This window comes from Vanellus vanellus, assembly GCF_965231255.1.
Source record: "Vanellus vanellus genome assembly, chromosome: 3".
In the NCBI taxonomy this organism is placed as follows: Eukaryota; Metazoa; Chordata; class Aves; order Charadriiformes; family Charadriidae; genus Vanellus; species Vanellus vanellus.
The window spans coordinates 48,500,473-48,572,561 of record NC_138907.1 but is presented as its reverse complement, the minus strand read 5'-3'; positions in this window follow the sequence as shown (position 1 = coordinate 48,572,561).

Here is a 72,089-nt window from a genome sequence, read left to right as displayed (position 1 = left end):
TCCAAGCAATGTGATCAATGTGATTTCCCTTTTTTTTTTTTTTTTTTTAGTGATTTTGTGTGTTTGGGTGACTGAGGCACTTGGGCTGTGTAAGAAAGCCTTGGGTTTGCAAGATTAGTTAATGAAAAGGCTAGAAAGATATAAAATGAACTAAATGGATTGGACAGGAACCAGCTGATACGTCTCCAAGGTTAATAGAAAGCAAAAAATATGTTTCTAGTGGCTCTCAAAGGATGTGTTCTTGAACCAAGTTCTTTAACACTTTTATCAGTGATCTGGAAGAAAAATAATAGCCGCATTATGTACAAAGATTGTCAGAGAGCAAAGTTTGCAAGGGAAGTGAGGAAGGAAGAGCAGGCTTCGGGGAAGGGACCTGGGAAGAGCTATAAGCTTGAGCAAAATACGGGGAAACATGTCTATCTCCAGTGTAACAGAAAGGGTTCCCTGCCCTGCCCAAGTACCTGCCCTGGGAAAGGAAATCTGGCAATGCATTGATCCTCAGTCGGCCAATGTATAACAAAATACAGAGCAAGATGTTGAAATTAGGCAGACGCAAGCTAAAGGGTAGATTTGTAACAGAGAATAATGAACCACTGAAATTACTTACTGAGGGCTGTGATGGATTCTCTGTCACTGGAGACTTTCAAATCACATCGGAATTTCCTCATCTCTTCCCACCCCCCCACCCCCAAAAAAGAGATGCTTTACTTGATTCAGAGGACTTTTACATCCCATGTTCGAGAGAAAATCAGGCAGGATGATCACAGTGGTCCTGGTGTTATAAACTATGAATACATTTGATCAGAAAACAATTTTAACAGAAGACAAACCCATGAAAATCCTGAGCTTATTTCAGTTTCATTTATCAAAAACTGTTTGTGGAATAGTTAACAAAATATGGAGAAAGGGCTAGTTCATTCCTTTTGGAGATATTTTTGGGGCAATTATAATATCATGTTAAATAAATGGAGAGAAAATTTAGGCCCAAAATAAGAAAAAAACTTGTTCATACAGTGATGGTCAGCCTGCCAAATTCTCTACATCGGGAGCAAAATAATCAAATAGACGGTTAATTTTTGGGGAACAGATCCTAATAAAAGAAGAGCAGGAGATCCTGTGTTTATCTGCACAATAAGCTGAACTTGCTTTAGGGCACAGATCAATTGCTAGAAGGTTCAAGAATAAATTTCTCCCACGAGTAGCTTAGAAAGAGTGAGATGTGCTCTATGAGCGCCTTGAGAGGCAGGAGAAGCCCACTTCAGTTCGCTGGGAGCTTAGCCTAAGCCTGTTTCATGAAAGACACCAGGAGTTTTATTAAGAATTTCAATCAATTGAGTCCTCATGCAGTTTTATGTAGTGGTGCCCTTGATTTCTTTGTGATCCTGGTATTTTTTGTGGCTAAAGGATGAGGGACTGCCCACCGGGAGTAAGGTTTGAGTTGGAGCTTTCTGTTGTTGTCTTTGCCTGGAGCATCTAGTGGGAGGCCGCTGCTGGAGGTACGATGTCAGCTGTGATGTGATCTGGCACAGGTTTTACTGTTACGAATTCCCTCGGCTGTTGCCTCTCAGAGGCTGTACCAGCAAAAAGATAAAACAAAATAAAGATCAGAGGCAACTCTACTTACATGTCCTTAGCAGTACAGAGAGACTATCTTCATTATTTTTTGCCTGTGAGATTAATTGTACAGGACTGTTGTCCTTTCCAATTGACTGTGAATTTAAAATAGTGCTGTCTCGTAGAAAATAATTCAAAGGAAAAGAAACTTCATGTTGCTCTACCTAGAGTTGCCTGTGTCTTTGTCCTCCACATGGTGTAACTCCCCCCTTCCCAGCAACATGGCACTAGGATGGGTTGTGTCCTCGACACACACGACTCACAAAACAGCGCATAGCACTTGATTAACACCTCGCTGACACCAGCATGAATTTCCAGTGTTACTCAGCTGTGAATTCAAGTTACAGTGTATTTATTACAATGAGAGTCTCAGACTAGGTTAATTCTCAAAAAACGGCGAGAAAAAGTCTCACTGGCTTTGAAGCGGAGGATGCTATTCACGTAGCGTACCATAGAGAGTTAATAGTTACAGTGCAGTGGGTGGAAGTAAAGCCACTGCAGGTGTGTTTCTTAATGAGGTGCTAATTGGGCAGGTGCAGATAAATAGGGGACAGGAGGGCTCCCTAGTCCTGGGGAGTAAAGAGGATTCTGTGTTGGGGAGGGTAATGCTGCAGCTGAAAGAAAGATTGATTTGTTTTTATCTGTGACATTATCTTCGTGTAATCAGCAGAACACACGGTTGTTGGCTCTAGTAATAAGGAAAGAGGTCTGTGTGCTGGAGGAGCATATTGGGTAACGAAGGTTTAGGGAGATAAGATGGGAGGGCAGAGGATGTGGGACCAGAGCTTGCAAGCTTGCCAAGGAATAGAATTAAGTTATTTGCGGGGTTCCAGAAAAAAATGTGAGGCTTAAAGGTAGAGCTGTTTGGGTGTTGGAAAATGCTTTGGGGATGTGCAGTGGCAGCTTTCTTGACAGGGATAGCTCTGAGCCCACCAAATTAACTGGTGTTTATTGCCTGGAGTGGAAAAGTATACAAGATAAAAGAAATACAGTGAAAAAGAGGGTGTGCATAGAAAATGGGAGAAGAGATGTATCCTCTGAAGCTTTTAAACAATGTGTTCTTTTTTCTCCATGGTCGGAGAGGGTGACCCCCTATAATACCATCTGCTTAGTTCCTTGAAGTTTCCTCACTGCTTAGAGGAGAAGACTATTGGCAAGAAAAGATAAGTGCATGTACTGTACTATGGGCACTCCAGGAGAAAGACAAGTATAAAGACTATCCAGTATAAAGCTTTTCTGTGCTTTGCATTGAAGCAATCCCCTTCCCATCCGTTTTTCTTTGCTAGAAGGCTCTCTGGTGGACTGTGGTGGCTTTTTTTTTTTGGCTTGAGAAGCAATTTGTAATTAGCTTTCCTCCACCATGTTCCCTCCCTGCCAAAACAAACTTGTCAATGAAAGTCTGATGTTTAGATGCAAAAAAGATGTACATTTAATTAAATGTGAAGCTGGTTTGTGAGAATGGAGCGTATGGAGAAGCCACTAAAGAGCATCACACAGAGTGTAAAGAGCTGGAAGCAAATGTTTGAAGAAAAGGAACAGTGTGGATATTATGATTTCAAGCCACAAACATTGTAGCAGTGAAGCAAATGGTAAAGCAAGCAATTTCTGGATAGTTAAAAAAAATATCTGCTAGTTGCATCAAATTAAGGCCTGAGAAAAAACTTCATAAAACTTGAGAGCGCTGTGCTTGGGATGTACTTGTAGAGAAGCAAATCTGGTGGGTGAGGTCCTGTGGGAGTCTGTGCGTGCTCTGTATTATGAGAGGGCTCAATTTTCAAACCTTCATTAGTTTTACTAAACAAACACGCATTCTTGTTAAACATTTCTCCTGAGATGACAACTATTGACAATAAATCTTCCTAAAGCATATGACAGTTATCAAACAAAGAGCTGACAGTTTGCAAAGTTTCCATTATTCTCTAGTTGCTGAAGAAGCTCGAGGGTGCAACGGGAAGCTTGGCACTGGGAGCGCTTTAGCTGTTCATGTCTTTGCACAAAATTTGTGAAGTGCAGAAACTGTGCTCAAGCATCAGAAGTGTTGATTCAATGGAAGCATCAGTTTGGGGCCTGCTGTTAAACAGCGATCTGGAGAGATAATGCGCTCTCTGGGAAAACCATGCGCATAAGCAGCAATTTGGTGTCATAAAAGCTAAAGTTAGGAGTCACGTTCGTTTGAGCTCGTTGGGTGTTTCATGCACTTTTCATTTCATGGTACTAAAGATGGACAATGCTGACTGGGGAAAAAAAAAAAGATTGCTCATTTCTCTACAATCGTCCAATGTGCAAGCAACAAGAGGTTCTATTTTGGTCTTTGTGTAGAGTGTGCTGTTGTTGTGAAACGCTTGCATGTGGTCCAAGCGTTGCTCTGACATGGTGTTCCATTAAGCTGAAATCAGCACGACATGTGCACAACAACGAGGACGATAAAGTTGATTTTCTTACTTTGGGAGAATCATATAAAACATCTGAAAAGCGTTGAAGCTTGAAATCCTCCTCAGCAGTGACAGAAATCATAAAGCAGTCAACAGCAAAAAATAATTTGTTAACAGCGATGTTATTTACAAAACAAAACAAAAAAATATAGCAGCCACTACATTCGTCTGCAGGTGGAGCACCTTAGCAAAACCATGGTCAACAGTATTGCTGCGTGAAAATACGTTTCCCTAATATTGAGGCAAACTTGTTTTCTGAGGAAAGTAGAATACGAAGAGAAGCATTGGAACAATTTCTCTTTGGTCGCATCAGCAAAAATGCTCTTTATGGAGCAGAGAAACATGCTGAATCATTTAGTTAGCTATCTTTTATACTTGATTTTCTAAGCTGATATAAAGCCATGGGAAGGCTTCCTTTTTGTTTCTTTTCAGGCTGCAAGTCAGAGCTGAAGATAAACAGCCTTCAAATTGCCTCTTGCTAAACACAAACAATTACAGTAAGATAGACAAATAACAGCGTATGCATGAAAGTAGTTTAACTTAATACGTGATGGTATATATAATCTATCAAAGGTGGCTGTCTCAATGCCGTTTTCCATGACAACAAAAAATGGTAAATTTCGTTGTTTACTAAAATGTTTTTCTGATGAATAATAACAATAACCCAAGTATGTGAACTTTTGCTGTTAGTTTTCATTAGATTTGTTAATAACTGCCACCATTCCTGACTGCTGCTTTCTTAATCAGCAGGAAAATAAGAATCTTAAGCTAAAAACACAAACAGACTTCCTATTTCTTTCCAGATCTCTCTCACAGAGACCCACAGGAACAGGTGGCTGGAAGGACCCCTGGGAACCCCGGAGGGGGCTCCTGGCAGGGGACCGCTTCTGCACCCCTGAGACCATGGATGTGCCTGAGCCTGTGCTTAAACTCTAGCAAGGAGGATTTCAGCCTCACAAGCTGCCCCGCTCCAACGGTGTAACCAATGACTGTACCAAACCAAAGAGTCTATTATACCTTTTTAATTATTATGTTTTCCCTCTGCATTACTTACGTCTCCTTTGTTCCTTCATAACGAGTTAATCTTGTCACCCCACCAGAGTAGAGGAGGAATAGCTGATCATATTCATTAAAACAGCATGTCTTTGTATACTGGGAGATTCTCCTAGTATCCTGTTTTACTCTCCCTTCTCCCGGGCGAGGCAGACCCAGTTCTCTCCCTGCAGCCTTTCGTGGTTTCTCAACTTCATATTTTTGGCTTGCCTTCCAGTATCTGCCTTCAGAGCCCAAAGTCAGGCTCACTACGCCAGCTGAGACCTGAGAAGCATTTGAAATAAGTATTCTCAATGGCTGTCACAGGACGAGTGTGTTGACCAGTCAAGGTGGTTTTTCCCTGTCTGAGAAAAATTCTGAAAAGTGACATTGCGCTGCTTGCTCAGTTTGAGGTGTGCTGTAACCACCACACATTGTCAGCAGTGCTACCCCTTACCTAATCTGTGAACTGGAATTTTTGTCTTTTCTGCTTCCAGCAGACAACACGGCAAGAGCAAGACCATCAAGGTAGGAACCCAATTTTCATCATATGAGTTCAAACAAGCTGGCTCTCACCTCCTGTTGCTCTCCGCATTTTGCATCCTGATTTCCAGTGACACCAGTAGCAATGACCCACCGGGGCTCCGGTGTTACTGGCAAATCAGAGCTGCCACATGGAAAGAGCTGCGTGCCTGGCCCGTGGCCATGGCTTCCAGCTCCTGCTGACATTCAGTACCACAGAAGCCGAAAGATGTGGAACGCCTTGGCTGCCCTGTAGCACTACAGTGGGGTGCCAGTTCCCCTGCTCCTCCCTGACCTGACCCCATGTCCTGGAGCCCCCATGTCCTGTGCGCACAGCAGCACGTGGCTGGACTGGTCCTGTAACGCTTGGCTTTCTCCTCATCGTGTTGCTGTGTGCTGTTTGCCTCCAGTCAAAGCCAGTGCTAAGGCAAGGCTGGCACCACCTGCCCATTTCCACGCTGGTAGCTGCATCTCCCAGTGCAGAGGAGCTGCTTTTCTCTCTCATACTGCACCACAGACACGGTGCAATGTGGTAAAAGGCGGATAGAACCACAACAGATTTTTTTTTTTCCCTGTGGTCCAGAGACTAAACCACAGCTGACAGTGGTTTAGCTGCAAGTACTGCAGCTGCCAAGCAGGAGGTTACGCCATGATGCTGGGCTTGCCCTCCTCCTTCCTCGTTCAAGCTTTCTAGGGACATATTGCCAAGCTCCCATAAGCGTGGCTCGCTCCCCGTTCCTGGGAAACCTTGTGCCACATCTGTGATTACTGCGGGAGATTCTGAGGCAGCCCTGTCCCATCCTAGCTGTCCTGGTGCAGTGATGGCAAGGTGTTTCAGGGCTGGGAGGAAGCACTGGCTGCAGTTTCAGCCTGCCCAGGAATCCCAGAGGTATCTCTTCAAGTGCACCAACAGACAAGGGTAGGTGGTGTTGAGGACCTGACCTCTACTGTATTCAGGTTTTGGAGTTTCTTTTGACTCTAGCTCTCATCCAGTCCTACAACCAAGTCTTATGAGGAGCGGCTGAAGGAATTGGGGTTATTTAGCTTGGAGAAAAGGAGGCTGAGGGGAGACCTTATTGCTCTCTACAGCTACCTGAAAGGAGGTTGTGGCAAGGTGGGGGTCAGTCTCTTCTCTCAAGTCACAAGTGATAGGACAAGAGGAGACAGACTCAAGTTGCACCAGGGGAGGTTTAGATTGGATATTAGGAAAAATTTCTTCACCAAAAGGGTTGTCAAGCATTGGAACAGGCTGCCCAGGGAAGTGGTTGAGTCACCATCCCTGGTGGTATTTAAAAGACTGGTAGATGTGGCGCTTAGGGACATGGTTTAGTGGTAACTTGGCAGTGTTAGGTTAATGGTTGGACTCGATGATCTTACAGGTCTCATCCAACCAAAACTATTCTATGATTCTATGTTTCCACTAATGGCATGAGTAAATTAGGTTGTGCTCTTGCAACATGTCTTCTGGGTTAGTTTTGCACAAAATAAATATAATTTGGGATATCTCTGGTGCAAACAGAAACGCAGTAAGCAGACACTACCACAAAATTCACTTCAGAATCGCACTACAGACCTGAACTGAAACACTAATGAGAAAGCTTCTTAGATTGGTAGTGTTATATATTTGCTTTGTCGAGGAGAAGCTGAAGCTCAGAGAGATGGCTGGGAAACCTGACTTGCTACAGCTACCTAGCAAAGCTGATTAGGTATTAGGAGTGTGCTTCAACACCACCTGTTAGCAAACACACTTTAGGAAACACTAACAGTGACCAACTACACAGCAGGTCGTGTGGAGTACAGGAGTTTTGCACAAGGTCAGTGGAAAACCAGGTGTCCCATCTGTGGGAGAGGGGTGACGTGGACAAACCATAGATGCAATGCCAATCTCACTGCCAGTTTCAGTCAGAAAGTGATTACAGCTAAAATGATGGGGTTTGTGAAGTTTGTTATTTTTCAGAAATGTTAATGTTTTCCTGCAAAATGAATCCTAAAATACAAATGTTGCTTGGAGTGTCAGCATCAATCACCAGTTTTGGACCCACCTGCTTCCTTCAGGAGACTGGTCAGAAGCTTGTGCTCTCTCAAGAAGTTATTTATTTTCCGAAATGATGCAAATGTTTTCTATCTTCAGGAGTCAGGCATAATGCGGGTCCTGAAAACCTACTGCTGATTAATAGCATCTAACAGATTCAGTTCCTCAGAGAACGTCAATGGCAAGTCTAAGATGTGGTGTTTATCCTCTCAACAGATTGACTTGCACCCAAACAACGAGGCAAACGCTGCCTTAAAACAGCAAAGCATTTGCAGTTGTAAACAAATTATTTTAAAAGAAAGTGCATTTCACTGGCTATCAAACTAAAAAGGAATAGATTTTTATCCTTCATTACCAAAAGTGCTACTGTTGACTTTGCCGCAATAGAAACACAGAAAAATTTCTTTGCTTTCTGCACAACCATAGCGTAAAATTATATTTCTTATTCTAAACACTGTTTTCCACCAGTTTCAGACGTAAGCTAAGGCATTAGTATTGCTGCCTTCTCCATTCCTCCATTCCTTCTTCATTCCTGCCTAAACCATCAGAAGATGCATTGCTCGACTCAGTGGGAACCATGGTGTCACCACCAGCCCAGAGCCCCCACAGGAGGGACTGGCAGCAAAGGCCTGATGACATCCAAGGTAGGATGCAAAGGGCTCCAGGAGGCTTTTTCTCTGCCTGTGGCTTAGGTGGTACCAAACCCCTATCTGGCACCAGTGGACCCAGAGAAAATCCTGCAGCCCCGAGCAACTAGAAGATGCTGACGCTTGTCAGCTTAGGCTATTCATCCTTTTAGCAAAACTGGAACACTCAAAGCCTGTTTGTCACCAATCTGCCATTTATTAGCATAAACGGAAAAAACAGGATCTCTTCCCACTGTCCTCTCAGGAAAGTATGGAAGATGGATGTGTCAGGTAGCATGAAGGGGTGTCTCTCTATGCTCCTGTTGAAACCTCCTCCTCAGGACTCACAGTGCCCACCTGCCAGTGCACATCTGGTGTGCATCAGGTGTGCACCCACCAAAAAAACTGGTTTGCAGCAGGGACTGATGCCCCTCAATACTGCCTGGATGTCACTGGTCCCACAACCTGAGAAACCAGAAAGCTTAAGTACAAAGCAGGGCGGTGCTGTGCCGTGGGTTGTACCAACAGAGGACAAAAAGGCCATCCCTCCCCTCAAAACCTGAAACTCTAAGTAGAGGCTTAAAGGGTGGACACAGAAGAGCCAAATGTGGGCCAAGTCCCACCCCCCCGCCACCTCCCTTCTGCTTCCACCTTAAAAGCTTGCTGAATAATGTTATGGTGTGATGTTAGAGACCGAGGAAGGAATAGCATCTCGGGGTCTCCAGCAGCTCTCTGGATGGCAACTTTTATAAAGAAATGTTTTAATGCTAAAAAGCAAACAAAGAAGCCAAAAGTATGTCTCGTTTTCAGTATTTCATGATTGAAAGCTTAAACGTTATAAGCATGGGATTTGCCAAACACAGGTCTCAGCTTGGGTAGGTTTTTTCCTGTTTTGCAAAGTAAAATATCTGGAATCTGGTAATTTTGCATTAAGAGCTAATTTTAAAAGCTGTATTTAAAAATTAGTTTCAAATCCTTTTGTTCTATTTAAACTTATAAATATAGATAGCGCCGTTTTAAACAGAAAATTGAGCAAAGCATCAGCAGGAGATTTAGTCTGATTGCTGTGCATGTTTAAAAGAAAATGCCATGCATGTTTAAAAGAAAAACACACTTAAGCGCTGCGACATTCGGTTTTTAAGAAACCCAGTTTAATTATATTTTCCCTAATTAAGGATTTCATTATAGGGGATCACATGATTTAATTATATCAATACCCCAAAGACCTGATTGTGAACGTAAAATGTGGATTAAAAAGATGCCTCATCACTTAATTACCTGCTAGATTGGAACAGATCCATGTTGTAGGTCAAAAGGGACATAAAATGCGGGCTTCTGCCTCCCTCTTTGTTGTGCATGAAGGGCTCTGAGCATGGGGAGAGAGGGAGGGGGGAGTGCTCTTGTGTGTGTAATGGGAGTGATAATTACCTGTGAGCAGCTTTCTAAGCATATATTGAGATAGATAGATAGATAGATAGATATTTTAATTAATGTATTTATTTTAAATTTTTTGGTAAGTCTGTAGTGGAGGTGAGCTGCATATTCCAGCTTACAGTCTAGTGGACGCCTTCGTGTTTCTTCTTCTCAATATATAAGGTCTTGTCTTTCAGAGAGAAAATGTCAAGTGGTGGGAAATCTTCGGCTGGGGGTTTGGCTCCTCCCAAAGTGAGCAGATGGGTACCCGGCACTGCAGCAGGGACCGGGGCTGTCTCTCTCTGTGTCCCTCCAGCACGAGGCCCCTGGGGTGGCTGCGCTTCTGAAGGTCCCCTGCCTCTGAGTAGCTGAGGTGGGGGAAGGAAGGGAGGAAATTTGGGGATATCAATATAAAGCTAAGTGACAAATTTTAACATGCCCAAACCTCACTTAGCACGCGTGTCTCCTCCCCACCCTCTAACCAGCTCCCAGCCTCTGTTCCCAGGAGGGACCTTGTGGAGGTCCCTTTGGCAGGGAGCACTGAGGACATGGAGGGGGAAACGCTGCACCGCTCGCTGTGGTCTAGGGTTTTTTCTGTCATTGGAAATGCCTTCCCACCTCCCATATTCCTTACAATACTGCCCAGCCATCAGGAAGGCTGGTCTGGAAAGAGAGGGCAGTGCGGTCCTTTTCCTAGGGAAGGTACATCCAGGCACATAGGAGCAGGTGTTCCCTTCAGCAAAAGGACAGCCTTCAAAGCATCCCTTTGCACTCTGGGGGCTGCCTGGTGGCATCCCACATCCTCAGACATCATCCTGCAAGTTCTGCTGCAGTGGTGGTGCCCCTGCCTGGCACAAGCTTAGGAACCAAACCCACTTTGGGTAGCAGGGCTACAAGGCCTCCTGGCTGCAAGGCATCTCCCTTGAAACTACTGCTAAAAAAAAGATGCAGCAATGCCCCAGGTCCTTTCTATGACTTTTCTATAGGCACCAGGGAAGATACAGAACTGGATGGCACAGTTGTTTAGGACTATTCCCAACCAAGCCACCCTGACACCTTGTCATAGAAGTGAGCAAGGTCCACACCACACAGCTAAGGCCAGAACCTACCCATGGACAAAGCCACCCCATCCCTCCATCCCGGGGCACAGCCACCCTACCCTATCTGCCCCGTGGGCACAGCCACCACCTCACTCCTCCGCTGGGCATGGCCACCCCACTCTGGCTGCCCCATGGGCAGACCCTGGAGGAGGCTGTGGGCACACACCGGGGCAATGTGCCCAAACAGTGTGAAGCAAGGGAGCACACTCGACTGTTAAATTAACATCTGCAAGTGGCACAGCGCTATGGGACGAAGACCCGTTTCTTTTACTTTGATTTGATCTTATTTTCCTAAGCAGGGAAATGCCCCAGTGACAGCGTCGCTGCAGATGGCATCACAAAGCCCCGGCTGGCACCAGCTGAGTTGGCACGGTCAGATTATCATGTTCGAGTTTGTGTCTGTCTTTTCTTTTTTCCCTGCTTTGCTGTGCTAATAGCATTTCTATTACCATATAAGCCTCAGCCAGCTCCCTTGAAAGGACAGAGACCAACATAAAAAGTAGATTTCATTATCACTGGCAAAAAAACGGGTCATGGAAAAAGCTAAACTATGTTAGTCTATTTTTTTAATTCTTTCTTTTTCTCCACCCTCCCTCTCTCTCTCTCTCATCTGGGCTTAAAGGGAGGCTGGAATTGAAGTCGTGGGGTCTCCAGGGCAGTACTGCGGAGCAGCACTGCTTAATGGGGCAGCTGGTGGAGAGAGCTGAGCACATGTTTCCTTTGCAGTTTTCATCTTCATACTTCACAGGGCCCAGGGACTGATTGATGGAATTCTTTTTTTTTTTTTTCAAACATAGCTTTCTCGAGGCCTAGAGCCTGCCTCTCTCAGCCACACTGAACATATGTCCACATATTCCCTTGGGCAGTATTTAAATGTGTGCATCCATGTGGCTGTATTTGTTTAGTGTGTGCTCCCACTGATCTAATGGGACCTTTCCCATGACCCATTGCTTCCCTAAGTTTGCCACTTGCTGCTGTCAGGCGAGAGAGGCTTTAACTTGGATGGCTGTAGCTGTAAATGAATGGGATTTTTTTTCCCCCCCTTTCAGTCCTTTCGACTGAACCCTCTTGCTGATGGATCATCTAATGCAGTTTAGTTGAGAACCCTTCCTCGTGCTGTTAAAAAAAAGCCAAACCTAAACAGACCCCATCTGTTACAATCCTATGTCGATTTATGTGAATGCAAAATTTGTTGGGCTGCTCTCTGCTTGTTAATAAGCCATCCTCTGAGAACAACAGTCATTCCTGGAAGATGCCTGGTAAGATGTGCATTGCTTGCTGCACTGGCTACCTCCATCGCTAAACTGTTCCAGGAACAGGAAAAGCGGTGGCTGCACACAGCACTCTGTGCAATTCTGCATGGTATTTAACTTTCCCAAGGCAGACAGCTCAGCGAGACCCGAATCGGAATAAAACTCTCTCTGAGACATTTCCAGCATACGCAACCTGATTGAGTAATACTGATACCGCTCAGAGGATGAGACTGGAAGCAGATTATTTACATTTCCAACAATTTCAGCTTTGTGCGGAAGCCTGATCATATCGTACCTTTGCTCTGTCTTGCTTTTTCATCTAAAAGCTTGAAGAATCCCACGTGACACATGTAAAGAAGGTGTTCAAATGAGCGCAGAAACCATGGCTGGCGTGATATAGCTGACAAAGTGAAAAGCGGTGTAAATCTTCCACAACCGGTATTTGCACACATTTAAAGCTGTACCAGGAAATACCATAATGTATGCAAAAATTATATACAGTGTAAAGCATAACAGATATTAATTATATTGTCTGCTGGAGTTCTTGTTCAAGAGTGGAGCTTTCCTGTGCAGCACCAATGCAGCGAGACCGTCCCTGCCCTAAAGAGCTTAAGTGAAACACTGGAGGGCTGAGACCTGAGATGAACTGCCCTCGTGTGCCCGCCAAACTGCGCATGGGACGCCTCTCCTCTGGCCTTCTGGCAAATGCCCACAGCGTTGCACCACGCCAAATCCTGCTGGAGGTGAGGCTGAGAGCAAACCTTCCATCGCTGTGCCACGGGCATGGGCTGGCCTCCCGCTGCCAGCCCTCTCCACATGGGTCATTGCCGGCAGCCAAGAACAGCATATGGGAATTCACTCTGGACGTCCAAACGTCAGCTGTGGACTTAGACTCAGCTATCTCTTTTAACTTGCGCTGGGGATAAAATCAGCTGAAGAACAGGAATGAATATACAAAATGCAGAGTGTTTGTTAAACATTATATTTTCTATCAAGTAAAGAACAGTTTTACCAGCGATGTCAGTAGGAAATGTGTCACAGACTGAGAAACAACACAAGAAAACTCAGTCATCCTAAGACTAAACTGACTTCTTGTAGGAGAATGATTTACTAAACAAGAGCACTGCAGCTATGTTCCCACACATGAGGCTGACTTCTCAGTGCTGCCTTACACCCCTTTCCTCCTTCAGCCTCAGCTCATATCTCTCCATGGGACTTGGTACAATGGCAGCCTGGCCTGAAAACAATGTGAAAAAGTAGCTGCAGCCTGTTAAAATGGATCTAGTAATATTACTATGACTGGGTCACACTAAAAGTCAAAGTGAGCAGGACCTTTGCAGAAGGCCATTGAACTTGATAGAGCAGGTACTACCACCCTGAAGTCTCCTGGCCTTTTGCTGTGTAATTGTTACTTGTCCTCTTTGGCTTTGTTGTTCCGCTTCCCTACCACTCGCCAGCATCACGGGATGATTTGCCTTGATGCCGTCTCTGCTCTCCCCTCTCATCCTCATTCCCCCAGACTGCCCACTCTGCCCACCCTTTCCCCACTCTTTCTAGCCTCCCTTGTTTTTCTTTCTCCCTTGCTAGCGTTTCATCTAAATTAGCATCTGCTCCCACAGCCTTTCCCACAGGGAAGGGTTGGCAGGGTGATGCCTCATGCCAGCCTGGTCCTGAAGATCAGTGCTGCGTTCCCTTCAGGACTCTCCATCTCCGTGTACACCCAACACCACCAAGTCACAACAGTATCTAAATTAGGGTTTAGGATTTGTTGGCTGCATCTGTACCACTAGATTAAACAAGTTGGTGTGCAGGTCCACTGGAATACAACCACCTATACTGATAAATATTCAGCGTGTCTCCTGGCAAGGTGTCGGACCGGTCCAGCCGGGAGCGACAGACAGTTCCTGGGCACAGCCCAGGGCTTGGTGGGGGACACAGACTATTCCCAAAAGGCAGCTCTGATGCAACCCGCAGCTTTTGGCAATTAGAGAGTTTAGCCGCATGGGCTTTGCTACCCTGCGTTAGTTGTCCTTGGGGCCAGGGAATGGGCACTAGCACTGTTTACATTGCTAATATAGTGCAGCTATTGCGGCTCGTGGTGTATCAAGCTTGTGCATTGAAGTTGCGCATTGTTCAGGTCCGGCACAATCTGCAAAAAGTGATAACACAGAGGTACACCTTTCATAGAGGTTTTCCCCAGAGCGGTCACTCACTTGTCGCCGATGCAGTCGTGTAGCCTCCTGCAGGAACGTTTTACAAAGCTCTGCATGGCAAGCCACCCTTCAGCAAATACCGAATGCAGGCACTATGTCCAAAGTGCTTTTAATAGTTGGGATGATGAGCACGATTGAAACATCGTAATATCCATTTCTCATGTACCTCTCTATTTCTAATGTCACATTCTGATTTATTTCTCTCTTTTTTTAATGGCAAAAATTCAGAGGAAGCAGAGTCACTGCCAAAAGCATGAGTAACAAAAGCCATCAGGTTACCGCAGGGGCTGAAAAATGACAACATGTTATTATACATATGGTAACTCCTACTGTAGAGATGCTGTCATGTGATCTTGTGCTGGGATATTAATGACTGGTGCTTTTGTCACTCTCAAAAGGAAGCGTAAGGTGATGGATTAGCTTATTTACCCCTTCCAAGGAAATATTGCTTTTCAAGTTGATTTTTAGCCCTACTTTCTTTAATCTACAGAACAGTGCACCTGCTGGAAAATACTCTGGGAACGGGTGACCAGTGCAGCATCCTAATTTTGCTAGTTTTACGGTTTGTTTGGGCTTTTTAAATTCTTTGTTTCTAGGATACCGGCCCCAGTAGTTTAGCAGGCGCTGCTGTACACACAGGGCACCCGTCACCACCCGTCCGCACTGCTGCCTTAAAGGATTTGAGACAGGTTGAAGGCACCAGTTGGTGCATGAGCTTTGGAGGCTGTTAGTCAGAAAACTTCAGAGGCACATTCCAAATGTAGCTATGATGTCCTCAAGAGGTAGGAAGAAAAGTTTGAGCATCTATGCCCCAGCTGGGTTTTGCAGACTGTAACCTAGCTAAAGGAACAAAGCGGGGTCTCCTGCTGGCTGTAAAGCTCCCCCTGACAATACGATGAGCTGGTAACATGAAAAAGGAATCAGACTTAAACCCATCAGTGTGCGCTGTAGTCATTTCTTCAGTCAAAATGACATCATAAAATGAAGGAACTTTATTACTAATTTCATCAACACTTTCACCCTTGTTGGTTAAATCTGAATGGCTACTTAAAAGATACCTAGTTGACTACCTAAACTTTGATGTCTAAAAGCTGACTGGTTAGGTAAAACCTGTCTCTTATCAGCGCATGTTGATTGCATTAATGACAGTAATGAAGTTGCAGCTCTTGTTTGCATCTTATATGAACCATTCCATTATCTCATACTGGGTTATCCAATTCAGATTTTTAATGCGGAAGCAGCATGAAGATCTTTCCCAATACATCAGAGTGTCTCCTGTGCATCAGGATTTACTTTACGAAAATCAGAATGAATGAAGTAAAGTGATTTTGGGCCACTTCTTTGACAACTCTTGACTCCATCAGGGCTTCTAACTGTGGTAGCCACTGCCGAATATCTTTCAACAGGAAATAATTCTGGTTTATAACCTCACATAGGCATGACGTGGCTTTTTACCAAAATAATTCGCTTTCTGATAACATAAGATGGCAAAAAAGGGTTCAATTAAAGTCCTAAATTTTGATAAGGGGCATTCTTAACTGCTTGGATCATGAAGGAGAAAATGTTTCCAGCAGCTAGGGAAGCAGCTACCTTTTGCAGTTTTTGCAGTTTCAATAATGTTCGTTTCCTCATCTTTGCACCAGAGTACTTCAGTTGCCTGTTAGTTTGTTAAACAAACAGCACTGTTAAAATGAAGCAACACCATATGCACTGGGGATGCAGCCGTGCTGGGGATGCTGCGGGAGCTGATTCTGAGATGAAGAGCTGACCCGGTGCACCTGAGACCCTGAGCCCCCAGCTTCTGTCCACCTGGGACACTCCTGGTCTTAGAGCCCCCGTGTTAGCTTTGTCTTCAACACAGAGCATGCTCACTCTAAGATTTTCTTCAGTATTACATGCCAATCATCTATTTTCACTCATCTTACTGGTCCGTTAAGAATGTGGCTCTGTCCCACTTTTGCTGGCTGTGCCTGCATGCATTTCATTCAGACCCTTAAATTCATCCAGACCCAGTAATCTTTTCCTCTTTTGACAACATGAAATCTCTTCTATGGACCTGGATGCAACTGGGATGTAGAAGAGGAGGGATCTGTCAGTGCTGCTGGACCCTACATCAGTCTCTGGCGTGGGGTTTCTCTCGCTCTACCATGTTTATTTCCTGTGATCATTCCTGTACAATGGTGGCCAAGATCAGAAATAACCCTTTTTTAGGCATTTGTTTTGATGGTGAGTGGAAGTTACCTTTCCTCAAGTCCATTTCTTTCTGGTGCATTTCAGGAATAGGATGTCCTTTTCCAGGAGCTTCTTTGACCCCACCATTCACTGCCCACAGCCGTCTCCCTCCTCTCTGCTTGAGCTTGCCAGTCATTTTGGCAGCCTTGATTTTTCTTCTCAGCTTTACCACTAGTGCCTCTGCCTAAATTGAGGAGGGACTTAGAAATGCTACCAGGTCACTGTAGAGCAGGATAAGACCCAACTGCCGACCTCACATCCTGGTTTCATCAGAAAGTGGCTTGTTAAGAGTTGTGAAGCACTCAGGACCCTAAAGTAAGCCTTAGTAGAGCACTACAATTTAGTTCAGATGCAACTGGTGTGATCTTCTTTTGGCTTTCTGTAAGGAAATGGTCATTTCTGACACAGAGGAAGCCTGCATTTCCTTTGGTAGTGGATAATTTTGCCGTGTTCTTGCAATGTAAAATATGAAGTACAATGGCAGTGCTGAACATAACAAGGCAGGCAAAGTAACTTCTCTGTGCTTGAAGGTTTCAGCTGGAGTGCTGTGTCCAGGCTGGGGCACCACACTTCAGGAGGGATGCGGTCCAACTGGAAACAGTCCAGGGAATAGTGACGAGAGAACTCAAAAACATAACCTGTGCGGGAAGGCTGAAAGAACTGAGGTTGTTCAGAATAAGGACAGGACTAAGAGGAGATGCTATAACATAAATGCAGATGTGTACATGGCTGCTGCAAAGAGGAAGGAAATAAACTCTGCTCTATATTGGGTGTGGACAGGACAAGAAAAATGGGCTGTAGTGGAGGACTGCAGGTGGATGCAGTCTTGGCTTTCTGCTGGAGTGGTGGGCTGAATTTGGGGGAGACAATGTGAAAGCAGGGAAAGGGGGAGATGCACAGCTCGGGTTGTCCCTCACCAGTGCAGTCCACACCTGTAAAAGTAACATGTTCGACCCAGAGCAGAGAAGGAGCCTGAGGCTGGAAGGAATGATGACAATCAGGCCAGCTGTGGGGAGAAACAAAATGTTTGTTTGGACAATTTGCATCTGTTGCTTTTCTTAACCGGATAAGAGAGTACACTATGTAATATACACACACCAGCCTCACTTACCAACAGAGACTTAAAATATTTATATCACGGACAAACAATGCCAAGGAACTCCCCTACAAATGCAGTGATTTAATAAACACAGCACTGCAATGTAGCATTTATCTTTATTATATATAATCAGCTGTTGCTTTTACTTGGGTAGAAATAATGTCAAACTGAGCCAAGGTAAGACGGGAAGGTTGGAAGGTTCCCATTTCCCCAGTCCCAGACATACACACCTTTTTGGCTTTTGCAAGTACATTTGGGATTTAAGACTGTGTGAGCAAAGCTCTTCCTGCTCCAGCTCCATGAAGGACTGTGCGTCTCACAGACCTAATGTGGTCTCCTCTAGGAGATAGCTCCTCTCCTTTGCCTCCAGCACTCAGTAAGGATAAACATCTTCCATAATGCCACTGTATAAACACGTGTGTATGTATCTCGGCAAAAGATGTGCACTGCTTTCCAAGCAAAGGTCAGCAGAAAATCTTGCTGAAAACACAGGTTACGTCTACAAGAAGATCTTTATTCTGGACAACTGGCATCAGGCCTCAGACAAACCTGGTCCGGTGCTCACACACAATTCACTGCCATGCACTATACAACATTAAAAAAAATAGTGAAGGTATTGCACTGTGACTTTAAAGACATTTAGTTCCTTATCACATGCTAATATTATATAAATCATTCAGGAAATGGTTGGCAGAATGAACTATCTATCTCAGATGCTTTTTCTCCCTAAGCAAAATGCTTTTAGTACATGTGTACACAAAAAGACCCCAAACATGAGAGTTAAAGCGATGGGCATTTGTCAAAGGTATCCATATTCTCTATAGATGTAGGCATTTTTTCATGTGCTTATGAATGTTATCCAGTCTGAAGCTTTATCTGTTTTTCTGTAGCAATAGTTCTGTGCTCTTCTACCTTCATGTAAAATAGGGAATTGCCCTGAAGAACATTTCAACAAGAAACCACAGTTTTTAAATTAAGCTTTGCTTCTGAAGAAAGAACTTCACAAATTGCTCCCAGGTCAGAGTAGAAGTTGGCCCATTCTGTTGAGACTTGTGAAAACACAACGCCAGCAGGCCCTGAGAGTGTTACAAACAGTTTTTGTGCAGTCTGAAGTCACAAATGGATGTAAATACACAAATATAGTACATAAGAAAACTTACTCCCTGGGCAGTGTGACGCCAGACTTGTGTTTATTAGCAGATTTTGTTCCACATGGCTTTATCACAGTTCACAGTAACCTCAGTGGCCCCTCTCCACCAGGTCTCTGTCACCTCCATACCCATCCCAGCTGAGCCCCATAGGGATATACTCAAATTACACTGGCCTGCACGCTCCTTAGTGCTTTTCAACACGGGGTTGGGTATTTTTCTTTTCCTTCTGACTGAATGTTCACCTAGACAGCAACTTATTTCGTGTCAAAGTAGGAATAAAGTTGCCTAAATGGACATCTCCAGGAAAGACATCTGCTAAATAATGCTGAATGCTTCACAAGTATAGGCGCCAGGGTAATCTCATCGCAAATTAACTTAATTGAAAGCAGAATAGCCTCCTCCTGGAGAGTGGTTTACTTGCTCTTATGTGATCTGTTGGGAAAGTACCTGGCTGTGGTGTCTCCCAGTGCAGGACCATGTTATCCCTGGAAAGAAGGAAAGGATATTTTAAACAGTACGTGGATAACCTGAAGTTACAAAACTCTCAGGAGTAGGTGAGCTTCTCAAGGAGACCACTAGCAGGTGCTGTCATAGGTTCCCAGACAAAGGTCATAAGTAGTCTTTCCACCAGCCTCTGCTGATTTTCCATAATAGTGCCTATATGTCACCTGGGTCTGGAAGTCGTATGACCATGGGGTAGGAAATATGCCCTAAGTAACACCTTTGGACAAGTGTCAGGATGGCTTTTCCAGGCTGTGTTGACACTGTGGGACTAATGTGCTTTTGGTGTGCGGCATGGGTCCCTCAGGTGCCAGGCGGGAGGGAGCATATGCCTGGGTTTCCTTCCAGAGTAGACAAGGATGTGCTGAGGGAGAAGAGCACGCTGCATGAGGCGCCCTGGGGTGGGGAATGCAGAGCAACCTGCCCTGTTCTGCAGACACGGGTGTCCTGCAGTTCAGGATGCATTCACAATGCCTCTCAATGAAGCATACCTGCAAAATCCACCTCACTGGTGCTCAGAGGGGCCTTGGGATATCCCATGTGACAATGGGGAAGACAACAAGAGGTCCTTTTCTCTATAGAGTTTAAGAACAGAGCTGGACACCTCACCCAAGGCCGCCCCATAGCAAAGCAAGCACCGCAAACCAGAAGAGACTCATCCTGGCTCACCAGAGGAATGGCCGAGGAGCACCTCCATAACCGTTGTCCTTGATCACAGGCAGGACAGACAGTCAGTGAGGCAGCCCTGGGGCACATCCTTGCTGAAACAGGGCCTCAACCCCCACTAGAAATCATCAGTAAATACCTGGTTCCCCAGTTGCCCTAGCAGGTTGGCATAGTTGCCTGAGAGGCACCGTGATACTCATGCCACGGGGATGAATGTGTGGTGAGAAGAGGGTTGGCCACTGCTTAACAGAGCAGTGACTCCATAGAAGGGGTGACTTTGAGGCCCAGACACTGTGCAGGTGCTCCCAGGTGCTGGATAATTCCAGAAGACTAATGAATGCCATCTCCTCTTCTGCTTTGTGCCTACAGGCATTAAAGTAATAGCTCCACTGCAGCTCCTTAAACCCATGTTTTGATCGTAGATGTCAAAGACACCCAGAATAAGGCAGAGAGAAGGGAGTGCTGTCAAGGAACTGCAGGATGGAGGAAAAGGACATGGGGGCAGCCAGAGGTGCAGCCAGAGCAGAGACAGCTGGCCAAAAACTTGGTGCCCCCAAAGCACATCCATGCAGCACAGAGCACAAGCTGGCAATTGCCCCTCAAAAAACCTTCATCTACAGTTTGGTGTTTTTACTAGAAGTCCATTGTCGTGTATCAGCAAAATGTGGGCTGTGCCTCATCAAGGCAGAAATGTGTTTCTTCCTCCTTTCCTATTTTGATGTATTTCACTTCCATATAATCTCCAGAGGGATCATTTAGCCTGTTGAAATGCCTTATTGAGGAAGGACCGCATTGTTCTTCCAGCCTTCGTGCTGCATCGGAATGTGCCTCTTCCTGAGCACCCCCGCGCATGGCCAGCTCGTGATAAAGCGGAGACGGCTTTTCTCTCATTGTTTCGCCTTGCCTTCGCCTTTCTCTTCCCAGCTTCATTTGTTCGAATTCTAATTCGTGTTTATAACAAGAAGCGGTTCCCGCACCTCCCCTTTGTCACTTAATTGAAGGGAAACTGAGCAACAGGTGGATCTCAGGAAATATCATGAGTCTCTTTCTTTTTTTTTTTTTTTGGCACTTCTTTGAAAGAGAAGTTCAGCTCAATGCAATCGGCTATTCGCTGCTTCCAGGCTAATTACTGCAGGACCCAAACAAGGAGCGTATTCGAACACGTCTAATTTAAAGAAGGTGAGCTGTTCATCCAGTTTGGGATTATTTACAGGCTTAGAGTTACACAAGCAGTTAAGGACTTTGATGAAGCTGAGCCGTATAACCAAACCCATAAAGGAAAATGAATCTCTTGAGTATTACATAGCACAGAAATACCCTTCGTGCATAGAAAGACAGACAGCCATGAACCAGCGTGTTCATGTTTATGTAAGGACTTCCTTTTAACCTATTCTTTTGTTCACAGGGAATAGAAACTGTGTATAAAGACAAAAGTATTGTTGTAAGTTTGATTTTGAGAGGTACTTGTTAAAGGAAGATGACAACTGGAAAAGAAAAGCTAACCCGGGACGCTTCTACCTCCGCTCCTTGGCTCGCAAATCTGAAAAGTCACAGAGAAGGATGCTAAAGAAAACAAGCAGCATGATCCTTCAGCATGTGGTTTTATCCTCGTAATTCCCAGTAGGACAAAAGAAGCAAAAGCTCACACTGTGCTCCTTCTATCACTTTGTAGACAAAGCTCCAATTTCTGCTATTTTTAAAACCAGAACCCTAGGGGAATATTTCACCATTGAAAATCAGCCAAATGCATTAACGAAGTGCTCCACCTGTTACAAGAATGCAGGCAAAGGCCTGGATGATGGCAGCTCCCACTTGATGGTTAGCAATCAGGATATTCCTTACATGTGATATACAGCGATTACTGACTGGCTGAAAATCCAATCTTGGCAGGTGCTTTGTAGTTCAAGGCTTGAACTACTGAACAAGTCTGAGGAAGAGGAGAGCATCTTCTTTAATTTCAAGGGTAGGACAGTAGGTACACAAACCCCAGGAATGCAGAAAGCCCTTTAAATTTTACTGGCATAATGATACCATTGTCATCGGAAATTTAGCTACTTCTTTTTCCTCTCCACTGAGAAACAGGGAAGCTCAGCACAGAAACCTTCTGACATGCAATGTGTCATGGGCTGTTTGGAGTAGCAGTAATCAGAGGGTGTTGACAACAGCAGGGCAAGAGGTGGTACAGCAAAAACACACACACACTCAACTACAAAAGCTAGGAAACCCAAGGACAGTGAAATCATGATTAAACAAGCATTTCTTCCCTTGACATGGGAACAGGGATGGAAGTAGAAAAGCCCTGGCTTCTCAGAGATCCCTTTATGGGTTTATAACTGTAAATACCCCCTTTTTAAAAGGGATGTATTTAGGAAGCAAAACTGTTCCCTTTTCATGAATGATCTATTTTACAGGGCTTAAAAATATGTCAAGGTTTGCTGCAGTAAATCCTCCTCATGCTGTAACTGAGTAATGTAAGCAACTTGGGTTGCCGTTTAAACAATTCCCAGTGTGTGGCATGGCCAGTGCAGTTTGAAATGCCTCTGTCTATCTAAACAGAAACAGATGTTTGAACAGCAGAGCTGTGCAGAAGTCATTCTTCAAACAGTAGATTAAAACATCTGTCAGGACCATTGGATGGGACCAGACAAGCAGCAGCAGTATCAGCTGGGCCTGCCAGTCACGTCTGCCTCACCCTGGAGGCGGAAGGGAAAGGACGGAGGGATTTCGCCTCGTCTTTGCATGTGACATCCTCTTATTTTGCTATGTTTCTCTAGCCATTCGAAAGATTATAGACCCGGATGTGCGGGAGAACTCACAACTTCTCTCAGCATTGCCTCCTGTAACTGAGGTCTTCTTCTAAGTTTCCCCTTTTCCCGTTAATGCCTTTTTCTGCTACTGCTGGCCGTTGGTATGAAAGATGTGAAGTGTTGGTGGCATGCCAGGCTACAGCATTTTACAGTTATTTCCATCTGTCCTTCATGTTTCAGCATTCGACCAGTTTAGTGGCATCGCAAGCAAATTCTTCAGGCCTCATCGGGTCAAATGCATGACAGCCAACTAATCTGCTGCAACTTGCCGGCAGGAGCTGTGCCACAGGCAGGGTATTCATTTCCCTCTGAGCAAGAGTCCAAACCAAACTTTTGGATTAACACCTCTTTTGCACTCGCCCCCACCTCAAAATCTGAGCCAAGAAACTGATGCAGAGTCAAGAAACGGTTCCAACTTTTTTGGTGAATGAAGTCGAAGCTTTAGATCCAAAGAGCCCCTGAAGGATATAATTTTTACAGTCTGGATCTGAAATCTGAGTCTTGAATCCACCCTCTGTTTCCAGCCCAGATTTATTCTTACTTCTTCTTTTAGCATCATAAGCAGGGACAGCCCTTACCTTGTAGGCTGCTCATTTTGGGGTGGAGCCGCTACGGCTGCTGCATTCCCTGCCCCTTACTCTTTCAAGCAAGATCCTGCCCCGTGTGCCCGAGTTAAGGTCGGGGCCATGTCTGCCACCCCATCCCCTTGGGCGGTCCCTGGGGACACCTTCACCACAGTGGAGGGACCAGTGCCAGGGCAGGAGGCACGGGGTTCCCTGCAAAGCCAGCGGAGCTCTCCCTTCCCCACAGGCAAGTCGGTCGGTCGCTCATCTCATTTGTCCCCCAGCAGCCATTAATTGTGGGCTGTAGCGGCAGCAGATTACCTCACGACAGCCTGGCAGATGTGCTCTCGCTGAATAAATAAACTCATTTATATGGCTGTAATGACTGTTGCTTCTGTGCTCTCATCATGAAAACTCCAGCCTATCTACAGCAGTTTATAAACAAAGCTGCTTTGCCTTTATGGAAAAGCAATTTGTGGCTGAGGAGCCTCGGCAGCGACTCGTGCCAAATAGAGCTGAGGCCATTTCTCAGAGAACAGGTGTCCACATCATTAAAGCTACCACCCCCCTTGGCATTAATTGCCGTCCCTGTTGGCACACTGAGAAAAGAGACCGGGGTTTGTCTGGGCCGCAGAGACCGACTTCCCCGCTCCCTCCTCAAGGTAACCCCTCTGCCTCCGGCATTACTGAGGCAGGGAGAAGCCCCGACCCTATCGCTTGAGTGGTACCAGGTGGATGGACCTTGCTCCTCCGTGGCCTGGGCAGGGAGCACCGGCAAAATGTCACAAACGTGGGCTGGTGAAACAACAGCATTCACGGCGGGAGAGAAGGAAACTGTTTATTGGACAAAGCAAGTTCATTAACTTCCCCCTTCCTCTCTGTATTTATTTTAACTGTCCCCTTAGTTCCCTCTCTTCTTTGTTTCTTCCCTTGCTTCCTTCCATGTTACATTATTACTGCAAAAAGGAAAAAAAGCTTCACCCTGTATTTTCTTAGCCTACTTGCAGCTTTAGAGCAATAAACTGTAACTAGAAAACACATCGTGCCCCAAAAGGCAGCAAAGCACAGGCATGCAACCTGCAGAAATAGAGGGCTGCAGGGCAAAGCTCTGGGTTAGGCGGGTTTCTCTCTTATCCATCTGAATCGCTGAAGGTGAGACCATCTCTCCCTCCTGTCCCCCCCGCCTGGGGACTTTCCTCCACCTCTGTGGCCCAAGTAGCCGTGTGAGCCATCTGCACATCACCACAAGCACAGAGATAAGTGGGAAGCTTGAAATTAATGGCACATCTTCCCCACAGACGGTCGTGGTGGTTAGCACCACACACGTGGTGCGTGCCCTGGGGAGAAGAGTCACGCCGCAGAGCCGCCTCGTGGTTGCAGTGACTTCACCCCGCTAATTACGGCAAGGCAGGAACACACTGGTAGCATTTAGGGGGTTTAGGTTATATCCACACTACAAAGTAAACAGGCTGTGAGTGATGTTTGAGTTTATAACCGAAGACAGGATGCCTGGCTTAGTTAAATGCACTGGTAGCCTCGAGTGAGGGGATTTTCGGCATGGAGGAGAGCTGAGTTAAAGTAAGCCAGGGTTCGTCCTGGAACACAGATCTCCTCCAAGAGAAGTCATTGCTCTCTGAGGGGGTTATTACATTAAGCCACAGAAACAAATATTTTCACAAGCAAGCAGGACGTTGCTGCTGCGACAAACAGCCACGAGCGTGAGACCTGGGGAACATGACCATGAAGACAGAGGAGCAGCAAGGAGCCTTTCCAAGGCAGCTGCAAGGACAGCCATCCTCGGCAGCTGCCGGCCATCCACCCGCGTTACACTACCCATGTCACACAGCCCATGCTGCGTCACTAACAGGGCTTTGCCGTTTGTCCAGCCCACCTCTGCGCAGTGGCTGCTCAGAGCAAGGATGCCCACACCGGTGTGGGGCAGGGGCTTGCCACCGCCTCCCTGCCCTTGCCCACCGGCTGTGACCGCACACCTACCAGGCCAATGGCAAGTGTTTATGCAGCTGCCTAAAGCATCAGGGATAATTGCCTCCCTTTCCCCGTAGTTCCTCGTCAACGCTGGGATGCAGCCGGGGGCCAAGCGCTGCCACGGGCTCGCAGCACGCCCAGCAGCACCAGCGTCCACCCACACAGGGGACAAGCTCACCCCAGACCCCTTTCCAGCTCCTTGGGGTTGCTAAGAGTCACAGAGGAAAAGAGTTAGGGACCGAAATATTTTTTAGGGACAAACCAAGCAAGCGGTGCTTTGCCTTCCATTAACTCCGCTGGTTTTACTCTCTGCAGAGTTAATTACAAATCAGTTTAATTGTTCTCTCGCTTGATAACTCTCTAATCTCTCAGAGACTTGCTGCACAGCAGGCTGTAAGGTTATATTTTATCACTTCTCTTTCCATTAACCCCACCGTGTTAGTCTGTGGTCTGCTTCCTCCCTCTCTCCCCTGAACATTAACAATTAAATTGATTAAAACCGACTTCGGCAATGGCTCCATTGAGAACCTTCCCTCTGCTCCTGCTAGCCACAATGGCTGCCACACTGTCGGGTCACGAGCAGCGACTCATCTGCCCCCCACACCTTCCCTCCCCATCACACCACCAAGCAAGGCAGAAAAATTGTGCAGCGATGCATGAGTGTGCAGGGAAGTGAGGGAGAGGAACAAAAAATTACTCTGAGGAATGTGTGCGCTGCCTTAAAAAAAAAGAAGGAGAACACACAAAACCCCTGGCAACCTGCAAGAAAATTATAAAAACACCGCAACTCTGCCAGGAATTCAATCTTGGATGCCTTTCTACAAGCACCGCTGATTGACGTTTCCCTATCACCTTTCCCTTTCTGATGGAACCGTTCGGTGTAGTATTAACAGCAGCTGCCTGTTTTGCTGCTGTTACAGCCTTGCTGGATGTAACGCAGAAGTGGGAGGGAAAGTGGTTGGATCATTCCCCTCTCCTTCCTGGGTTGCACTTGGGTTAAACAGCATGCAGGTCACAGTTGCAGGATATAGAAGACCTGGGAGTCTTGCAAACACTCCCAGGTAGAGTTCACTCTACTTCCAACAACAAATGCAGAGTTCTCCCCAAATGTCCTCAGACACAATGTGGAATCGCTGCTCGTTGTTCCGGACCATCCAGGTAGCTCCCTGATGGCTCCATGCTTAAATTGGAATGTAGTTGCGTACTCTGAACTTAATTTTCAGCTCTGCCAAAAAACCTTTCCTCAAAACTTAATCCACGGCATTTCTTCCTTGGAAGACCCAGTTGGTTCATTGCTTCATTGGTCTGTTTCACAGGGAGGGAGAAATCTGGAACACTAAAAGTATGATGTTTCTGAAATTTTTTAGTTTGACTTTTTGAACAGAATTATTTTCTGGCTTATGCTTTTGTCTCTGATATGATGTGTCCTATGTTCAGTAGATCTGTTTTGTTTTCTTTTCTTACTGAGCACATCCATCTCTTATTGAGGCTGGTTTTGTCTGTGCAGGCAGGGACATCCCAGAGTTAGCGGACTATCACAGAAAGACTGCAAACAGCTTGGGGGTTTATACATGTAGTTTAACCCTTGACTAATGTAAAGATGAGAAGAAACCTTGCCACTGCAGTGAGCTTTAGATTATGCCCTAAAGAGAAGACAGAGTTCGTTTTGTCCCATCAAGGCATTTCCAGGCAAGAGTAACATCCAGAAATTCCCAGAGTCAGTCACAGGGAGGAAAAGGAGGGCTGACCAGCTGGCCTTGCTACATACAGGAGACCCAACCACCTACAACCTTCCCATGACCCACCAGCCTCAACCGGGTTAGTCAAATGGTTACAAAATGGCAGAATGCCATATATGACCTGACTCGAGCTGTTCTATCAGGTGAGGTCAACGGCATGATCCATTAGCAACTGATAATGTTAATTAATAGCAGGCATGTATTCATTTTTCTTTCACCCCAAATAAGCGTACGATTGCAGAACGAGACTGCTGTGTGCTGCAGACAGGGGACAGGAAGGCATACCCTGCTATATTCAAGTCCAGGCTGGATGGGCCTTTGAGCAACCTGGTGTAGTGGAAGGTGTCTCCGCTCATAGCAGGGGGGTTGGAATTGCATGATATATAAGGTCCCTTCCGACCCAAACCATTCCATGATTCTGTATGGCGCCTAGAAAGTAAGCATAGTCAGGACACAAGAGAGAGCCATAAACTCCTTGTCCACGGGATCCCCGTTCTGGCCCCAAATCACTTGATGACATGTTGCTATCAGAAAACATTTGTGCAACAGAAGCTATGGGTCCCACGCAGAAATTAATGTGAAAACATTTCACTCTGGAGAGCTCTGTAAAATATCTGGCGCAATGATCATAACAAGCCCCTCAGATTGCCTTGCCTGTGAGCCTGAAAACATTTTGCTGGTTGGCAATTGTATATGTACATAGGCTCCAGTAGCTTGCTGATGCCATTTTCTTTAAAAGCTAGTATGTTGTTTTAATCTAGACTTTTCAGTCAAGTAAGTAATTTAAATGGGCACATGGCCTTAGGACATGCCAGATCAAAACTGTCACACACTTTCGGGAAATCTGGAACCAGATCCAACCTCATAAGTCATCACGATAATTGTGAAGGATAAAAACCAGGCCACTAACTTAATCACTCCTGAAATTTGTAACTATGTTTGGATCTGAACTCTGACTGAGATTTTCAACAGTGTTAGACGGCTTGTTTTTCAGAGAGGCATTTCTCAGCATTTCTGAAAATCAGGCCTGAAATCAGATCCCAGTTTGACACAGAAACACAACTGACCCCCAAACACTCGTATTTTTAAAAAATCTTAATTTCTACTTCATTACCAAAGCATCAGGGTAGCAGCATTTGCCAACCTCCATAGAAACAGAACACTTCGTAACAGCAACAATTGTTTTCTTTAATGTCAGTGGTATTTTTTAGAGTGATACTTTGCTTTTTTTAGGACTTCAAGCTTTTGGAGAAAATGCCTATGTGGTTAGTAAATCACGAGGGCCTTCAATGTCTGTAGAAGGCAGTGAATTAATTTGAAAACCTTTCCTTCCATCAGAAAATAATGCACTGGGATTGGTTACCTATCAGCCTGTACCTAACTTTTATAGCCCATCAAGTAGATGTATCCATGATACCCTAGTTTACATCTGTGTTTTCACACCTGGGAGATGGTTCCCCAATCCAGGTGCAGCACCAAACCCACCTAATGACTCCTTTCTGGTTGAGATTTGGGCACAAAGTGTCTTCAGTCAGGTTTTTTTTGCCACCGTGCCCCCTGCACAGCTGGAGGTGGCCAAGAGACCAGGGCACATTGTGCCGTGTGTTGAACAGCAGGTCTAAAGGGGACAATACAGACTGATTCAATGCTCATTGTAAGCTACTCATATGTCTAGCGAATCTGACGGAATTGTATTTCATTGATTTGTTCAAAATGTGTTTTGGGGGATTTTTTGACATATTGCATTTTTGGATGGTTTCTGGTGACAGCTTCAGTGACTGTGAAGATGAAAACATCAATTTGCAGGTTTTGTTACTGTTTCGGACCTAGCTATGCCATATACCAATATCAGCACACCTACTGGAAGAGTTACTCCTCAGAGCAGTGTGAGCCATTTTCTACCTCGCTGAACTCAGCATCACCTCACCATGTAAACCAGAACCTCTTAGAAAGAATACACCATGAAATGCCCAAAGTGACCTTTAGCTTACCAGTTACCATTCATGCAAGATGAAAATGTAGTAACACATTTATCTGCTAAAAGCTGGATCTCTTTATTCTGCATTTAAAACCATAACTTCCATCCTAGCTCATGGACCAGTTTTCATGCCTCTGCTCTAACTGAGAGGGTTGTGTTATTCTTTAGAATAATTTTGCTGTTATTAAAAGAACGGCAGTGAAAAATCAAAACCCAGGGGAACTTCTGGTGTGAAGGACATGGACCTGAGGTCAAGACTGCTTGGAAAGGGAAGGTGAGGAAGCAGACAGTTGCAGATACCTGGGAAGCTGACCATCAGCCACGCTTTTCTCATTCACTTTGGACTAAGTGATAATTATGGTTGTTCTGCATTCCAGAGGAGTATATTAATCGGCTGCATATGGCAGCGCACAGCTGAAACTACTGTCTGACATCCTGAACTTCCAGCTGTTAAAATTTTCTGTGCAGCCTTTACGCCATCCCATGATTAAATGACAGAGATTTCAGCGCGGCGTTAGCAGCCATGGCAGCCACCTTGAGCTCTGGCAAGAATACTTAAGGGAAAGATTCTGAAACAAACGTCTCCAAAAATGTGCCTTCATGGAATTGTTTTCTGGGAAAACAGTCTATTTTGGGCTGACTGGCCAATGCAAATGTCAAGGAGTAAATATTCCTCATGGAGAATATCTGGCCAAGAGTATTTTAGTACTTTCAAATTTTTTTCATGGATCTTATTTATTTTTTCTGGCCACCTCTATTAAAAAGTAATGGTATAAGTCCAGAATAACTCCATGAGTATCTACTGAGCTACACAGATTTAAAACTTACATAGCAAAATTGGCATGGTGCTGAGTGCCAAAGGCACAACCCTAATACCATGAGATCGCACAGCCCCCTTCAGCCTCCAGAAACACAAACTTCATTTACACCTGCAGTGACTTTTCATTTCCAATCTACGGGGTGCAAAGTCAGTCCTGGCTCCCAACTTCACTACTATTACTTCACGGCAAGGCCTGCAAAAAACAGTTGTGTTAACGTAAAGCTATTCTTCGCATCGCTGCTTGGCCAGTTGCAGGGCATTTAACTCCACTCTCAGCCACCTTGAGGGGCTCCCACCTGGAGCTGTGCTGTGCCGTGTCATGGTGTGCCCATCTCTACTTTAGTGGCTGCTGAAATTATCCCTTATCTACATTTTCTAGCCTATAGACAATTTTGAGGGTGGCAGCTTTACATTAACGAGGGAGGACAAGATCGCTTGGTACCTCTTTATTTTCCTTGTTTGTGACTGTGGGGGGAGAGGAGGAGACAGGAAAGGGTTGCCTTCCCTTGTCATTTGTCATATTAAGTTTTACTTGTCTTCGAGGATTATGGACTGAGGGTTGCCTTCTCTCTTTGTGCTTCACATGTGGCTGCTTTTACACAGCTCCGGTTGCGAGTTGATTCCTTTGTAAGTACTCTGTGACGCACAAAAGCCAAAAGGGGAAAGAAAAAATCCCCACCCACTCCGAGACAGTCTATTGAACTTTGTTTTCCAATTACCTAACAAATTGCTGACTAAGGACAGGATAGGGCGGTGGAAATATAAGACCTAGAGGCACTGTACATTCCTCATCTGTAATGACCAGAAAAAGTGGGTGTTTGTTGGTGGTTTTAGCCAATTTGCAATTTATCTTGGTTTTAGCCCAAGCAGGCTTGAAACCAAGACAAACATTCTTTGATGTAATCTAATTGTGACTAAGACCGTTTGCATAAAGGTTTCGCAGCTAGGATAGGAAGAGGAAAAGGACCTTGAAAGCATTCCAGTGGAAAAGTCATGTGGACCAGGCTTTCGGCTGCTCCAATGGCGCCCAACAGCCCATTGTTTTAGTTGCGGCTTAAATTAATACCTGACAGCAAAGGAATTAAAGCCCTGCTGAAGTCATGTATTCGCTTAGTCTTGTTTTTTTCCAATCATGTTTGTACAATGATAGCCTCAGGTGAAGAACTAATAGGAAAAATGCCCTTCCCACTCCCTTCCAAAAATATATTTAGTAATCTAACTTGAAAACTGTTCCCAAATACATTAGCCAGACCAGGCTAGTCTCACAAACTGATGAAACTTCACATTGTTGGCGAGGCTGGAGAGAGAGTCTGGAAAGGACCACTGGAGAAGTCCTGAAGTTGCACAATGCAGGAACGAGCAGTGCCTGATTTGTTTCGTTACACAGATCTGTGGGTGTCACTCTTCTGAGGCTGTCCCAAAAGCAGAATCAATGACCCCGACTGGACTTAGCAGCAAGATGTGGATTTTAGAGATAGTGGAGGTTCCTCTTCACCAGCTGCCTTTGGGTCAGCGTATGGAGAAACCAGGCTCTAAGGTCAGTGAGAAAAAGCAAACCTAAGAGATGTTCTGGTCTGGACAATACTGAAGATACAGCAAAAGCATACATGCATCAATATGATTCATAACCTATTTCTATAGGTGTCATGTATGCAGCAGGAATGTCAGGTCTGGATTCTGATTCTCCTTTTTCATCCAACCCATCATCTCTAAATTACACCAGCATAACTGTAATAAAAGTAAAACCAAAGGATTTTTTTGGGGTGTGTCACAGGATCAAGAACATGGTAGCAGATTGCCATTCTGCTTGTCACTGTAACACATTTGCTGCTAATAATCCATTATGGTTTATTTTCCGGTCTTTCAAACGCAGACTCCTCCAAACTCCTACTAGGGACTGTGGCTAGTATGGTACAATAAGCAATTTCTGTACTAGGTACTGTAATTCAGCTTTCAAATTGGCCTGAAAATTTACCAGGCCAGGCATAAAATCTGCTCATCTGACCTTTATACTTCATGATAATGAAAACATCCAGTGATATTTTACTGTCCTGCCAAAATACCCTCTCCTCCAGGCCTGTGTTTGAGTCATAATTTGCAAGACAGCAACCGTAATTTCCCTTGGAAAGCATCCATATGTACCTATTACTGCATTATGCTTGCAAAATTAAATTAAAGACTTGAAAAGTCAAAATATTAACAGTTTGAAAATCATTCACACTATTTAGAGTTGGGCCACTTGGTAATGGACATGGTATTCTGTCTACAGGACAGAAATATTTCTTCAGTAGGCTGCTGAATTTTACATTTCCATCTACAGCAAGAGATTTGGGTCTTGGATGGTGCCTTTTTTTCCTGATTTCTTTCTTATCCTAAGTAATGATCTGATTTTGAATTTCATTCAGAAATTTTTTCTCTTTGCCTTCTTCATGGAGACCTACAGATAGAGAGTTGTTTTCCTGGGTAGTGGCTTGTTAACCAGATGGCAGCGTGAGGAGGGTGTGTAAAAGGATATCAAGATCTCCACATTCTCAGTACTTAAGTCTTTGTGAAAAAAACAAAAAAACAAAACCCATAACAGGCTCAGTGATTAGTTCAGGAGAATTTCTCTGGAGATCAGTAGATGTCTAATATATATGCTGTGTCCTCTAGGTCAACCAAAGTGAAGTCTGAGAGCGAGTATCTTAACAGCACTGAACATTACAACTGAAAGGAAGTGCAACACTAATTACATCCAAAGGATTTTCTAGGTGTTACTGTTCTTGTAACATTCTCAGCAAATTCTGAAAAGCTGCTAGTTTTTGGAATAATGCCTTTATAGATTAATGCTGCTGATTAATAAGAGCTGTTATTTATGGTGAAAATCACACAACTGCTGAGTCTAAAGGCTTCTTTGGGGCTGAAAGCTTTCTGTACAGAAAGTTGTTGTTGGGAAACAAGGGACTGGTGTGTTACTGTAAAGGATAGGTTGTAAAAGGGATGCTTAAAAGGGGCCCAATATGGTTTGGATCGCAGCCAAGGTCTTGCATAACAGGATGCCTCATAAAAGAAAGGCTTAGAGGGGTATGGTTAAAAGACAGACGTTTCTTTTGAGCAGAGATGTGCCAACGGGAGGATCACTGACAAATCTTTGTTCACTATTATGTGCGCATATAATTAAAAAATGTTGGTGTTTGCAGCCGTTCCCAGATGATGTTGACTGGTTTAGAGAATCGTAGTTTTAAAAAAATGAAAAATAGAATAAGACGCACCGAAGGCAGTTCAGCCAGGGGTGTTTTTCTGTGGGTAAACTGGTCAGATTTTAATGTCCTTCAAGGAGCAGAAGTAGGAATGCTCCCTGAACCTTGTGATCAGGAGCGCAGCGTTCGAAGCGAAACATGATTGCAAATCTGGGGCAACTGTCTCGCAAAGGCACACGGCATCATGATAACCAATCCCAGGTATTCAGACAAGAGTTTAGGGGCAGCCATTTGCATCTTACAGGCAAGCCAGGAAACTGCTAGGTTGGTAGCAGAGACTTCATTGAAAGCTAGAGAAAATTATCTTTGTAATGACAACAGAGGGGGAACTTTTAACTCCAACCTAATTGCCTGGCAAGTATTTGCATTTTCCTGCTTTACATTTAGAATCCACGGGTACTATTTTACAACAAGCTGTGTAAAGACACCATTTCTGGCTCCTTTCCATTTCTAGAGGCAACGCTTGGTGTCATTCTCCGGAAACCACTCAATGCAAGCGTGACAGGCTGACAACCAGCCCTGGCATCAGGGCTCAAGAACTGAAGGAAGACTGCCTCAGTGGAACTGTTACCAATCTCTTTATGATTCCTTCCCACCACTGTTACAATACTTTGTCTTGAATCTACTGCTGGTTTTAGTGCAATATATTCAGGCTTCCTCCAGCACCTTAGGGAAAAGGTCCTCTGCCAAAGCCCTGTCTAGCTCCTTTCAGGAGCTCCAGAACCAGGACCAAACTGTTAGTCCTACACAAAAGCCACAAAGCAGGGCTGCTGTTCCTCAGCAGCTATGGTACAAGCTGCTTCCCAAGCACCCCAAATCTTTTAGTCAAAACATACATTATTTCCACCTTTTCCAGGTGGAAAATGCCTACACCTGGCAAAGCCAGTTCTCTAGGACAGGTTTGGTCACCCGCCTTTCCTCTGGTCTCTGCTGCTGAAGGAGAGCAGCTACAGCTCATCACAGCAGTTCGCACACACAGGAGGGGTAGCCTTGTCGCTAGTTTTTGCTAATAGGAAAATTAAGAAAATGCAGTCGGCCCCTGCCCTCTGTAGAGATTCCTGCTCCCTGAGTTTTAGAAACAGACCAAAAGGGTGAGGCTCCTGGGATTTCACTCAGATCACAAACAAAACCTCTGCAGCTGTTGCTATTCAAAAGATGATAGCTTAAAAGAAGAAATGAAATATGTTACACATTCAGTACACTTTTTCCAAGAGAAAACATAGGTGTTGCATGAAAAAAAAAACAAAAACAAGAAATACAGCAAGTGCCCGACCTCTGTCAGTACCCAGGACGCTAGGCACAAGCTCTGGGGTTAAGCTCTTCACCAATCGCAAATATATGCAGACATGAGTATATATAGCCTAGACATGGCTTCCTCACTCTACCAAAGAAACAATGGTTTTAACTTTGCCTCAGACAAAGTAGCTAAGGAGACATAAAAGTTTCACATCCTGCCTTCAGCCTCAGTCTGGGGCATCTAATGACTTGCATCTTTCAAGCTACAGGAGCCTGGTGAGCAAAATAGGCAATGGCCTTGACATTTTCCATCACATTTCCTGCTTAATACGGATGGTGGGACAAATGACTGGTTAATGTAGTTGCAGGCTGACTATTTGCTCATTCACTGGCCAGTCAGAGCCCAGGGGCAGCCTCGCTGAAGGAGCTGGTGAAGAACACGTGTTCTTGAGGAGAGCAACACCAGCAACAGATGTATCTACTGTCAGCTCCCGGGCTGTGCCTCTCACTGCTGTGGGAACCCTCTGCTCCCTCCAAACTGCTGAGCATGGTTTGACATCTCTCTTAGAGGAACAAGTTAAAAACTCATCAACTTTGTCTTTACTTTAGCTCTCTGAGGGGAAATCAGCTGTGAGCTTAAGAAGAAGAAATTGTCATACACATTCAAGGTTCGTATTCGGCATGGCTCTTCTGCATGTGAGTGTAACATGGAGACAGCACAAGATTTTCTCTGGGATATTTCCTCTCTCAGTTGTAGTGTTGTAAATATACACCCAAAGTAGCTGCCTTTTCAGCATCCTGCTCCACATTTACACTGTCAAGAATGAGACAATTAGGTTGTCATGGCCAAAGACATGCCCTCGGTTCCCATAACATAATTGCACTTCTGCAATAGCTCATTTTTTTTGCATGTGTGCTACTGTGGTGCGTCAAAGGAGATGGAAAGGTAGGGCCACAGCTTTAGGCTGAGGAGAGAAGTTCGCTGAGATGTTGCAACAAAGCAGGAAGAAATCCAGCGGGTTATTGCCCTCTGGTGCCCATTTGATGTTGCAGTTCTGGTTCTGGAAACAGAAAAGGTTTCTCTGAGCCCCAGGAAGCAGCGGCAGCCCTTTGGTAGAGTAAATCAATACTTAACAAGTAACGAAAAAATCCCCTCCGTAGGCTGAGCATCCAATTATAACATGAACCCAGTATTTTAAGTGCTCTCCTATTTAATAGCAGCTTTTTGTTTAACAACAGAAATGTTTATATCTCAGCAATTATACCACAGAATGCAAACCATAATTTCTCTACACAATGCTCTTCCAAAATGGCGCGCTCCCATGCTATAGCCTGTGGGGTGACGTTTTTTTACTTGAACAGCCAATGTTGTGATAACCTGCATGACGAAATAACAACGTGTGATGGACAGAAAGGGTTTAATGGACCACTGCAGTGGGAAGGAGAAAGCACGCTAGCCAAGCAGTCAGATCTGGTAGAAAGGTTGGGAGCCCGATAGCCTCCAATAAACATTTTCAGACCTAGCTATGCGTCCCCTTCAGTTAGACATCTGAACTCAGATCTAAACCAGGCCTGGATGCACGCGCTGTAATTACCCACCTTGTGTAAAGTAATTTCACACTGCAATTACCCCACCTTTAATATACTGGGGCCTGAAGTTAATCTTACTGATGTCTCATTTCATTTAATGCAATAGGTTCAAATCCCAGATTAAAAAAAAAAAAAAAAAAAAACCCAAAGAAAAAACCCAACAACAAAACAAGAAGCAAAAGTGAAACTTTTAACGGGTAACAAGAGGAGAAGGAGATTCACACTGGAGTTTATGTCAGTGGAATCAGAAATTAAAATGTTATCACTCAACATATCTACCAATGTTTTGATGTAGGCATGCTATTGTGTACCACCGGTTTCATTCCATCGGAGACATTAAAAATAAAATAAAACCAAAACTTGCCCCAACACAAAGTGTAACTAAAATTCTGGCATCACCATATGCTGCTTCTTTGCTTTTTATGTATGTATTTGTGTATAGTTTGGAAAGTAACCATAGCATATTCTAGCAGGAGTCAGACAGGTCAATCTCTGTGAATTCAAGATAAAGCTGCATGCCTTGAAAAAAAAGCCAGGTCTGGAGACCAGGCTTGAGATAAACAGCCATCTGAAAGATAATAGTTTTGCCTGACATTGTCGTGTCCAGTAAATCATAACAAAACTTCAGAATACTGGAGAAAAGCCAGGAATTGGTGACTTACATTATTGTTTTATTATCACGTTTTGGAAAGGTAAAACTAATAGCGCTGCTTACTTTAACTAATATTAACTAATTCTTAACTCATTGATGCCCAAAATTATCCTGCTTCAGACCACGATGCCCTCACTTTCCAGCTATGCTAAGAAAACGGCCTGCCAGCTGCGCTGAAGGAAAAGGGAGCCGGGAAAGAAGGGAAACGGCACTCAGGAGAGCAACCTGCACCTGCTCGGGCTGCATTTCAAGCTCACTCTTCTTTGTCCTTTGCTTGTAACGGAGTGATTCCTGTAGAAGCTTTTTGCCTTGTTGAAGATCTATCTAAATAACACTGCAAGGAAAACAAAAAAAAAGGCAACTATTTTCATAGCCGTATTTCAGAACCCTTTTTATTGTAAAGCTGTGTTTCCCAAAAGCTTTTTCCCAACGTGCACGTGGTGAACACATGCAAAATCTGCAGTGGTGAATGTGAAGCGGCAAATGCATGTGCAGGAGTGAAGTACGAGGGGTGATATATGGTGCTGGTTTCTGGGACAGAGGCAGACAGAGCCTGCCTGTGGCTTCTGGTTTGCTTGCTTTTTGTTTTGTTTGGGTTTTGTTTATAGAAATTGAGCAGCCTGTACAGTGGGCAGCTGCGAGCATTTGGTGCATCCACAGGTGACATGGAAAGCAGAGGCTTGGACAGAGCTGGTGTCCATGTGGAAGGCCTCCGACTGGTTTCTTCTGCTGTCAAACCACTCTCAATTCAACCACCTTCTAGAAATAACCCCATAAAAAGGGAACCAAGGCATCTTGCTGGGGTTTGTGGATGTCCTGCCACAGCCTGACGCTTACTTTGAAGGATTCAGACTGTTCACATAACACTGCGTAGGATGCTAGTGAGGTTGGACTTCCTTGGTGGGACCTCTGCATCTCTGACCAAGTTACCCTCCATGGTTAAATATGCCTATCCCACAGCAAACATCAGAGAAGAAAACTCTTCTCTTGAATCCATTGCATAATGGGAAAAGGAAGAGTGACTAATTCTTGAGTGCTGATACTAGTGTGTATCTAAACTCCTAACAAGCAGACTGTAAATAGGTCTAGTAGGTTTGTATCTAAACTCCTAATGATCAGACTGTAAATATTTGCTTAGAGTTTCTTGCTTTGCATGGGTAGACCAAACTCTCCACAAACCACTTAGTTTTTACCATACTTTTGTTCGGGCATCTTGTTTTAAAACATTTTCATCAAAGAGATACTAGAAGGGTTTGAAAGATGCTGCTGTGTTAGTTCACAGGGTCAAATTCAGAGCTGAGCTGTGAGTTAACTCTCTGAAGCTCAGACCTCGACAGAGCTGTTAACAGCTGCTCTCTCCATGCAGAAGGAGGCTGCCCCTACAGGACCTCTGCAGACAGGCAGGACTGAACCCTGTACGCCATCCTCCCTGATGGGATATGGACCAGTACACAGACCCAGACCCAGTTAGGACAGAGCTCTGTGAAGAACAAGCTAGTTCTACCCGTTGCACCACCAAACTCATAGCAAACTGAGCCTTTTAGAAAGTTCCCATTTGAATCCCATTTTGCTGGAAATCTCCCTCTCATTTTGAGCCCTCCGTGCTTCTGCTTTTGACTTGAAGGAAGAGCACCAAAATCCCAGGGAAAAAGGTTATTCTCATAAAATTTCAAACCTAAGAGCAATATTTTGGAAATCTTACTGGGAAGCGTTCTTGTGAGACTCCTGGCTTGCACAATTAGAGAAGATTAATTTATGCTAATTCAATGAAATCAATGTCTTTGTGTTAGACTAATCCTTCAGAGGGAAAAAAAGAAGGCGGCGTGTGTTGGACTCGATGATCTTAAGGGTCTTTTCCAACCTAAATCATTCTATGTGTTTCTTCTGATAAAACTTTGGAGTTATATTACCCGGCTTTGCAATGGGCAACGACTCAGTTCTCGGTTTGTTACTTCTTTAGAAACTTGGCCCTTGTTGGGGCAATTCTTTTCCCTGGAGCGCTTTACTAAGGGTGGACCTGACCTCAGAAGAGCAGCAGCAATCTCAGACCACAACTATAGCAAACTTACTTCACTTCACACTTCACTTGCCTTGCACACAATTACATCACGCAAGTGTGGACATAAAAGCTGTCCGACTGAGGGGCTCACAGAACCCACAGCAGCATTTCAGAGTCACGTCTGTACTCCTGCTGAACATTCCACATGAGCCTTGTAATGTCATCATCCTATAGTGTCCCTAATGAGAATGGGAAATTACTGTGAAATATTGAAAGGGAGTAGATAATACAACCGGGTTTAAAGAGTATATCATAACCTGAGTTGGAGAGGGGGTCACAGTTTGATACAAGAACCAGAAAGGGGTATTGTTCTCATAATCTCAACAAAAGACAACAGCAAACTCTCTGGTACTTTAGACCAAACTTCCTTTCGGAGTTAATTGCTAGAGCCAATGACTCAAAGGGAGCTAAACTGATTTACACAGCTGAGCAGTTGGCCCATTATGCCAACTTAGCGTTATACTCTTGATGTAAGTGGGCAAAAGGGCATGCCTGAAAAAGGCAGTGTCCTCCGGACTGCGGCAGGCTGTGTAGGCTGAAATGTTCCCACCACAATCACTGTGAGCAGCCCAATAGCCTCTAGTGGGGCTGAATGTCCTGGGGCGATAGGGGTGTACTCTAACATCACATGGAGGTAAGCACTTATGACAGGCTTAACTACAGTTTTCCTGAAAGAGTGTTGGGTTTGTGGTGACTCAGCCACACATTGCTATTTGCATTGCTAATGGCAAACAAAACTGATGATTTAATCATCTGTCTGTACAAAAATAGAGCCCTGTGTAAGCAGCAATGTTCCTTGAACAGGTTCTTATTGAAATGAACTATTTGATGGCTCTTAAATGAGAAATCAATCTTTATCCAGGACTATGAGGGGGTCGGTGGTCTGTTGAAGTCCTACTTTATGACTTTGGATATAAAAATAAATAAGTAAGCTGGGCTACACAGACACTTCATCCAACAAGTCCGTCTTTCAAGGATTTCACTTGAAGCGAGTTGGCACATTTTCACTCTTCACCCCCAAACGTTCCCCATGTGGTTTTTTTTAGGAGTCAAGCCTGCATCACTCTTACAAGACCTGGTCATTTCTGTTTTGAAATGAGGTGTTACTCACAATAAGAAGAGTAGTTATTTACAAGATGGTGGTATGCACTCTCTATGGCTCTATTTCCATGAGCAGAAAGGAAATATCTCTGAAATCTCCTGTAGACTTTCCTCCTTCCTTGGCTTGGCAGTGAATGACAGAGGTCAAGTGGCCTCCAGGACAGCATGCCTCAGGCTGGTCCCATTTGTAGAGGTGTGCTGGCGTTGGGGGTGGCCTGTGATGGGAGGTCAGACATTGTCCTGGTCCACCCTTTGCACCCCAAACTCCTCAGGCCTCTCTGGCTACCATCAGGACACCAACTGGGAAAAGCAACATTAGGGGTACACAGGATAAACCTTCTCTTCGGTATGCACACTTAGGGGTTTCTAAAGCAAAACACAGAAGATTTTTTTAACTTCCGCAAGTACTCCCTCTTCCTGACTGTGTGTGTGTATGTGCATGCATGCCTGTGCACGTGTGTGCTTGTGTGTATATTCACCTGCACAAATTGCTTACTTTTTTATAGGCTATGGTTGAAGATATTCACATGCTGAAACTATTGACATTATCTGATCTTATGAGGCAATCTGGTCTTATGCAGATTTCTGCCCCAATACAAGTAAGAATGGCTATTTTTTTGACATGTTACTTGCAGATGAAAGTAAAACTAGAAAAAAAGGACTTTCCAGGCAAACATTCAGTGTTCACCATCCAGGCATTTCAGATGTAGTTTTATAGATGGAGACTGAAATGTGTAACCTGATGCAATTCAAAATTTTAGGAATAAAAATTCCAGACTTATCGCATGGAGTCCTTCACAACACACTGCCTAGGTATCAGTGTTTATTACCAAAAGATTCATAGCAGTAGCGATACAGCAAAAGGAGATTACACTGGGGGGCAGTGACACAGCATTGACCCAAAAGGATCTTCGAAATATTTCACTGAAAATTTAACAGTTCAGCAAACACCAAACACAAAAAATGTACACTACTGAGGGTCCCTATTGTCTTCTTCAACTTTGAATTCTCTTTGAACTCTTTCACCTTCATTCTCCAAATCTGTATTTAACACAGGTGATTTAAAATGAAAGTGTTCCTGTGAAGTGCTGAGTGATTCAGACTAATCTCCTTCACTGTGATGGAAAATTAGGAAATAAAGAAAATCAGCTACTTTAATCTGCTGATGCAGTATCCTTTTGTTTAAAAAAAAAACAGGCACAGAGGTATAGTGAGGACAGCAACTCTGCAGCTTCAGCTTTTCCATGTTTGATATGCTTAGTGGTGTGGGCGAAGTCATTGGAATTTACAACATCGATGAGAGACAGGTTAAAGCATGGTTAGGTGGTCTTTGTCATGGTTTTCAGAAATAAGACATAGGTATAGCCTAAAGTCTCCCACAGGTCAAGCACTCCTCACTTGGCCACATTTTGGATCACACCCTATGACAAGAACTCTGATTGCCTCAGGAGAAGACCCCTGCACATAGGAAAAAAACTCATCAGAGTCCAGATCTCCTTTGCAGAACTGGTAGGAGAGCTTTTATTCAAGCAATTTGACCTCAAACAAGGGACTTGCTGAAAGAAACACATTACTCTCTAGTGAGGTTAAAAGATGCACCTGCTTAACAACAGGGCAGAACTTGGCCACCTTAATCAAAAATGAAAAGGCAGGAGAAGACAGCTTGACCTGATTGACTACCTCCATGCAAATGCTATCATTAAATGCACTAAAAGACAAACATAAAGCAACAGCAGGAGAAAAAATGGCCCTTTTCAGATGAAGCTTAGAAAAAGATGAGAAGTCAGCATGGTCATGAAAAGGATATGAGGTATGTCCCAGCGCTAACTTTCACTACTGTCTAGCTGGTTGTATGAAGAGACTTGAGGGGGCAGGCTGAGCAGGAAGGCAAGGATGTCTGCGCAGTCTCATGAGTGTCAGATCATAAGAATGAACATACCAGATAAGGCCAGAGGTCTATTTTCTCAGCCTCTACTAATCCACACCTTCGAGATTTCCAGATGCAGAGCCATTATTTTTGTGTTCAAGCTCCCAGGTGTGAATGTATTCCTACAAGAAGGGGTCTTTCAAAAATGTCTGACAGACTTAAGAGAAATTTGGCCAGTCCTGTGCTCTTAAACTGAATGATCATGCTGAAACCCCAGCTACACCTCCTCAGTTCCAAATGGGAGCTAGAAGGTCTGCACCAACTCTGTACCTTTTCTTTTCCAGGGAGTGTCAGGGACCATTGAGTGGGGTAAGTTAACAATTGACTCAGCTGCAAACACACTGGTTGTTTTTGTTGATGTAAGTCATTGTGACACAGTTTTTGGTGTGAAAGTGATTACTGGAGGCAGAGCGCTCTCATGTCGGGCATTCCTATTGGTGCCCAGGCAATGCTGGACTTGAGAATCAATTAGTCACTGAATCTGTCCTGAATTACAATTATATTCAGTGACTGATTGTGTGTGCTTTGGTCATCCTTCCTCTCCATTAATGTGTTCCTGCTAATTAAGGACCCTGAGAAGATCTCTTTCAGCCTATTATATGGATGCAGGTGGGAAGGAAGGCACCTGTGCAGAAGCGAAGGCAGAGGGAGTTGAGGGAGTTAAGGGAGTTTGTAGCACAGCTAATTTTTACCATTTGTTTAATCTGTTACTAAGGGTCATTTGTCAAACTGTGGCTGCTGTTCCTGCCCCTCCTCCTCTTGTTCACAGTAATGAACAGCCTGGGAAAGATTATCCCCTTTCCAAAGGACCAGAAAAGAGGAAGAGTTGATGATAATGCTCCTGAGAAGTGAGGGAGTTGTGCATGGATCACTTCCCAGGCCACAAAAGCTGTCTGCATACTCTGCACCCAGGAAATGAGGTTAACCAACACCTGCTCACCAGGACGGTGAAAAGATTCTCCTCAAGATGATGGGGAGCCTGGAGTCTTTGCTGTTTTTTTCCTGAGGCAAGCGGGTAGGCACTAATACCGAAGCAACATGGTGGGTGTCTGCCTGAAGACTTTGTCTAAAGCTGGTGGGAGAGTTGCTCCTCCAAGGAATGAGGACTTGGGCCTTGTATTTTTCAATACAAAACTGGCTTGTCAGTCAGCTCAGGGACAGAGCCGATGCAAATAAAGTGACATCATCACATAAAAGTTGCAGAGAACGTTCTCCTGGTAGAAACTTCAAGTGGTGGGGAATGTACTCCATGGGGGCAAGAACCCACTGTGCTCTGCTGGGTGATGATAAGTGGTGAGACCTCTTGGTGAGAAAATGAATGAACTTTCCAGCTAGAAGTTTGATGGTAAAGTAAATGGTGGTGTATGAGATATTTGAGGCTTAGTAGTCTGCTGAGTTTGTGGAAGTTTTGGAAAAAGCTATAAGATAGCTTTGTAAATTCAGTTTGATCATCACAATTTAGTTATTTTATCAGAACAAGCAGGCAGGTCCATCATGTTGGAAAGAATGGAGTGTCATTGCCTGCAGCTGAATGAGAGATGTGTCATGTTAAATCTTAATAGTCAAACTCTACTTTTTAGAAGAACTTTCATTTTTACCTGGTGTGATTTCACTTGACACAGCAGAAGTTACTGTGTTCTTTATATATAGCAAACAAGTGCATGTGATTAAGGAGATTTTACAGTGACAGGGCAAAAAAGTCAGAAAAATCAGCAACGTGGCATCTGAAAAAGGAAGTACCCTTCAAAGAGAAAAAGTTGTGTTAGCGTGCCAGTCGAAGGATCAGAGCTCTCCTGTGGTCCTACAGACCATTGTAAGGATTGCAGTGAGGTGTTCGGCTTAATAATCAACACTAGTTTAATTAACTAAAGATTAGTTATGTAGCTGTGTGAATGATCTTCTCTCTTGGTGTATCTGGCTTCGAGATAACAGTGTGCTTGGGACGTCTTGCCTTTTTCTACATATGAAATGTGCGGTATTTTTCTTTAAATATCTTATAAATTTAGAAAATAGGGGAGTATTAACTGATAGAAACATAAAAGGTGACTTTCTGGGCACATTGCTTCAGACCTCCAGTATCACAAGAGGGACCTAGATGAGAGTTGACTCCGTAACATTGACTAAATTCTTGGTTCTCTGAATTTCCAGGAAAAAAACTAGACTGAGGTCTGCTGTGCCAGCATCCTTCTTGCTGTGCCGTCTACTACTGGCCTCGCACTCTTTGTTAATGTAAAACAGGATGCAAGGAGGCAGAAGAAAGGCATCATTCACCCGAATATCAACCTGACATGGAAGTGATCCCGGGCCTCACTGCTTAGCCACAGCAACAGAATGAATCCTCCTATTCCCTTTCAGGAACTAGTTAAACATCTTCTTAAAAGTACTTTGTATTGTGCGTGCAGTTCTTCCATTGGAAAGGTCTTCCTTCCCTCATTGTTTGGATCATTGGCAACCTGCTTCTACTTTTCCTAATTTTATTCATGGCCAGTTAGCATTTGTTTGTTCATGTGCCAAGGTTACTTTTTAGCTTAAATAGCTCTTTTCACCTCCCTCAGGTTGACTCCTCCTTGATGTATTTACACTCAGCAGTCACATCCCCTCTCAGCCATTGTTTTGCCAAGCAAAAATAGCTGATTTCTTCAGCTCTCTTGTAAAACGATTTTTTTGTAAGGACACCAAGTTACAGAATAATTATAGTAGATAATTGCTTGCTCTTGCTGTCAGAGCTAACCACGGGATATTCCTGTGCTAAAAAAAAAAGGAGGGATAACACACTTTGATTCATAACCAAGGCCAGTATTTTCAAACACAGAAGCCCAAGTCCTTATCTCTGGTGAGGCACGTAAGTAAACAGTCTCTGATACTAATGTGATGAGCACTTTGATTGCCCATTGAATTCAATGCCTAAATATATTTCTTATTAATTTAAGGTCTTGAAATGCTAAGCATCAACACCAACATTAGACAATTTTGACCTAATTGCTGATATTTTCTACTATATTTGATTATATCCACACAGTCTGTTCAGAAGCACCCACACCTTACTAGAATTCTACAGGTCCTAACACCTATCTGGAGTAAATAAATGTTATTTCCCTCTCCATAAATACTAATCAGAATCAATTCCCCAAGATTAGAGAAAGTTGGAGGTAGGAATAGGCAACGACAAGTGAAGGATTCAGACCCCCAGCCTCCTCCAGTGATCTTGGTCTATCCCATTTGAAATCAGAAAAGGAAGAAGACCAGAAAACTAGTCAAAATGTTTTGGTAGGTGGTTACTGATTAAGAGATGTGCTGATGACATTGTGTTTAAAATTCCTTTTCCCCTTTTGTTTCTGTGCCTGTTCTATCCAGATAAAACCACTGAACACTCTGGATATGCTTTGGAGGGTAGAGTTTGGCCTTTCTTTGATTTTGTAAGCCTGTATACCAAAGGAACAGGAAATGTCCATCTTTCTTGTCCCATTAATCATTTTGGTTTTCATCATTTTCGGTAGTTGGCATTGGACTGGCAGTTCTCTGGAAAAGAAAAAGACTTTTGTTTATTTTGTCTATATGGCCTACTGCAGTCCTTCTTTGTGATTCATAAGTCTTCCCCTCTATAAACAATATGACGGTGTGATGCCCTAGCTCTTTGCTCTTCGCTTCTTAACTTCCTTCCTGTCTCTATCTTTCCCTAATTCTTTCTTTCTTGTTGCTAATTCTTAATGAGTAAGATCAGAATGGACCCGCCCTTTGTTTGTTGAAATACTCTGGCTTCAGCTTCTTCAATCTGCTTGTATATTTTGGATTAAGCTATCATGATAATGGGAACTCTTGCAAATGACCCATATTTATTTACTGATTTAGATTTACTGTGAATGCCCTGCATTGAATTCTGTGAGCACTGGTCTTAGTCTATCAATCCTATCTTCTCCAGTTACACAAGCAAAAATGTAAAAAATTCCTTAATTTATTGCAGAGATTTTAGGTTTTCTTTCAAGTGGCTTCTTCTCGAATTTCAGAGAATGCACCAAAAATCAGGGACATTTCAATAGAAGACTTCAAGCGATGACAAGTCCTTGAAACTGGATTAAGAATTAAGGTAAAGATTTTATTAGAATTAAATGTGCAATTTTAAAACAGTTTGACTTTTTATTTACTTTGGCTGCTACATTTGGAGATTTAAAACATCTCTTCATGGCACAGACTTCTGTCTATCCAAGTTTTTTTCTGCAAAAATCTTTTCTCTCCCCACTGGCCCCCATCTCCCTACCCACATTCCTGCTTTGTACAGAAATATCTGCCACCTTCGTATCTGACCGTTGTTTCCAGCCTTTTGTTGCCTTGAGTTGAATGTTGGCTTATAAGAGAAATTAATGACAGTGAAAGACAATATAGCGGAACTTTTCCTGAACTCATTGGTTATAGTTTATTAAGGACAGAAGGCCAAACTTTCAGCTGAGGTTACTCACTCCATTTCCACTGACTTCCAAGAGCCTCCAAAATCTAAGCTGAGCTGGATTGTTACTCTTGTGCAGGAGAGTACCCATTAGAAACATTGTGGCAGCTGGTGGGACTCAGAAGGTGAAATACTGCTTGGAGTTAGATGGCCATGAGCTGATCCTCAGTACCCAGGAGAGTGGAAGGAGGTAAGTGCCCTGGCTCCACATGGCCTTCTTCACACACCTGGCATGGTGGGATGATGATGCCTGAGCACCTTCTTACCTTCTGCATGTGTTGTCTTGCCCTGGACCTATCCACGCTTCCACGTCTCCCCATCCTTATGCCCTTATCCTCACCAGAAGGCCAGCAGGCTCTGGGGCCTCTGACACACTGATGGCCAGCTTTGTCCGTGCTTGAGCTGACAAAACCAGGATGTGGACTCTGCCACTTCAACTTCTTCCACTCTTTATTTAGAGTAAACTCTTCCAATATCACATATTTTCACAGCAATGTGAAAGCTAGTCAAAGGAAGGTTGGGAAGAACTGCAATTGAAGCTAGAACCTTGAAACAGATTTGAGAATGTTGTGGTGCAAGCTTGAGAAGTGATTTGCTTTGAAGAAATATCATGGCAAGGTGATGTGAGTTCACAGTGGCAATGTACTTTTCTTTTGCGGGACTAGCAGTGAAATTAATTCCCAACTGGTCGTTAGTCAGTTATCTTTTGGGTGGTATATTGTCATTTGTGTTCATTAGTTGGTCCTCTTGAAGCTAATAGGTAATTCTGTAAACTGCACCTCTTTGTAGACAGCATGCGTCTACTCAAATCTTAGTCAAAGCCTAAGAAATTCTGTCTTGTTATTCTGGGAGATACAAGTTTTCCCTCCAGTACTCTGGCAAAAGTAGCAGGCATCAGACAAATGGGGTGAGATCCTCCAAGTCTTGTGAGGAAAAAAGAAGCTGAACCTGTATCTTCCTCTGGTTCAACTATGTCCATGGAGCACAGCAGTAGGAAGCATTACTATAATGAAACAAACCAGGACATGTCCTATTCCAAAACCATAGGGTGGAGCTCCCTGGGACCTGTTGTCCCACCACTGTGGGGACACTTCAGACCACTTGGTGCCTGCCCAGTCTACCCCTCCCTCCTTCTGCTTGGAGTTCCTCTTCAGCCAATATTTATCTGTGTCATCACTAGGCTCTTATGGCACAAATAACTCCTGAAGAGAGCAGTCCCAAAAGTGAGAAGAATCTCTTTATCCAAGTGTGGATTCTGCTTCCAGGTTAACCTAAAAATGCCACTGAGGCATATCAAGGCCCTTTTAAGGCCTGTGTCCTGGAGGGAAAAAACTAGATGTTGTTATTTCCCAGCCTTTTTTTGTAGTGGGGAGATTGGTCCCACTTTGTGTGTACATGCACACATATGAGTGGTAACGCAGAGGTCAGCGGGCTTCCCTGGAACCTCGAAGCGTCCTGCAGTACAAGGGGGAAAGGCAGAGGCGATTAAGGAGAGTAAATAAAAATAGCAAATGAGTAATAATATTTTAAAGAGTCAGGTACAAATCTGCTTATTATGGTTATGCTCCCAGGCCAGTGGCCAAGATACAGCCCTGGGAGGTAATCCTCCTAAAACCACATTTATTAGTGCATGACACAGTCACTGCTTCTCCCACAGGTCAACTTAAATAATACATATTTAATGTGATGACATGTTCAGGGGGATGGAGACCCAAGGAGAAAAAAGAGGCTCAGGGCATCACATGAGCTGGGGAGACACTCAGATTTGATTTCAGACATTAGCAACACTTGGGAGTGACTGGCATGTGACGAAAGGAAATTTAACCCTGCCTTGCACGGTGGATTATTGCAGCACCAATGGGAAAAAAGTCCCGTTTTCACAGGTTCAGACATTAGCACCAAAAGACCTTTCTGCTTGCTGCTTGACATGCCTGAATGATCTCTCACCTTAAAAGCCTGCACGGAGCTGAATAGTTTTTTATATTTCTCCTTTAACTTTTGCCTAAACAGCATGTACGTGTGTGCACTCAGCTCTGCCCTCCCCTCCTCTCACAGCTACAAACACTTACAGCCCTGCCAGTCACCCAGCATCACATCCTCGTTTGTACCCTGACTCCAGTTGCTTGGCCTCAACTACAGAAAGGAAAGAGTTGGGGCAGATCAGTCCCCTGTTAACTACTTCCTAATGCGACAGTTACATGGTAAAGACTCTTCTTGTGTCTGGTTTCGTCAGATAACCCAGAGACCTTGCGAGAGACTAGGGCTGTTCTGTCTCCAGGGAGATACACTGGGACAGGGTTTTTGGAGAGGAAAAGATGAAAAATTTCTCTGTAGGCTTCTCTAGATGAACCACAAGCTGTCACCAGATTAAAGCTAAATGGAAATAGGAAAAAAAAATCTAATTCTTTCATATATATCTGTATCTATAGCTGAACATTTAAAATGCCAACATAGTAGATAGATGAGGGATGCTGAAGTGGTCATAGAGATCCTCCATGGTTGGATTTCATATACTGCCATGCTTAGTTGAACCTAGATCCAGCAACGGACTGAACCACGTGTGACTTTAAACCTATTTGTGATCTCCATGGTGCTGTTTGTATGCTCTTGAAGTGTCAAAGAAGCAGAAGTACTTTGGTGCTTTGGAGATGAATGTCCCAGCATGTTTTGAATCATGAGCACGGGGCTCAGTTTCTATGTAATACCATCAACTTTGCTGTCTATTGCTGCCTTGTCAGCTTAAAAATTAAACCTTGGGATACCTTTCACAATGAAGACAGGTTTAATTTTGCCAGTGTCAGGTAACAATACAAACTCTAAACTTGGGACAGGTTCATTACTTGTTTCAGAAGTTTATGAAACCAGTTTGATCTGGGCTGAAAGCCTACACCAAGCAAAACTCTATCCTTGAGGCAAAATTTTGCCTAATTTGCTGAGAAAATTTAAAATTTAATTTTAGGAGAAGGAAGAAACTTCAATAAAGAGATTTTAGAAGCCTTTATGGGCTTTTAAATACTCATGTATCTACGAACTTTTATGAAGTTTGCTCTGCTATGTTTTTATAAACATGTCATTCACTTTAGAGGTAATTATACATGGGGGAATTTAGACCTTATTACTTGACAGAATGTAAGTAGAAAGACTGTATGCCCAATATGGAAATTAAAGCCACAATAAGGGGTCTTGGCATGAGACAAGAGGACGTCCGCAACCATTCCAGGAGATACACAGTAGGTTTGGGAGTGCTCTGTCAGAGAGTTGAGTGTTTTCAGGCCAGAAATTTCACCAGCTGCAGTTGTGCTGCTGTTTTATATGAATTTTAGACTAGGGAACTTAAAGTTGAATGCTTGAACAGAAATTCTAATCTAGTTCTTTCAGACAATATCTTTGCCATTCACGGGGCAATGGAAAGAAGGAAAGGGGAGTTAATACTCAAGAAATTAATTGTAAGAAAGAAAACAGGTGTCTGTGGCACCCCAGCCTGGCAGGGGTTCTCGGGCAATTTGTTTAGAAATATATCTGCTGCTAATTTAACAGCCTGAGCTCTTTCCCCAAATGCCCTACTTTTTGGAGTCTCGGGAACGTTCACTTATGCTGAAGAGGAGACACATTCACAGCTGTACACAGTTTTCAATCAGATTTTAACGTTTCATGTGACACTCTGAAGTCTACTTTTAAAAGTATTTTGTCCCCATTTTTTTGCCCTCTGACCCGTGGAGAGGTCTGAGTCACGAACCCTCGCTCCCTACGGCGCATTTCCTGGCAGAAGAAATGGAGTAGCTGGTCTTACGGGCCCGGCAGTGCTCTGTTCAAATAAAATGAAAATTCAGCCGTGAGATACATAGGAAGCAGGTCAAGCTTTTAATCTTCCCAGAAAGCAGGGGGCTGAGCAGACCATCTATAAGTCATTAAATCTTCAATTTTCTGCCTCTCCTTGAGGCTTCCCCTCATCCCTCTTGGGACTGCCAGGGAAATCAGACTCATTTCAAATGCTTCAGACACTTGGAGTAGAAAACCTGCTGCAGAAAAGAGGACAAACCCCTGGAATAAATCCTCCTCTCAGATAGCCAGGCAAAACTCGCTGAGAGCCAGAAGTCTCACTGCAAGCTGGCTTCTCAGTGCCATGGAAAAGAGCAAGGCAAAGCCACCACCTGTGCCGGTGTCACAACTGCAGTGCCCCGGGGTGCGATGCCTCCTGCAGCAGACACCGCTTCTGGTCTCTGAGACTGTTTGCTGCTCTGCCCTGACCTGCCAGCCTCTTTTCACCCTCGGCCAGCCTCTGCTGCTGCTCATCAGCGGTCCGGCGGGGTCAGAAGAAGGAGGAGAAGGAGCTGAGACACCAGAGAAGGGAGAAGTGGGAAGAGTGAAAGAAGCCCAAACAATACAGCAGGCTGGAAATCCTCTTGCTGGCAGTGCAGGGCTGGTAAGGGTGAGCCTGTTGACACAAAGCATTGCCTCTTTCTCCTGCATCTGCCCTAATTAGGAATGTGCCGTACTTGGTAGCTCTGAATCAGAAAGGGTCTAGGCTAAGCCTCCTGTCAAGATGCTGCGTGACACTTGGTCAGACACGTGCAAGTGACTCACCATGGGGAGACAAGTTTAAAAGCTATAAGCTAACAAGCTTTATAAAGCTTGTATTATATAAAGTATATATTATATATATATATGTATATATATTATGTACATATAAAGTATTCCTTAACAGTGCCACATAATCTGAAGTGTCACTGTGCTTCTTCAGTGTCTGTTTGGGCCACCTTTGCTTTTTTCTTGCTTTGTTCTTGTACCTGCCACACTGTGTTTTGATATCCAAGACTCCTTGCGAACATGACTGCCCTGCTAACAGAAGCCCTGTTCTTCCAGGCAGAGGTCAGACACCCTCTTATCTTACCCTTTTCACACCCCACATGAGAAAGGCTGCAGTTTTCCCCCTCAGCTAACTTGTGCTATGCCAAGCAGTCCTTCTTCTCACCTGAGTCCCAGGCCAGGATACTTCCATCAGTTTTGATGTTTTTGCCTGCAGTTAATGTTGGAGTGGCATCCCAATGATATGCCATTAAAACCAAACCCTTTAGGTTTTGGAGCACGTATGTAGTGCAGCAGATTTGCTTGGGAGAAACCCCCTTTTTGGCCATCAATCTCAGTATTTCATTCCAAGACATAATGGTTTTGCCTCCTGAGCTCTTTACATTCCCTGGGATCTCCTTTTGCTCTTGATGCTTCTTGGCAAGCACCATCTTTGCTTCTGCTTTTTGAGTTCGTTGTCAACTTGGCTTTTGATCTTTTTATTTCTCTGCCTTCTATAACCCATGTGACTTCAGTAACACCTTGGACTGCAGAAGCACCCTTGTGTTGACCAACTTATCTCTCTATCCTGGTTTCTCCACTTGCATTCCACTCAAAAGTTTTGCCTGTACCTTGACCCTTTCATCTGGCTATGCAGAGCCAGCCACTGGACGCTTTCCTTTGCAATGCTCCACTTGCCTCTCACTGACATTAACTTCACTGTCACCTCCTTTTGCATCTCCACTGTCAGATTTTATTCCTCTCTCTCCTCTCTTTTCATCACCCTGGCTTGTTACTGGAAACTGTTGAGTATTTTCTTCCTTTCCAACACCTTGTTTTTCTTCCTGTGCTTACTGTGACGTCCCTTACCCAGGCATTGATTAACTCTTGGTTAGCTCTTTGCCACTTTCTCCCGTCTGCTCTGGAAGGAGTTCACACAGACTGTCTCTACCAGCACCATCTTTCCTTCTCAGATACATCATTCGCCATGTGAATCTCCCAGATTCTCACTGGCACCCCAGGGTAAGGTCAAGTCTCTTTTGCCTTTCTCTTTGAAGCTCCACATAGCTCCCCTCCAGCCAACTTCCTTTTGTTTTGTCTTGTTCCTTGTCCTGTTTGAATAGAGCAGGGCTGGTCTCTCATGGCTCTCCTTGTGCACAGTACACTCTTCTATGCCTAATATACTTAAAGAGTCTTCAAGAATCACATATTCAAATTTTTTTGGTCTTAAGGCTTGGAAGCTTACCTTCAAGAAGCTTACCTTCTGCTTGTTAATATTGCTTCAGGAGATGGGACATTTAGGGAAGATGAACCCTTACAAAAAAAACACCAAATATGGTGAGACTTACACTGTAATGCCAAATATTCAAACCCACATCTTGCCGTATTGAAGGTTCACACCACTTTTGTTTTCCCTCAGACATTGGGTAAGCACGTGGTTAAACCTCCACTGCATAACTGCTTTATGCTGCTAATAATTCATAAGAGAAAGATTGCTGTGCTCACTCCAGATGCTGGCACAGCCATCTCCATTGCCCTCCCAGGGAAAGGGGCCCCACTCTGCTACAGCTAACAATTGCTGTTTCTTAATAGCAAATACCATTCAGCTAAACCAGAAGCCTGAGGAAAAGCAATTTTAGGTTCACTTCCTCGATAAGAAAGAAAATTCCTTCCTGTTACTGATTCCATAAAGGAGAATGAGCTAACCTGCAGAGTCTGATAAAGTCAGCCCTCTATTTCAGCTCTGGCTGTGGGCTATGTTAACACAGAAGACAGGCGGCTCACAAGGGATTAATGCAAGAGACACAGAAGAAAGAAAATGATTTGGTTCTCCCACTCCCCTGAGGGGAACCGTCTTTGTCTTCCAGTACTGAGACTGCAGTGATACCCTTGATGATCCCCCTGTAGTGATTGTAGTTCATAACTTGCTGGATAAGTCACTTGGGAGCAAAAGCATCTAAGGTTTCAGATTCTCCTGGACAGTCCTAAGGTCTTTTTTGTCACTCACCAGCGTTCCCACAGCCACAGGGGTTTGCTCAGGGAAGGAGGTAGAGACCCTGGTTGACCCCTCTGCTGGCACCTCACAGTGCTCCCCCTTGGTCGGGTGTGCAGGGCAGGGAGGCTCCTGCTGCTCTGTGTGCCCCGCTATGCCGGTGTGCACAGGTCGAAGTTGTGGGTGCACATGCCGATTGACAAATGACATACAATATTAACTCACACCTATACTTGCAAGGATGTGGACATAAATGTTACTCTCTGAGCATCCTCCTGGGTCCCCAGGGGTCTCACATAAAAATTGTTTTTGGAAAACATGTACTCTGCTCCCTTGCTGTCACTGATGCTTGCGTCAGTGTTTGTTTTATGTTGCTTTGAGCTTAATAATTGGCAAATCCTGAAGCGGCAGCTGGACCAACGCTCCATGTGCCCAGGCAGTGAGGGGGATGCTGCGGAACAGCGGTACGTTGCTGTCAGAGTGACGGCTTGCTTGAAAGGTGGTGACAAGTGGTACAAGAGTGGGAAATGTGTTTTCCAGATACCCAGATTTAACCATGTTCCCTCCTTTCTCTTTCAGGTTTTCTTTCCATCTGGCTCATAGGTTGAGCTGTGTACATCAATACACACACACAAATACAGCAAGTCTCTTTGTTTGCCAGCCTTTGCACAGACAAACCCTCGGGCCATCTTTTTTTTTTTTTTTTTTTTTTTTTTTTCACAAAGATGAAGGGAAAATGTTCCCACGTATGGATTTTGCAGGAAACGGGAAGTGGGTGACAGCGACCGGGGCTGTGACCTGGCAGACCTCGCTGTCTAATGTAATGCGATCTCGTAGAGCTTGGGAGAAAAAAGGGAAGAGAAGTCTGGCCCTGGGACTGCAAATCACAGGCTGTGATGACAAGAGGGGGCCTAATAAAACTCAGCACCCTTCACTCTTAAATGAAATGAGTGGGGAGGGGGAGTGGGGAAAGGATAATTTATTGCCTAGAGATATCCCGGGGTATCACTTTCCTAGAAATGCCTTTCACTGGCCTGTAGAGCTTCAGTGATGGAAAATGTGAAGACTGGTTTGAGCAGTTAAGGTCTTTATTTGAATTAATTATGACAGCTATAGCAACAAGATTTAAACAGTGGAGGATGGGGAAAAGAAGGCCTTGCATTGCCCCCCAATTCTGTCTTGTCACATCATCCCTGACTACCATCTTCCTGAAGGACATCAGTGCTGCCAGAAAGGAAAGGCTGGAATGTCCTGGTGGCTCGGATGACATGGATGGCATAGGTACATGATGCTGAGAAAACATGGCATCGCTCTAGCCCTCCTCTGACCACTGATTTCGGACTTTTTGAATTTTACTGAACAGTGCTAGTATTTGTTGGCAGGTTGGTCTGGTTTTGCAGTGACAGTGATCAAAATAAATTGGCTTTAAGATGTGCTCCTGCAGGGATGGAGACTTGCTAAATGAACTCATTTGAGGGAAGTGGGGGCAGAGTCCAACAGCAGCTGGTCATGCCGGGACATGCCTGGGCTCAGGGGGCTCCTGGCTCCTTCTTGGAGGAGTCATTCTGTCATTTCTGTTTTCATTGTTTCATTCTGTTGGGTTTTGGGGGCTTGTACTATAATTTTTAAACAAAAGCAAACCAACAGTAATAGACAAACTTTGGGAGCTTCAGAAATTCTGCTGATATAGGCACTTCCAGTACTGAGATAGCAACATCTCTTTGTAACTGCGAAAACAGGCTGCAAGCCACAAAAGCGCAAGTCCCCACACAAGACTCCGTGCAAACTTCATTCTGGTTGAGCTGGAAATGGATGTGTTTCCCAAAGGATTTTGATAGCTCTACTTCTGGACCCAGAATATTTTTAATTAAATTAAATAGAAGGGAAGACAGAAAGGAAAATTAATTAAGAGGTTTTTTGTTTGTTTGATCTTACTAGATGGTTAAGCTCAATTTTTATTGAATCTTTAGGCAGAGATTCTGGTTTGTTTAATCTATCTGTCTGATTATTATTATATTTCTGGTAGGGTGAACACCAAAGAATAAATGAAAGATAATGAAATAAACAGAGCCAAGTGTGGCTGTGCCCTAGAGCTGTCGCGTCTCAATACACGAGCTTGTGTTTCATCTCTCCAAAGCAGAGATTTCAGGACTCAGCTGGCACCAACAGAGAGGTATCACACTGGGAGAGCGAGCTGTCGCTCTGCTGGTCTGCATTCTGTCCCCAGGCCTCTGCGCAGGGGTGAGGGAGGAGATCTGCATCTCCCTGGAGCATTTACCTCTTGGACTTATTTGCTATAAACCCTCTCACCACATCCCATTGACCTGAAGCTGCAGCCCTTTTTGCATGCCTCAGGAATACAAGCTGGCTCGTTTCGGAGCTGTGTTTGGTACAGCAAGCCGGGCAGCTGTTAAAAGCACAGCTGATTTCTAAAGCACCTGTTAAAATCTGACCTCAGCAAGATACGCCACCACCACTGCTGCTTTGTCTCCCACATGGTTGCACCTCTCCTCCTTGATCTGCTCAGCAGTGCTCCGCAAGTCCCCTCCCGGCCCTCCCCATCCTGCCCCGGACCTGCCTCCCAGTCAGCGCATGAGCCAGGTAGTCTACATGGTAAGAGAATATATATTATATCAGCAATGGGCAATCGCAGCCCAACCATATCCTGGGCTGCATCAAAAGAAGCGTGGCCAGCAGCAGGTCGAGGGAGTTGATTCTGCCCTTCTACTCTACTCTGGTGAGACCCCACCTGGAGTACTGCATCCAACTCTGGAGCCCCCAACACAGGAAAGACATGGACCTGTTGAAGCGGGTCCAGAGGAGGACCACAAAGATGATCCGAGGGCTGGAGCACCTCTCCTATGAGGAGAGGCTGAGAGAGTTGGGGCTGTTCAGCCTGGAGAAGAGAAGGGTCTGCGGAGACCTTATTGCGGCCTTCCAGTACCTAAAGGGGGCCTACAGGAGAGCTGGGCACGGACTTTTTACAAGGACATGAAGTGATAGGACAAGGGGGAATGGCTTTAAACTAGAAGAGGGTAGATTTAGATTAGATATTAGGAAGAAATTTTTCACTCTGAGGGTGGCGGGGCACTGGAACAGGTTGCCCAGAGAAGCTGTGGATGCCCCATCCGTGGAAGCATTCAAGGCCAGTTTGGATGGAGCTTTGAGCAACCTGGTCTAGTGAGAGGTGTCCCTGCCCATGGCAGGGGGGTTGGAACTACATGATCTTCAAGGTCCCTTCCAACCTAAACCATTCTATGATACACACACACATCTCACAGTCCTGTGGAAGTTGCATGTCCCCTCATCCATCCTCTTGTGGCAATTTATGCTTGATCAGGTTGTTTCTGCTTTCCATGCCCAGCAGCCTCTCCTCCTGGGAAAGCCTGGGAAAAGGAAAACCAAGGTGTCCACCCTGCCACGTTGGTGCCTGCCAGGGCTTCCCTCTGCGCTCTGCGGGGTTCAAAAAACAAGTTGTCTATGCTTCACCCTGCGTGGTTGTTCAGAGCAACTTTGCACTGTGCCTAAGCAGATCCCAACGTTCAGCATAGCTTTCTGTATATCATTTAGCCAAGGCAAAGCATTGTGGACTTTTCCTTCGTATCCAGATTGAGGGAAAAGGGTTGAGGATTTTCACACCCTAAAAAAGTTCAACTCAGACCGAGCCAAAGTTTTCAAAACAACATTGTTGTGGATTTTCTTCTCTACACCAGATTTGGATCTTATGATTTTTGTGCGGCTGCAGTTTGAAATTAATAGATATCTTCTTTCAACTCTGTTGTTGTGGCTTGGGCTGGACTGGCCACTTAGGCAAACGACAGATGCTCTCCCCTACCTCTATCTTCAAGGAGAGGAAGGAAAGAGAGAAATAGAGTTATGAGTTTAGAAGGAACTAAACTACTTTAATGAAAATATTAATAATAAAAATAAAATAATGAAAATATATACAAAACTGTATCAAGCTCCCCAGATGACGATCACGTCACCGGCTGGCACTGGGGAAGTCCCAGACTGGACTTAGTGATGGACAGGAACTGGATTCCAGATCTGGATGCAGGATCAGGATCAAAGGCAGATGGACAGAGTCCTCCTCAGACGCCGGCCATTGAAGAAGGAGAGCTGACCCTTTGATCAGAAGTCACACTAATTCTTAATAAATCTTTTTTTCCCACAAAATTCCCGAGAAGCAGCAGCAGAGAGTGTTACATGAATTTTACAAATGGAAAACTGGAAGCCAGCTGGTCCCAGATAGCTTTGATCCAGTGCTGTAGTTATCATATTAACTTTCCCATCTTCCATTTAACTTGGCAATATGTTAAGGAAATACTGCACTACTTTTCCCCAGATGAAAAGCACATTAATTTTAGCCAAAACTCACCCTTTTATGCCAGACAAAAAGAATAGACATAACTCTATTTGCTGTCCTGTTTACTGACAGGGGGTATTTGGGGTTAGGGGAATCATATAGACAGATAAATAGCTAGAGAGAAGGAAGCAACAAGGCTAAAGAATAAATTTTCAGTGCACCAAAAAGTAAAAGTCAATAGGGAGTTGACCTGGCAAATGCTAACTCATGGACTGAATGGGATCAGGGTGGGATTCAGCCTGGAAGAGTTCCTGTGAAAGAACAGAGTTTTCTCCAGTGGATACAGCCCTTGTGGCAATAGATATTTTAAGAGAAAATATATCAGTGCAGCAAGCGGTGGGTGAATAAAGGGAGATTCATATTCTCAGAGGATGAACACCCAAGTGTGGTGTGCCTAACAGGATATTTTTGAATTATTTAAACATCTCCTAAATCTGTGAGATTGCACCAAAAATCACACGAGTTCAAGCTCTCTTCTAGGATCTTTTTTTGGTTTGGGACTTAAAAATATACCTGGAAAATAGCCTCTTACACCAACATTTTGCTTTCCACTCCTGGCTGTAATCCAAAAAGGTAGCAGCCAATTTATGTTCAAACACTAAAAGTAAACTGAACCAAAGCAGAAGTCCTTGTCAGGTTGGGTTGGTGCTGTTGGTGAACAGGACAGTATTTCTGGAACAGAAATTACAGAAATTACTATTGCATACTGTATTAATAAGAAACTTCCTTGAGCACTAGCAGGATTGTTCCTGTCAGGTATACTATTAGCATTAATATTTACTGTTGAAAGTGCTCTTTGGAAGTGGTGTTATTATTATATTTTTAAGCACTTAGTCCTGTTCTCCTTGCACAGGAGAACACATCCCCTTTCTCCTCCTGGATGTACGTGCTCTACAGTGGAGATACCGGCGCTGTTCAGCGATGCAGCACACCTGCAGATCTGTTCAAGGGGTGATATCCAAGTGCTGCCAGGATGGAGTTAATGTCTGGTTAAACATCAACACGGGGCTCAGTTCCATCATTTTACAATGTGTAACCTGCTGCGAGTAAATGATAAACTGTTCTGGGTGCAGACCTGGTTGCCAAGTACTTACATTTCACGTTGTTACTGTTCAAAGGAAAAGCAAATAACTGTCATTCGAAAACAAGTAAGCAGAAAAGATGCTGCCTATTGATTTCTTACTCTTGTAAAAAGGCAAGAAGATAACCATTGCACTGGAAACTATGTTGCCCAGTTCAGTGTTTTTGATATATTTTTAAAACCACAGCACAAGGTGGAGTCAGGGGGCAAAGACAGCCTGGCTTCAGTTTGTCCTCTTGAGATAAAAAGTGTGACGGGATCCAGGAAAAGGTTAAATATTCTTAGAGGCATTTTGCAGTTGTGGTAACCGGGACAGACACTGCAATAGCCATTTATCTCCACGTTCCAGGCTGGAAGCTCATCATGGGCTGAAGTCACTGTCTGGCCTCCCTGAGCCCTGCGGAGGATTGTGCAACCGCCGGCCACGTTCATCATCTGAGGTGAGAGGGGAGGGTGTCACCTTCCTCTGAAGCATCCAGCACCAACTCTGGCCAGCGGCAGGATGCTGGCCGCGGTAGACATGGCTGTGCTCCAGCATGGCAAGAGTTACACACCCTCCACTCGGCTAAAACAGCAGATGCAGCCAGATGTCACCTCTAGCCACGCTTGCCCCTTTCACGTGCACACGTGCCACACTTAGCAACATCTTCCTCCTCCCCCAGCCCCTGAGCAGAAGCCCAATCTGTAGATATTTCTTTCCAACCTGAGGCCCCCACCCAGCGTCCTGCAGACATCAGCGTGAATTTGTTGCCATCATCTCCCATGAGTTTGTGATCCTCAGCCTGCAGGGACTTTAGGATGCAAGGTCAGGCAAGAGGATACAGCGGCTGCAAAGCTGCAGAAAATAATACACAGTTCAGCACTGCTGGCAGGTGCTTGCTTTCTGACCTAAATTTGAAACTACGTCACTCCTTAATATGAAGAGGTCTTATGCCCTCAATTATTACGGTTCTTCCTTTTTTTTCCTTTTTTTTTTTTTTATATGCGTGTGTGCGCACACACATTTCATTTGTCCTCTCCCACCCCTGTTTCTCCCTCCACCTCACATCAGTGTACTCTGCAGACTTCCTCTGGCACTTTTATAGGCTGCCAGAAGGGAAGTGACCTGGTTACACGTCCAGCTCCACAAGCTGCCTCAGCAATGCTTTTCCTCCCTCTCCGCAGCAGCCCTGGGTGAGCACAATGTCCTCAGCCCCAATCAGTGCATTTGAAGCAGAGAGGTTATAGTCTGCACCACAGTTCACCGAGCTGACGTCTGCACTCACTGACTTGTGACAACTCTGTTGCGAAGCCTGTAGTCACTGACTTCAGGCAGAAGCTATGGAATAATATATTATTATTATTACTATTACTATTATTATTATTATTACTATAATTGTTATTATTGTTGCTATTATTGTAATCAGTGTGAGCTGCTGACAGTAGATGCCTCTCTGGAAATAACTCATTAATCATGAGAGTTGCCCATGGGAGGAGCCGCCCAGAGCCCTGATCCGGCAGCACTTACGCAGCAGGATGCCCGTGTTATCAGTGAGGAAATCCACGCACTTGACTCTACGTAGGCAAGTGTCCTCACTAGTTCCGGAAGGCAGCAAAAAGAGAAAGTCCTACCCATCCTCACTCAGTGCTCTTATTAATGTTTTCTACAGCAAGATGTTCCTGTTTGCTTCTCCCATTCTAAATAATGAGGGAGTCAATTTGCCCTGAGACACAAATTGACCATCCAGCAGTACCACACAAAACTTTATTTTCTGCATTTTGTCCCTTTTTTCAAATGTCTTGGGTATATAAATACTGGTATTAAACTGTACTCCTGGATCCTTCTGGTTACATATGAAACCAAAAACTTTTCTACAACACCCAAGATTTTAGGAGATTTCTTGCCACTACCCTAATATCATGGACGTTAGAAAAATAAGAGCCAATCGCCCAGTCTGTTCCTTTATCTGATGTTCCTTTGACTGATGTGATATTTCCATGACCAGTCTAGGTGTAACCACTGGGAAGTTAATCAGTGTCACTTGGGAAGACAGACTGATACAGTAAATAATACAACGATTGTTCTTTCTGGATTTGTACCTAGGTTTTCCCCTGTTCAATTTTATTTCCACTCCTTCCAATATTTTCATCAGTTTTTTCCAGTTTTATAGAATGTAGCTAGGCAAGGACATCTCAGGGAAGTCCAACTTAAAAACTCAGAGATAAAATAGGGAAAGCTGTATGATTATCCGGTTTTTATAAAGTTCCTCGTTCCATGTTAGAAGAAAGGTGGTTCCAAATACTGCTTGCTGGTTTATGATATGCTTGCAGAAGCTGACTCACTTTCAACCGCTACAATTGGTAAAAAACCTCCAAATTGCCACCAAATCCAGAAGGTTTCTAGGACTGGATCCTAACTGGGAGCCGTCAGTGCTGTGCCACCAGTGAAAGCAGAGACACTTCATACGGCCTCAGGAATCTGCTCTTCATTGGAGAAGCATATGAAGCTCGGTACAGATGGCAAAGTATAAAGCAACCTCATTTCCTTAGGCAAAGGGGGGTGGCAATGAAAATTGTCTGCCTGCAATGAAGAACAAAGTAAGAAAGAGGACCATTTTCAAGAAGTGCATTCAATATTTCGCTCCTGAGTGAAGTGCAGTAATATGAACGGGCATAAGTTTATGAAATCAAGTATGGAAGTTTCTACTCAAGACCTACAGCTATAACCCAAACCCGAATGTAATCAGATGGGGTCTTTCTGGGTTAACAGGCTCTGCAGGCAATTGCTGGGCAGAGGATGCCGGAGTGCCGCTGTCTCCCTAATCGCTGGCGTGGCTGTGTGGGCTCCCTGCCGCCTGGCCATGCATGCACAGAGGTGCCCCCACACCTGGGCAGAATGTGGCATACCAGTCCCTGGCTCTGCTGAGAGAAAGTCCCATCTCCCCACTCCCAGGTGTGAGGTCTGAACTGGAAATTACAATAGAAATAAACCTGCCTAGTGAAAGTACCTGGTGAATAATTTAATTTGCATTTATTTTAATCACGGAACGCAAAATCCCTGTATTCCATGCTCCAGTGTTGCTAAACATTTGAATTATGTTTTCAAATGTATCTACCTTATGATTATCTCCCACCTAGAACACAGTTTTCAGATTTCTGAATCCTTACAACTTCCCTGTTCTCAACAGGTTTTTTGTATCTTCCAGCTTGGCATCACCTGTATGTTTGTTAACATGTCATTAATTCCATGGGTCACTAATACAAGATTTGAATAAAGATCTGAAGTTCACTCAAGCCAAGGTAAAGTCTCTCACTGATTTTTGTGTGTTCCAGGTCTAACCTCAAACCCTGTCCTCAAAAGAACCTGTTCAATTTCAGTCTCTTGACAGATACCTCCCTACAGCTTGATATACTGGGATTGTACCACTCCTGCATGCTTTCCCTAATGCCACTTGGCAATATGTAGTCCCTCACGTCTGTGTCTGTGGAAAGCCTATCTGAACTAATTTTTAAGTGCCATGCTACCTTGTGAGACGGTGGTATCCCAGGTCTTAGTAAATTCAAATATATTGCATATCCTGTATTGCCGGCTTTGAAAAACCAAAGTCTGTATGAAGCGCCGCTAATGCTTTCCTGTCCTTTGCTGCTCCAGTCTTGTAAGTCGGAGCTGCTCCGGGGCCAGACCTCACTCCGGAGGGATATCAGCACCCCCAGCCCTAACACCTGAGCCCACCAGCCCCATGCCTGTCTGCCCCATTCTAGCTGGTGTGCAGCCCAAGGCAGAGGCTCCTGGCCATAGAGATAAACCCTTGGGATTAACATCCCTCCCTCCCTCTCCCTGCCCTCTTGGCTAACCTGCCTTTTCAGAAGAGTTGATCCCCCCTAACATCCCATTTGGAAGCAGAGCCTTCAGCTGCTTCTCATCCCGGGGTGCGCTGAGCACACTGGTGCTGCCGGGCACGTCCCCGTCTCTGTGTGGCGGTGGGAAGGGAAGGGAGGGAGAGAGAGAGAGGGAAGGTGTTAACAAGGAGGAAAGGTCTTTGCCAGCTGTGATAGGGGATTGGGAAGCAAATAAACATTATAATTGGGGGGGGGGTGTTGGGGTTGTTATTAGTTCCTTTTTAAAAACTTGAGGCTGTCTGCGCACATTTGCCTGGTGTCACATGTTCTTTTGACCACGGGTTTACAGAGTGACTCTGAAAAGGGCGAGAGCTTTCTCATTCCCCAGCAGGAGTGAACCACAGTACCCTCCACCTGCTTCTCTGCCTCTACTAGCTTTTCAACTGACAGCAGGAGAAGAAGCAGGGAGACCATCAGGCGGGGGGGCCGGGGGTGGAAGTGCCCGTCTCGTGCCACAGGGCCAGTCACGATGGACAGCAGCCTGTCCTACACCCTCCCAACCCCTGCCTGCCCAAGCCCTTGCCCCTCTCCCCCAAAATCACTCTACCTCCAGCTTATTTACAGTCCTTGAGGACAGAGGCTTTGTCCCGTGGTCTGTAATAAAGTCAGGTTTATTGTTCTTTCTCAGTTCTGCATCACAATTTTCTCTGACCCCTTGGCAGCCGCGCTCCGTTCCCTAGAGGTCTTCGCAAATTATATTGGAAGTTTACAAGCCAGCATCATTTTTTGTGGTTTTTTTTTTTTTTATTTTAACAAAGGCAGATGCTAGCTACTGACTACAAATGTTGCTATAGTCTGCTGTACATATCATCAAGTCATTATTTCCAACAGTAAAGCACATCTAGTTAATCCACATTGATACTGAGTTTATTTAAATCCACATAGCGTTCAACTCAGCTTTTGCTTTCGGCAGTCGAATGGCAAGTTTTTCCTTTTCTTGGCATTTACATCCTGTCCCTGACTGAGCTTAGTGGGAATGGGAGGTGCTGGCTGACCCACAGACCAAGTCCTCACTTAGTCTGCAGGTTGTTTCTCGTTATTGACAAGACTGTAACTATCCTTTCTAAGTTTCTCAGTTTGCTATGTCCTATGGTTTCCCTGGCTTGAACATACAGAGCATATAATCCTACACTCCAGATAATAAAAAAAATGGACAAGATATATTTTTGATACATATTAGACCCTTGAATTAATATAGGATATTTCTGGATAAGTAATAATGAGACTGATGAGCAAGCAGAGTTTTTGAGATTATAAAGAACATTATTTAGGGACTTGATTTTCTCCCAGCAAGATTCTTCCAGCTTGGATCTAGGACCAGTGCCAGGGCACTAGGGAGAAATTTCCTTTGCTGTGGCACACACTGGTTTCATTCAGAAGACAAGGAGAAGGGCCGACACTGCAGAATGTGACGTGCTTTTACTTTCTTGCAGGCTGGAGCCAAAGTCAGGAAGCGAAGAGTCCTGGGCCGGTCTGGCAGCGGGATTTGGGGGGTTATAGAGCATTAGGTGAACATTGAAGTGGGAGTGACTCTAGACCTGTGGGTGCGCTGGCATTTCTGACAGTATGCAAGTCACTTTGTATGCTTGTGCCAAGTGGGATGACAGGGCTTCTTACTGGTCCATCTCTCTTTTTTGAATTTTCTTGTCATTAGCTGAGAAAAAAAGAGTTAATTTCTAGAAGGCTTTTTCCTGACAAGTCCATGTAGACTTTAATGAATCTTTTTTAGCTCTTAAGTTTTTAGAAGTTTATTTAATTATTTATTCCAATACTCTTTCAGAAGTTGGAGATAAGATTTTGTTTATAATGGTCTATAAATTGGTTTATAAATGGTTTATAATTCCCAAATCCTCTTTTTTTCTCCTGCTTTTTTTATCAGGAAAACCTGTCTCCAGCTATTCAATACCTTATCTGTCTTGTTCAGGTGCTCACAGACAACCAGAAGTGGCCCTCAGTTTACTGCAGCCAATACTTCAAACATTTTAGTATAAAGTGCAGCAGCCTCAGCCAACTTGAAAGCATTAATTTACCAAAATATTATCTCATTCATTCCTTCACCAGTTCGAGCTTATAGTTGTGTTCACTACCTGGAAGTTGATTTTTCTTTGTTAGTCCATACAAAAGAGACCCCAATGCACCAGGTCTCTTGGTGAGAGACTTGGTGACACTATTTGCTAGTAGATTTCCCTTCTGTGGAACCTTTCACCTGGTCTCCCTTTTACAGGTAATGTGCTTCTTATTAATCTTTGTTATTCAAATCTAGAATAGGTCCCTATTCAGTTTATCTCCACTTTCTGAATAAGAAATGGCCACTGATGACTCCCAAAAGCTTGTAGGCTGCCCCACGTCCTTTCCCAAGAAATTTCTAATTAATTAAAATTCCTTGTGACAACTAGTTCTGGTGCTCTGGAAGATTTTGCCAGTTGCTAACGAGTTCGTCTATGTGATCTTCCTCACTCACCAGAAATATCAGCCTTCTACTGTGGCCATGCCCGGTACCTTTCACCATCAGCCACTAGTTAGATACTTCCCTTGGTGAGCTGAGTATGAAGCTCCATCAACACAGTTACGAACAAAGCCTGGCTTAATGGGACCACAGAGTGATTTATGTGGGAAGAGACCTTTGGAGGTCTCTCCTCCAACTCCTTGAGACAAGCAGAGCCCCCTCAGGGCCTCATCTAGCTGAGTTTTGAAACCCTCCATGGATGGAGAGCACGCAACATCCATGCTTGCCTGATCCCTTCATGAAAAGTATTTTCCTCCAGATCTGTTTCTCATGGTTGTTTAAAACTGGCGACTAGAAATATATAATCTACAAACAATGCTTTCCCAATGCTTGGGACCAGGATAAGGCCTTCTTTCTGCTCCCGCTCACTCTCATGGCTTCTCCAACATCTGCCAAAAGCTGACCCCACATTACAGCTTTTCTCTCCATCAGATAGCTTATAGGAGTCACATACCGGGTCTATCTTGGGCTGTACACCATTCTCCTGAAATGTAGATGAAATTTATTGTCACAGACACCTTTGTTATATTCATCTCTCTGCTGAATTTTGTTCTAGTAGAGCAGCATCTTCACAGACTACCAAGGGGCAAGTGCACATCTGTACGCACACACAAACACATTCACAAATGCATATGTGCATAGAAATACCTGCAGAAAACAATGGTGATTTTTAAATTATTTTTACAGGAATTCAGGTTAAAAATTATTAATAATGTTATACAGCTTTTAAGCACACTACTATGTGCTTATTTATTAGCTGTTTGTGTTCATTGTATTTGCTTTAACACGCCTGTCTCGTTATTTTTCACTCGGAGCCAGGACAATCCCTGGCAGGCAGAAGGTTGCTGGCAAGACATCTCGGCAGTCCCACTTGCAGCAGCACAGTCCCATCACCAGGTGAGCTCATTTCCCCCAGGGCAGCCTAGAGATGGTTTGGTGCCCGAAGGCGCAGACAGGAGCCAGTGGCAAGCATAAGCCCAGGAGGAGCGGGACAAGGGGCATCCCTCGGAGCACAGCCTGGTCCTCCCTCGGGCCAGCAGCACTGGATACCATGAAAGGCTGTCATTTTACTGCAGCTCCCAGATTGACCCTAGAAGAGAGGGGACTACAACAACATCTTTGCCCTCGCCTTGCTCACCCGTACAGGGAAAACACCTGGGAGGAGAGGTCTGCCCTCCTCACCAAGCCCCAAATACCACATAGGCTGAGCACAGCTGAGGAAAGGAGACTTATTTTTCTGCTCAGCAGAGCAAAACCGGGGCACAAAATAGCTCTCTGCAAGCAGAGACAGGCGCTGAATTTATTGGATAATCTGCTGCAAATTATTTGCCCAGCTCTATTAATTAATGTTTGTGAAGCACTTGGAGGGTTAAATGCCCTTGAGCCATCATTCACCTAAGCTTTGCCCCCAAACCGACATCAATGAAAAATCCTTAATGGTGGTGGTGGTGGTAGCAGCAGCAGCAGCAGCACTGAATTTTCAAACCCTCCCGAGGCAAGAAAACATGATTTTCCCCTTCATTTTATGGTCTGTTGAATCTTCTGTTTTTCTTGTTGTATAGCAGGAATAATGTTCATGGCCTTGGAGTATTCTTGTGGTTTTCCAAATGCCTCAGATTTAATTTGGCATCTTCCACACACAAAAAAAAATTTATTGCCTCCTATACTCCTTCGCTGTGAATATTGTCCCTTCCCCAGTTCTGCAGAGGGGTCCTGGACCCTAACAATGGTCCCGCGGAGCCGTTTCTCAGCTGGTGATGAGCCCTGCCTTGCGCCTCGTCAGGCAGAGATCGCACAAGAAGACAGCCCCTGATGGGGAAGAGAGGTCAGCCCGGACCTTTAGCATTGGCCTGAGTTCCAAACACCCATCCCAGAAAATAAATAAGTAAGAAAACTTAATAAGATGCACACACAGGCTCTTTGTTACCATGTCCAAACCCCAACATGTAAGAATAAGCTTTGTGAACAGGGTGGTCTCCGCAGTGAAAGGTGCCCCGGGGCAGGTGGCGGGGGTGGGAACTGTTCTGGCTGATGGTGCCCACCTCTGGCTGGGGCTCAGCAGGATGGCCCGGGGTCGGGTCTTCCTGTCACCCGAATCTCTCTACGCGCTGGCGTTTGGGTTACCAGCTCTCCAAAAAGAACGTGCTCGTAGTGTACAAAGAAAAGTTTCCAGCCTGTTCGGGCTTCTGCCTGTTACCCCAATGGCCTGAGATTCAGATCCCTGAATTCAATTTCCCTCTGTAAAAATTACAAACTGCCATTTCAGGGTTGGCGCAGCCCTCATCTAAATGGGGAAGGTTTATGACTGTGACTCGTCCACCCAAGCACATGCCCGTTTGGATGGAGAAAGGGGATAATAAAGGCATCCCCCATTAAATCTGCACTTGACACTCAGGCTTCTCTCCTGCCACCCCTCGCAGATGCCGTGTGGGTTGTCACAAGGGAGCAGACGAACTGCAGCTTCACGGTGCTCTGTGGCCAAAGGGAAAGACAGCAGCCCTTTTCTTCTTGCACAGCTGCTGCAAAAGGGCTGTAGAGCATCCTACTGCCATTGCTATTTCTTGCACAGAAGTAGGAGGAGGCCAGTGCTGCCAACTCGGAGTCAAAATGCTTGAAACGGATCAAAAGAACATCTGTGGGACCGAATGAGGAATAACCTGTCCAATGGGGTAGCAGCAGAGCTGCAACCTTGAAATCCCAGGCCCTGTTTACAGGAACACCTTGAAGCTCCATAGTCCTAATGGAGCCCATGACACTCTTTGCGCATGAGGCCTGTGCTTCAAAGCCCTCTTGGATGCTCTGAAGTCCATAGGGTTATGCATAGTGTCATACAACTCTTCATGTAATGCCATTGTCCCAGCCTGCAGTGACACACTGCAGAGTAGAAAAGATCTGGTCTGCAACATCCTCATGGCAGAGTGAAATTATGGCACCGAGCTACATGGTATATGGAGTGAAGGTTCAGGTCTGCAGGAAGACAGTCAACAACTGCATGCAGCTTTCTGCCATATGGCACAGCAGTGTGTGATACGTCTATATCAATTCAGATACACACCTGAAGATACTGCATTTTTTGGATACTTTAGCTCATCAAACATCTGAAATAAAGGGAGCCAAGCAACCCTGCACGTGTTACACATTGGGCAATTCTATTTGGGTAGATTGGGAAGAGAAATAAATGAGACAATTCTATTTCCAGATCGGGATCAGGTCAGATAACTATCACCTCCCTTCCTTTGCTTGACCTGCAACTCCCCACCCCACTGTCAGCTCTTGCACTGACAAGCAGTGTCCTTCACATGTTGCTGAGCCATGTGAAACAGCAGGGGAAAGGCTTCCTGCAACCGGCTCCATTTCCATTTCCAGGTGCAGTACCCGGCAGTGAGGATGTAGGAGGGCACACCACGCCTCGCCTTTCCTCAGCTCTCCACCCAAGGTCATTGCTGCCAAACTCTTGTGCTCTCCCTCATCCGATACATGAAGGGAAAACTGGCCTCTCCCTTACCTCTGGCCACGTGGACAACTAACGGCAACCCACCAACCTGGAGGTGCAATGTGCATCCAACGGGAAGGCAGCAAAGCCCAGCATCTGTGCTGTCCACTGCTGGCTCCAGGCTGGGAGCGAAGGATGCTCTCCAGTTTCCCAAGACAGGGCAAAGCCGTTCCAAAGTGTGTGCATGTCTGTGGCTGCAATAACCCCAGGAGCCACCGGGAAACTGGGGGCAGCCAGAGGGAGCAGTAGAGGCGAGGGATGCCTAGAGAGCCCATCCATCTGGGTGGGTCAGGCCATCTACTGCTATTCCTGTTCATGTCTCAGATGGGGGAAGAGTAAAGGGTGCACCTGGGAAGCAGTCATGTCAACCAAGACACATCCTCTTCTCTGAAGGCAAATGACCAGAGAAAGGAACAATACTAGCTGTGGGTAGCACTAATGGCCAGTAATATCCCGAGAAGTCCCTAAATGGTGCATTGGCAGGTAACATCATTGCAGTGAGGGAGAGAAGGAGACAGGGGAAAGGGGAAAGAGAAGGAAGGAAAGAAGGGAGGGAGTGATGAAGGAAGGAAGGAAGGAGACAAAAATATGTACAAGTTTTCTGTCACAAAAAAAACCACAGCTTTCAGTGCTGCAAGGCACTTACGGCTGTAGCACATGCAGCATCTCCTAGGCCAACAAATCCCCAGTATGCTATACCTGACAACTTTGATGGGAGAACAAGGATATTTTTCTCTCTGGGGAAATCTGGATTAAGTCCCTGTGCTAGTGGAAAGCTGCAGTGGGAATTCCTGTGTCCACGCAGAGCCTGTGCTTTACAGAAGACTCAGACGGGCCCTTTCCTACCGGGGGCTGCTCTGAGCCTGGGCTCAGGTCTGACCTGGGAGGTACAGTGATATGTGCAGTGGGTGCCACCACACACCGCGTCTGCTTTGTGTTGTGATTCAGGACTCTTATCAGAAGCAGCTCTTGCCAGATGGCTTGTGTTACCACTGTGGATCATTGCAGATCCACAGCGGTATTTCTCTCCGGCATATTCTCCATGCAATTGTCCAAAGCTAACACCCGCAGTGGGCATGGACCTCTCCAGCAGGCACAGGCTTCCAAAGTGTCCTCACAGCCCTCTAATGGGAGTGTCAGATGAGGACACACCAGAAATAACATCTCAGAAGCTGATGTAACTATTCTGCTTCAGGGACCTCCCTTTCCATTGAATGAGAAACGTCCCTTCCACTAACCACCTTCTTTGAAGGTCCATCTTCCAGTATCCTCTTTATGCTGTAGCCTTATGCAGTCAGAAATGTGCTTTCCCAACGCTTCTGCCTTTTTGCTGTGCTCTACCCAGCCAGAATGGCCAGCGTTGACTGTGATGCGGAGGTGAAGTGAAGCGGCGTCGCTGCTGGGCTGCAGGGGCATGGCCTGTGATCCATCGGGCTCAGCAGCCGCAGAGTCAGAGCCGCAGCCCCCTCTAACCCGGTAATATTCTCACTTGGGCACCATCAGTCCTAACAGCCCATCCAGCAGCTCCAGCCCTCCTCTTCCCTGAGCAAATAGGGCTAGGAGAGAAAGAGGGGAGTCTGACTCTCCTTATGCTCCTCTCATTTGCACACAAGGCTGGTGAGTGTGCGTGTGTGTGTGTGTGTTAGTTCAAGGAGGGGATTGACTAATGATGTGATGATGGGAGCGAGAACACTCTCAAGACTCCGGGTCTGCCCCCTACCAGATTTTACTGGCATTTTCTGAACATTTCTATTAGCTCAGTGGGCACAGCTTGTATGCAAACAAATAAAATAATGCTCAGTTATTGTTTGGTATGATGGGAGCCTGGGTTTTTTATTTTTTTTTTACAAGTATTGTTTCTATTTGTCATTAAGGCTCACTTTCTAATCTGTCTTTGCAGGAGGTTTGTCTTTTTTGACATTCTCAGTCGCATGTACCCAGAGGTCTCTTCTCTGGCCTGAAGAGGCATTTAAGGCCAGCTGGGTTTCTGTGTTCTTTTCTGTTTTTCCTTTTCTTTTCAGAGAAGACAAGCAGAAAAGACAGGGAAAAAAGTGCTTGGTAAGAAAGACAAACATATAATTAGCAAAAATAAATGCATCATTATTTGATGGTTTTCATGCGTGTTACTGTTTCGACTGCTCATGAATTGTTTCATCCAGATTGTAAAATATTCATATTTATATGTTACTCAGAAAGAGAAGTGATGCCCTGGAGAGGCTAATTCTTGGTTTGCAGATTGTTTACAAGCTGTCAATTGCAATTTGAATATATTTGCAATTCATAGGCCTGATAAATAACAGAAGTCACGTGGTGTAGTTTCTGCTCCTGAGCTGTAGTACATCCTTGTATAAGTAACACCAAGGTAGGCAAGCATTTGTCTCCCCATCTGCCTCTCAAATCGCACATTTAATGGAGCAAGCAAACATAATACCCAAGAGTACCTCTGGGATCTCATAATAGTATTCTGCCCCTCCCGACTCCCTGGAAAACTCTGATCTTGTGGCATCATGTGTGTCACCTTTCGCTGAGTCCCGTCTCAGTTGCAACTCACACATGAGCAGGAGGAGTATACATTTTCTCTGTATGGCACCCAGTGCACTGTAGGACAGCCAGACAGGAAGGGACAAAAGGCAAACAGTGCCACAGAAACTGTAGACTTTGCTTGGGAGCCAGTGACTGAGAATTCGGGGGATTCTGGTTCGTTATTCCAGACATGGAGGGGGGGATTCTGTGCTTTGAGGGATGATTAATGCAATTATCAACACAATACGGTTTGCAAATTGCATTTTACAATAAAAATGCCAAATACAACATTTACTTCTGGCTCCCATTTTTATCTCCATATTTGAAATGAACTTTTGTAAAGTACTTTCGTAAATGAAGAGAGACTCTGGATATTCCTAGGTGGTGAGGTTATTATTTCAAGTAGTGTGGCTGCTTTTCATTTTGTTTCTCCTTGGTACCAATTTTGTTTGATGTAATTGACCCCATTACTCACAAGGCATTACTCCAGGAAGTCTTTCACTTCATCTCTTGTTGGAAATAAAAGCCTGTCTCTTGTTCTTCTCCTAAACCCATGGATATTAAATTGCATTGTGTGTGGTTTGCATGTACGTAAATAGGTGTAGTCACTCTGAGTGTCATAAACCAATATTTTCAGAGAGTCATATTTCTCCACCTTTACAATAGCTTGGTGATTCTCTGTCCTTACAGTTATTTTTTCCCCCTAATTTTGACTACAATTCTCTTTTCTGCAATTTACCCTCATTGCTTCTTGTCTCTATGCTAAAAAACACAAATTATTCCCTAAGTGGCAGCTTTTTATATATCTGTGGCTTCTCAAGTGTTGCAAAGTCTCCCCTCATTTTGCCTGATCTTTCCTGATGCTCCATGGTTTTTTCTAGACTGTTTTTAGGTGGTTCACATCTTTCTTTAGGTCCAAGTCCACAGGACTTGACTCTATCAGTCAAGACCTGGATAGATTGGAAGCATGTCTTGATGTTTCTCTGATGTGATACTCATCTTTATCTACTATTAAGAAATTTGCTTTTTAGACAAGAATGATATTACAGAATCATTTTTGCTTGTGTTGTGCTGTATACAGTGTACTGTCTTTTCCTATAGAGCTGTTTTCTCTCAGCTTCTGTTTGTGCAGATGACTCCCCTCAAATAACAATTACTTGCCTCTGTGTTTACTGAACTGCATATTTATTTTTTTTTTCAGATTATTTAGCCATTTTTCTTATAGCCAGTTTTAGGTAGAAATGGAAGAACACACTGACTGATTGTTTTTCCAGGGTACCTGTATGGATCATACAGTTTTTTGTTGCTCTCATAAATCTTCCCTGGTTGGAATCCCTGGCTTGTTTGTGGTCTTGGTCATCTATCAGGTTAAGACAGGCTTGGGGGGGGGGGGTCGTGATCTGGGTGTACCCTGGGACACTCTTCCTGTGTCTAAGGGG